Raw genomic sequence first — 72089 nt, 5'->3', positions numbered from 1 at the left:
TTTTATCTTTACTCATTTTAGACAACGCTAAGAAAGTCACATATCCAACAGAAATAATAATAAACAAGCTTTGAATATTATTTAAATAGTCCAACATGTACGAAATAATCACAATATAACCAACAAATTTTCACGCTGTAAATGTCAGAAACGGCAAATGTTGCCATGTAAAAACAGCACTCGTTATTATTCCGCGTACGAAATGTCAGTGGTTATTTTAAACATATTATTTTAAATCATATTTATTACTTTTTTTCAATTATTTAATACAGAAAAAATACATTTTTATATTACTACTTATTTATTACATCTTAAAATAATTTATTAATAAATTAATTAGAAAATAAAATTTGTCACTGTCTGTAAAAAAAAGGAAAATATTTTTAATCATTCTTTTAATAAATATAGTACAAAACTGTTTTACAACCCCTTTTCAGTGTATAGTAATGCAACCGATTTGCACCAAAATTATCATATATAATTAGCATTTTTTTATTGCCAAAGTAAAATTATTATAATTTTGTACCATATAAACTTGCTTTTTATCAGTTAGTTTAAGGTCGATTGCGATCAAGAAAAATTCCATGCAGTATTTAACCCTTTCGGTTATTTGTAATTTACAAATATATTGTGCCCTTCAATCGTCTTTTAATAAGAAGTTATTGTTGTTATTATGTATTTTTAAGGCCTAAACGAGAGGGTGTGAACTAGTAAATCGTGAATCTTTTTTTATAAGAATTCAAGTTGGAACACAATGCAGCTGTGATATGTAAACATATTAACAAGGCATTCGAAAAAAAAACGGCTATCCAGTGAACAATCCGATTAAAGTTTTAAAAAATCCTTTTTGGCAATATGAATTTTCAAAATGAGCCTTGTAGTAGTCCGTTATTGAAGACTATGGTAGTAAAGTATTCACATACGAAAATATCGCGCTCCTGCATGTGATCTAGGAGTTGGTGTAATGACTGTTTCTCGCTACCTCGCTGCGATAGGAAAGGTCAAATAAGTAAACAAGTGGGTACCGCAATAATTTACTGGCATGTTCTTCGTTAATGATTTGAAACGAAAAAATCCATTTCTTAAACGAATCATTATCTGTGATGAAAAGTAGATTCTGTATGATAACAGAAAACGATCTGGACATAAATGAGACTATTTTGCATCCTTTTCAAAAGCACTGCCTGGACAATCCCCAACACAGGCGATCAGACACCAGAGGAACACTGGTGCATCAACTTAAGTTCCATTGCCATGCCCGTGCTGGAACGAGCAAAATCACTCGCACAACCCCATTACTATTGGGGCCCTACGAGTCCATCCTAACGGGTGGACACCTAGAATTTTACATCCAGAGAACGTAGAGAACATTCACACTCCCGTAGTACTATTTATTTTTAAGAGTTTACTAAGTATATTCTCAGAGTTTCTATGATCGGGCTCTCGTTAGCTTGCATTATCGTCATCGTTATAGCTCCGACGATCTGGACAATGGTCGAACGCAGATAAATCTCCAGGAAAAGAAAGAATGATTCATTGTTATTTTTTAAACTTGTATGAATATGGTAAAGTATAGTTTAAAAAGCGTATGAACCACACATTTTTAGTCTCGCAATACACTATTAACCTTTGTCGCATGTATAAATAGTAGATTTACAAAAAACTAATATTTTATTAAAATAATTAGTTAAAAATCTAAAATCATATTGCTAGACAGATATTGTCGAAGTTATCGTATTGCCCGGATAATAAAGGACTGAAAGGGTGTTTCACTATATAAGCTTAAACATGACCATACTGAAATCATTTCCGCAATAGAATTTCTCCAGGTATAAAACTCTTTCAGTCAGAACTTTTAGCACTTCGCTTTGGCTTCCAAAGTGGCACTAAGTGAAACTACTTCGAGTAGTAACTGTAATTCCTCGAGTATAGCTGGATAGTCGACAGCACCCTTCAGTAGTTTGAAGAAATTTCTGCGAGAACTCCCAATGCTCCTAAAGAAGCTGGGACATAAGAATGGATGATAACCAAATATCCTCTTATGAAGATATCTTAAGAACCTTTTCTGAACCTATTCTACTAAAATGGAGTATTTGTTTATTCGGAGATTCCAAATTATAGATCCCGATTCAAGAATGCTATGAACTGAGGTGTCATAGAAGACGCGAATAACTGACGGATCATCAAAATGAAAGGCGTTTTTCATAACAATGCCGAGCAACTTAAGATAATATTTATCTTCAAAAAAACTTACAGTTTAAGCGTTAAATGTAAAAATTACTCAACAGTGCCACTTTGCTCCAAAAAAAATAGTTGCCAACTCCACAGTCAACACAAAATGTGCAATTCATTGAGAAAATAATATGTACGTGGATTGAATGGTGAGAAAAACTTAAGGTGGAAAAGTCAGATAATTTTTTTTACGTATAAAATTTACAATTTTTAGCTCTCAGATCTTATCAGCCAAATATCCTGACTCTTTTAATGACTTTTAATTTTATTATCTAATAACCAAATTGATACAACACTCGTCAAGTCAACCTTCAACTGCGTTTTCACTGCTATAAAATACGTATCTAATTATCTACTGATTAAAATTTAATGACCTACACATAAATATGTAAATTGTATCATAACCTCTAAATAATGAGTAAATTCATTTAGCGAGTCACATCATTGTTTAAGCAAAGCGATGGAACTTCCTGGAATCTTGATTAATTTCTACACAATATTCATTGCAACAATAATGTCTCATAATGTAACAAGACCAACTGTTCAAATCATTACGTGGAATTATTAAAAAAATGATTGTGCGTCAGCTTCGTATTATTATAACAAAAAGTACACATGCGAAAGACAGACTTCCGAAAAAAATCAAAAGAGTGACTAGACATGATTCAATGTTGAAAATTTTCACTATACCTATTCATATTTTATTTATTAAATGAATCAAATAATCAAGTAGTTATTTTTACTTATCACATATTGTAATAGTCGAATAAATTTATTTAATCAGTACTCTCTCTCCCTCTCTCCTTACAGTCTACAGCAGCGGCTCTCAATTTTGATTCTAAACATAATTTTATAATACAAAAATTATAGCTATACAAAACTCTTATAAAATCATCCTTAAATGATAATAATTAGTGAGGGGTCTTATTCTTGAAACTCGAGTTAATGACTGTGACCAAAAATGATCATTCATCAATAAGGATAAACTAGATAATGGTGTAAAGCACGGGACCACACAAAAGCCCTCGTTACGACTAGAAAAAAGGGTTTCACATAAATAACACGCAATGATTCTCCTGTGCATTGAATAAATATTTATTTGTTAAGAAACGGTCACGGAAAACAATATATTACCGTAAAACAAAAATCCCCGTAATGTTTAATTTTTTTATGATTAATGTTTAAATTATATTTTTCATGAGTAAAAAGTATAAAAACCTACTTTATATAATTTCTTATGATTTATCAGAGGATATAATACTACATTAATACACAAAAACAAATAAACGCCGAGATCATTTGATCACTGAAGTGAATTAGAACAAATAAAACTTTTTTTAATAAACACAACACTAATAATTTTAGGAACAAATATTATTTTTAAAAATGTTAAAGCAGAGAAAGGATTATAATAAATAAATCATTCATACAATATATAACAATAACTGCGTTATAATCTATGTTAATTAAAACGTTTGAAACCCAGTTTTAAAATATTTTCCTATCGATTTATTTGTGATTCAAAGCAAAATGATGGACGAAAATGTGGGACGAATAATCATAAAAGGGTGGCGAGTTTTTTTGAATACGAATTGCAGTTGACCGATAAGGCAAGTAAGATACGGTCGGTTTGAGGATAAAGCCAAATGTATGACTTATCTCTTCTCAATGCGGCGGATATATAGGCTGTCCCAAAATTAACGAACGAAATTAAATTCAACGAACTCTCTTCGTTGTGCATGGTCATTAGGTTTCAGTTGTTGTGTTAATTGAATTTTGTAAGCATGGAGACAGATCTTTTGTGAGTATACGCTGTAAAGAGCAATTTGCGATTTTCGTCCACGACGCCGAATCGATGTTCCGGTATTTTCACCAACACTCTCACGCATTGCTTCGATATCGACATTTGAACGGTTTGTTTTTGGACGACCAATTTTGTTAGTGAATTTTTCAATTAATCTCTTCGCAGTTGACGAACTTAAAACACTATTCCGACCATATTTTGTATTAAATTTTCGAATTGCGGCCGCCAAACTTTCATTATTTTTGAGATATTGTTCAATAATGAAAACACGTTGTTGTATCGTGTAAAGCTCCATTTTTACTAACCCTAAACTCTCAGCTATCAATTTTTTTTTTCAGGGTTGCCAACATTTACTGCACAAATGACGGCAAATTCAAATCTTGCATTAATTTTAAAACACCTTTATTAACACACACTTATTTATGACGCCTCACTTGTAACTACATACGGTATTCCATTTTAACGAACAACCCCGTTTTTTTTTTCAACGGCTTATTAAAAGTCAAACTGGCCATTTTTATGATTTATTTTATAAAATTTTATTTATATTATAAAAAAGTATATTATTAAAAGTGGCATCCATGTACATTATTATTGTTTTTAATATTAGCGATAAAAATATTATCTGTATTACGTAGTACATGCAAATTGCTGGTCCAATATTATTATTTTTCTTAATTATTCAGCATCCCGATGAGACGTATAATGTGGATGCAATATATATGACTACAACTTCCAGAAGGAAAATAAAATTTCTAAAATAAAGATGGACATACAGAACGAATATAAGCTTGTGTATTTGTATTATCAGGTGGCACAATGAAGTGACGTCCTTGGCCTTAACCGCTCCAAAATCTTTACTCATAAAACAAAAAATCCTATATGCTTTATTATGTAATATTAATTATTCGTTCTTGGAAGATTATAATGATTTTCAGCAAACGCCGATAATTTGCACGTAGGCCAAACACGAGCAAATGTCTTATGTTGAAACATAATAACCTCATTTGCATTTCTGAAATTGAAAAGTATCTAAAGCATTGTAATATTTGTCAAAAATCATTAACAATAGTGCTAATGTCTGACGCGACTAATCAATTCACATTTTCTATGGTTGTTTTCATACATCTTTTCTTGGAACCGCTGAATGAAAATTTGTTTTTCGCAAACTATACCTCGAAAATACAGTCTTAGAACAAAAGGTATATTCACAAACAAGGATGATTTTGATGAGGCGTAGTTAAAGCGATGTATAAATATAATGCTTTGTATAGAATAATATGCTCATGCCTTTAATGATCACCTTTAAGTTATATTATTATTATTATTAGTACATGTATTTTGAAAAATATAAAACATATTCGTCTAGAGAAGTTCTGAGAGCTTAAAATTATCGAGCACCTGTATATTCTTATAAATAAAGGCTCATCAATAATACTAAAACATCTTTAATCGTAAAGAAAAAATAATAATATACTACTCTACACACACATACGAATTTTATTTGATTATTGTAGAAGAAGTATTTATTTTTACAAACGGATTATAAACATATATTATATACATACATATACATATCAGTGGTGTGCCGTCCATATATGCGGTCGATTCAAAACGCCACCAGCATGCACGGTTGATGATAAACACGATCACGTGATCGCATCAGTCCCTCGCCATCAACCGTTCATGCTGATGGCGTTTTGAATCCACCGCATCTATGGACGGCACGCCACTGATACATATGTACACCCATCCCTCGATTTACGCGGTAGATACGTTCCAAGAGATATCGCGTAAGCCGAAACCGGGTAAATCGAGACTTCAAGTTCATACAAAAACGGAAGATAGGTTCCAGAAATTAAAAATCCGCGTAAATCGAGACTTCTAGTTCATATAGTAGTAGGGGGATAGGTTCCAGAAAACCGCGTAAAGCGAGTACGTTGTATATACACATACATATATCTGCATAAAAAAAGAGAATTTTATTAAGAAATAGATTTATTAGCTCGTCACTGCTATATTCTAATTCAAACAATTTTTCTTCTTGGTTGGCTCGAAATAGCACGTCCAATAACAGTATCGGTTGCCAAAACCTTATTTTTTAAGTTATTGGCCAATTGTAAAATTTCAGAAATGTCTTTTGACGTAAATTTAAAAAAAATGTTGTTTTTTCTGACCGCGTAAAAGGGAAATATCTTGCTTTTTGTTTTGAAACGCATCGATAACTTTTTTAAAAAGTAGAACTGCTAAATATTTCAAATAGTTATTAATAATTCGTTAGGCAGCCTAATCCGCCATCTTAATTCAAAATCTCGACCTTTCGAAAAAAATAAAAAATCATATAAAAAATAGTGAAGTGTTTTTTTTTATAAAATCCGATTAAAACTACAACAGGTATTGTGAATATAAAAAAAACCCATTCGGCATATGACAAAAAGTGAATAAAAATAGTAAATTTTATTTTAATTTCTATTATATAATATCTTTAAATAGTAAAAAATATTAAAAGCTGCCATTTTGAAATGTGACTAATCAGGCTGACTAACAAAATTATTTAAGATATTTAATGTATATTTTCCAGAAAAGGTTTTTCAGAAATCTGAATAATAAATACAACGTCAATGCAATAAGTTGTAAATCTACGTAAGAAACGCTATAAAGTATAGGAGAACCAAAAATTAATTAGCATTAAATTGAAAATTTGATTCAAATATAATATTAAACTCCATTATGAAAAAATGCATGAAGATAAATATTTAACCAGAAAGATACAGAATTAATAAGTTAAATGAGCACAAAACAAATAAAACACAACGTTATATATTTCATGTTTTAGTTAACTAGTTTAATTACAACTAATTTTAACCGAAAGGGTCTTTATAGATATTCTATGAAACAACTTATTGATATCAACCTCAATATTTAGTTAAAGTAATAATTTTCAAGCCTTGTGAATAGCTGATGATGAATGCATAGATTTTAAATTATCAATATTTATTCATAAATGTGATACAAATTTTATTAAAACTAAAAAGCTTTTAGAAATACTACCTAAACATGACACATAAAACGTATTTTGCCCTCAGTTATTTTTTTATGTTACAATAGAGCTTAAAATGTATTTTTAAATTTATTGAATGTGTTGTATGTATCACATTATATCATAATAAATAATACAAGTGTAACTAAAAAATATTTTTGAATATTTTATGTTCTACTAATGTTACAGCTGAAATCAGCACGCGATTCTTAAAATTTTGTTTACAGTGCTATTTACCATTTACGCACGATTAGTTAGTAAGAAAATTCTCGAACACAGATCTTAAACAATTATAGTAAATTGGCAGCTTGTATAAACAAACGTTCAATCAATTATGCGTATATCCAATGGTGATGATGCACAGCCTTCTTCTTCTGTATTGTTCGCATTCTGTCCAACTGCTTAGATCATATAAATAAAGGTGTTCCAGCAGTATGCTTCAGTGTCAAACGATCAGCCCACCTGAAAAGTTGAACGTTTGTGTACTTTTTGCTTAAGAATTCAGGATAAAACAGATTGAGCATCTGCAGGAAATCTTATACAATCTACAATTTGAGAGACATGGGAATATTCGTGCAAGGGATGATATTGCTTTCGATCGCACTGGTTGCTGTGAGTATCCAAAACACAATAATACATAATTATGTCGTAAATAAAATAAAATATATTATAAACGGTTACAGTTTTACATACATTTAACTCTCATTATCATTTCTTCCATGTGCTATTATTGTGTCATCCAGGGTGAGGGTGGTGATGGATCTGAAACATATTTTTTTAATATCTCATATCAAATTGTTAGTCGCAGCTAACTTTATTATGGCTAATATTTTATCCGGTATATAATCAACGTATGGAATATAAATGGAGTAGTAATTGATTTTAATTTATTTATAATCTATAATTAAGTTAAAAAATATAAAAAACTGAAAGTTATAATTAAAAAATATATTATATCAGTTTTAATACATGAGAATATTGATGTTGTATTTAATAAAATCAGTATGTTATTATATTATCTTACGTTTCACAGATAAGGTGAAATGAATGAAAAGATTTATTTTTATTTTTTTGAAAGGTAATAAATTTTGTAACTTATTTCATACTAGAGACAATTTACAATAAATTTCTAGCTGCAAATAGCAGTTTATAAGAGAGATAAAAATGTTTTACGTCTATTATTTTTTAATTAAAAAATCTTTAAATTACTTACAAAACCAATTTTTAAGTCATTATCATAACTAGCAACCCTTTAATATGTTTTACCATTCAAATGAATTGCTTCAAGTGCTTCGATTAACCTTCTTATTATACATTTAATACGTGTGTATGTATGCAGTAACGTTCCATATGTTATCTTAATACTTATTTGCATTATGTATGTATTTAAGAAGTTTTTTCACAGTTTTGCTTTTAAGTGCGTAAAACATAACAACATTGTTTGATCAGTTGCAAAATGCTTGTTGATTCGATACTATTTCATCATTTGTGTACATATGTATTTTAAATGAATCATGCAAAATAATTCCAAGACTATTTTTCAATTTTAAGAATACAAAAAAATCTTTAAATAAATTTAAATTTAAATCTGGATAATTATTGAGTGTATTGCAATTAGATAGCAAGCTATGACATTAAAAAATCTATGAATTCTTTATTTCATACAGTTTTGCTTACTTTTCTTCATGTTTAGTTTTAATTACTTAACATAATGTGTTTAAGAGTATCAAAATATAATCTTGAGACTTTATGAAAACTATAACTTGTTTAATGATGGAAATTTATCATTTTAAACTTGGAGGGATTGTTTTTGATGTATTAGAAAGCAATGAAATACCACAACTTCACCCAAGAAAGTGTATTATCAGTGCATATGAAGCTGATTGTTATCCTTTTGTTTATAAAGAATCCGTTGATTAATTTGTATTGCATATCACTGGTGTATCTCAAAATATCTATAGTTTCATCCGTTTGAATCACTTTCCTGATTTCTCCTATAGTACCGAAGTACAACTTTACCATTTAAGAGTACAAGTCTCAATTTGGTAAGGGAGAGATAAAATTGCTTACTGTGGAAATTTCTCAACAGCTTTCCTGCATAAGTGAGCATTATTATTGTTAATAGTTATGCTCGTATTATAAAATTGAAATATATATTAAACGATAAATACAGCAAATTAGTAATAGGTAAACGATGCGTCTATTTCAACGGAACGTCTGAAAATTATTAACCTCCCTCATGTTGACTCATGTGCTGTATCTGCTTGTTTATTCTGAGCTACGCTTGCTTATAAATTGGAAGCATTTGGAGCTGGCGATGGATTTTGAAAGCGGCCATCAATCGAACACGAGACTTCGTTTGGTCGATTTTGCGTTTTCAGCTTGGAAGCATCACAAGCGGTGATCTGTATGCAGTCGGTTTACCTATGGCAACAGATAAAATACAGTATTATTCTAACGTTTTGATATTCCCACAGCTCTGTGAGCCATTCGCACAAGGTTTCCCTAATAGCGGAGTGTTCGACTGGCAAAAGGTAATACCAAAACTATTGTGTCGAGTCCCACGAAGTCTAAAATCTATATATTTTTGTATAAATGTTTGCTTGGAATTGTTCATTGATATTTTTTTATGAATAGGCACACGCAGCTGCTATTGCAAGTGCATTCCCTGGGATGAACTTCAATCACCACATGCCTGGATTCCCCTTCCCTGGGGCATTCACTGGAAGTATCGTATCTACAGGACCACGTAGAAGTTTCGCTTTCCCGAATCAACCACCCGGTGACTTTATAAGTGGAGAAAATGTCGCATACAGCAGCAGCAGCAGCAGCAGTAGCAGCAGCAGCAACGGCGGTAAACCGGTGACTTACACTTTCACGACTGGAAATGGCAAAGCCTCTGGATCTGCCAGCAATGGGAAGTCTTCCAGTATTTCGACCAGTAATAGCAATGGCCAAGACAAGCCACAAACGTCTGCTTTTGCAACTGGATCAGGATTGGCAGCCGCTGATGCTTTTAACAATCTAGGAGAACAAAGCCATTCTGAAGACGGAACCGCACGCGTACAACGCGATTCTTACCATCTGATTCCCTCGAGGAAATCTAGGCATTCATCGGACGAATCTGATTCTCATTCGAGCCATAGTTCCGCATCCAGCCGCAGCTCGGGTAAAAGTGGATCGTCTGTAAGCTACTCACACAGCAGCAGCCACGGCGGAAAGAGTCCGAAGACTTACACTTACACCAGTGGTAATGGACATGCTAGAAGTTCAGCTCGCAATGGAGATTCAACAAGCTACAGCTCAAGCAAGGGAAATGGAAAAGATGAACCTATCATCACCGCCAAAAGAACTGGAGATGGCTACGCAGTTGCTGAAGCCACCGCTCCCAATGGCAGTTTGAGACACACCGAAGAAGGCGACAACCGTCGTTAAATATTGTTATTACAAATTTACTATTGACACGTTACAATACATTAATTTTGTATATTTTACGCATGCTAGCTTATTTTGATGCAATGTAATCTTAGACTGCTTGTCTTATAGTATACAAATTATTCAGACAAATGTAAACGAGATTTAAATAAAAGATCATACCACTCTAAAACATGTTCTTATTGAAAAAAGAACACACCTGTTAAAATAGTTTCAATGACGTACATATAATATATCAATCAATATCATTATTTATGTTACTAGATGTATACTTTTAGGAAAAAAAAGACAGTTTTAAATCATTTACATTGAACTTTTATTATTTACTGTTTTATATTATATTATAATTGTTTTGTAGACATATTGTATGCGTGTGTATTATATTTATTTACTTAATAAAAAATCACTCTCATTTGAAATAGTTACAAAATTTCGTTCATTTCAAGCATCTTCATTTTGATGTCATCATATGAAGTTTGTTTCTGGAAGAAAAAAATACATATTATTATATAATTTAAATTATAAGTTAAAAATATTTTTTTAGAAGTTTCTAAATCCTTAAAAAAATGCTTTCAGCTATTTGACCTTAACATAATATGAAAATCAACACCTGCATAATGTTTTATTCAGAGCGTCAAAATAGTAGTCGTGCATAACTAAATGGCTCACAAAATAAGAATATATATGAGGATATATATGTATATATGTCGAAATGATAGTTGCAAAGCGGATTGGAACTATAAAAAAGTATATTTCAAGTTTTCAACACATTGATGTATGAAAACTTTATCCTTTCACGTGTGCTCTTTTTAGACAATCATATTTCTTATACATTTATATAAGATACTAGTTAAAGCAAAAATTCTGGACTTCAAGAGGACTTTTGAAACAGTGTATAATGTTGAAGGTACAGGTGTAAGTTTGTTTAGTAATTATTTAAGAAATTAAAAGAAAACGTGAAATAATAAAAGAGTCATATCTCACAGTGTTAAGCAGGAAACTACGATGTATAATAATAAATAAACAATACTAGAATCGCGCTTAATATATTGAAAATAAATTATTACTTAAAAAAATAAAAATATATATAATAATCAATATTATTTGTGAAAAAATTACAATTTCTTACACGACTTATAATTTTATTAAATTCATTTAATGCAGATATATTTTTTCTAATGACAACACCGATATATAAACAGCATACGCACGCCCCAGTTATGTGCACCGGTGCTGCGTTAGCTATACTGCATTGGCTCCGCCAAATTTAATATTTTTGTTGATAGCAACTATAAATGTCAACATATAAGGAATCGCTAAAGGTGTTTCGCTAGAACATATATGATCTTAATCTAAAAATTCCTGAGCTAGAATAAATAAAATCATTTATCTCAGATCACTATTGACGTAGCGTGCGATCTTAATATTATTGTATGCCGTCGTCGTCTTTTGTACAACGGGGGTAATTTTTATTAGACTAGATTCAAGAGAGCTTTCGAAGCAATAGACAGAAGTATAATGTTAAATAAATTATAGATTATATTAGAGTTGAGAAAGCAAAAACTTAAAATAAATTATGATTATTTCAAAGAGAAAATAATATCTCACCCAGAATTTTGAAGTATTAATTAACATCTCTCTCAGAAATTTTAAGTTCTGAAGTATTAATATAAAATACTTCAAACTTCTCTAATTACTATTCTATCAATTAAATTCTGAAAGACCGTCTTGCACAAAGTTCCACGTAAATAAGATAACGCATAATTGCATAAACCGAGGAAGCACAGAATTTGACAAAAAAACGCTATTAGCATTAATACGACCAAAAACGACTATTAAAAACTAAGAAACGAGCTAAAATAATCGCATGAAAACACTTACAGATGTTCTAATGTTTCACTCTCAGAAGAAAAAAGCAATACAATGCTTTTACTGAATACCAACTTGCCAAAAGACACGTTAAAAACCCTATCAAATTTATAATGATTAGACACATTCCCAACCCAGGACATTTAAATTCAGAGATACACCTAAAGACCTACAATGGACCCCCTGAGACTGATTAACATCAAAAACTGAAAAACCCTTCACCGAACGACTGATACCCAGTTCTCAACATCAAACTTAGCAAAGAAACAAAACACAAGATACATCAGAACCAGCTTTTTGTTTACCAATGTTACGGTTTTACACCTGCAATATGAAACAACCAGCAACGGTGGTTCAACAAGTATTTTTATCATTATATGGATTATCTCTCTTACTTTTCTAATATCAATATAATTGGTAATTCTAAGTTGCTGATATACTGCTCCTAAAAGCAATAAATATTTTAAATATACTTACACTCCACATATCATCCTCCCACGAATCGAACATATTCTTGAAGACCAACGGCTCCTTATCTTGCTTAACAATGATGATGACAGAGTTTTCAACTGTCCTATCGCTCGGATCGTCTTTCAAATATTCCTAAAAACATATTCAATTAATAAATGTGGTATAATTGCACACATAAATCACATTAGCAAAAATGTTTATTACAACAAATGCGTTTTGAATGGCAGATCTCTCGAGCTGCGATGCTTCGTTTCCAATCCATACGTATACTTCCTCTCCTGAGTCCAAGATAAAGATTGCATCTGTGTCCAAGTCTTCCTGAGTGTATCCTCCGATATCTTGCAGTGTAACGCTACCGTCGTTGCGAACTTCAACTTGCAGCAAGTGAGGCTCTCTTCCAACACGCAGTCTTGTGCGCTGTTTAATGATGGGCGATTTATTGATCTCTTCAGGCTCACCACCTAATAATTATATAATATTTTTACATTCTTTCCTTTTTGATGTTTTCCCTAAATACCTAAAAACGAGCAATACTTGCGCCAATCAATCTAAAAGTCTATTCAAATGATGATGACAGTTGTAAAACGTTTATTTTACTCAATTGAAGTTATACGGTTAAGTTCTTAAATTCTCGAATCTAAGTGGATTATCGCAGTACAAACTAGCTCTTTAGGTAGTAGCACTACTATGCTGCACTACAACTAATGAATACAATATTACTTGGGTGAAGTCAAGTACTAAAGTTTGTATATCCAAAAACATGTTTCTATTCAGATCAAAATAAACAATAAAATTCAACAAAAAGACTAATTATAAAATTAAAAAATGTAAATGAAAGTACTACATTTCTGCAAAAATGCCTCCATCATATTGACTCATTTTACACATAAATCTTCATTCATAGCATTTATTGTAATGCATAGAAAGCTGTTTAGTATTCCAACTTACGATCATATTTTCATACAAATGCTGAAACATACATTACTTTTGAATATATTCTTAATCATTAACAAACCAAGAGCATTCCAGAATTCGTTAGCTTCTTCGCCTTCTTCAATAATTATATGTTCTTTATCATCTCCGAATATTTTCTGAGTGAAGAAAGTAACAGCTTCTTTTTCTTGCTCGGAAGATTCCTAGATGAGTTGTAAATAGGAATCATTATATTACTATATATATTTTAAATAAAAGTCTATTCAAATATAAGTCGAAAAATACTTTTCCAATCCAAGCGTAGATATTATCAGGTGTTTCCAATATGAACACATCATCGCTGTTAATATTGGAGGATTCTTCGGCAATTTGTTCGGCTCTCATGTCACCGTCAGCGTCATTGCCTTGGATCTAAAATTAAATATATAGAAATTATTGATCTTTAAAAATCATACCATTTCTTAAATGTTCTATAAAAAATCAGCGCTCAAGGAATAAAAATTAATAATTTTATATACACAATATACAATCTCAAAGTTTGCCTGTCATATTAAAAATTCGCAAATGAAATACTCTAGTAACATTATTTCTTACAGAGAACATTTTACTGAGAATACATAAATCAATGTAATCTTCTTTTAAAGAATATTATATAAATAAATACTTAAGATTCAGCATCAGGCTAATCTAACACAATTATCATTAATTCCTGTTAGTTAATTTCCAAGAGTCAGCCGACATATACAAATAACAAATTAATGACTTAACTCTATTCACAAAACAGAAGTTTAATGTGAATAACAATCAATGTAAAAAACGATGAAATCAATTTGTTGATTCAAGATATGATTTCAGTTGCAGCATGTTAAACTTACTCTATTACAAAGATAATGGATGAAGAAGAATCAAAAAGACAATCAGTTATCTGTTTGAGTTCTTCAGTTTCCTAACTAAACCTCAATGTTGGTAGACCTATTATACCGCTGAGGAATTTGGATCTTTATGATCCCGACTTACACATGAGAGGTGAGAGAGGCGAGGCGAAAGTCATAAGGACAGTCGCTAAATTTGACTTGAGAGAAGAATGCTACTCTCACGGTTAACTTAACGTCACAATCTATATGTATTGTCAGATAAACGTAATTCAATAATATATAATATGTATATAAATATATATATCGTTTATAGTCCAGTGTTAAGGAATATGATGTATAGGAGTTAGTACTATATAACAACCTTGAATAATCTAATTCCGTCCGTGTCGTATGAATCTTTAGTATTGAAATACTTGAAAGATGATCCATGACCTCCCAAGTGAGTGACCATTTTGCCTGAAATAATAAACGTTAATCATTATCTTATTCGCTATATAAAATGATCTTATAATTTGACTCTCACCGTTGAAGAGTTTCAAGAAATGTTTCGGCTCACTGCCTTGAGGAACCTTGATTAAAATATTATCATTGCCATTCTGAAACATTTAAGCATTTATAATAAAACTATACACAAACGTTTATATTAAGAATTAAATACTTCTTCATTCATTTCCCTAGCCAATGAATAGGCAGTTTCACGCTCATCCGTAGTTGAATCTTTGCCCTATAAAATCAAGTATATTATAATAAATTACATAATAAAACTAAATATATAAGATATAAGACATGAAACTTACAATCCAATAAACGATTATCAACGAAGGTTCTCCTTGACTGGTGGTATATTCATATTTGATAACGTAAGCATCCCCTTGATAGAACTGTCCGAATTTAGATCCTTCTTCTGAACTCCTCTCGGGATCTTCAGAGTCGGCAACTTCGACAAGCTCTAAACCTTGCACTCTATAAACGTTTAATATTAAATAAACGATCTTTGAATGGAAAGTATTGTATAGAAATGAAACAACCTGTATACAGTCGTATGTCCTTGTCCCATGTCCGGCATGAAGCCTCTTGCTGATCCTGATTTACCCACCTTTTTGATCCTGGATTCGGCCAGATCGACGTCCGACGAATACATCTCTTCGTCTAGAAACATAAAATGAAACATTAGTAAAAGTCTTATAATATAGAACTTGAAGCTTCGTGTGAAAGTTACCGCTCGCAGATCGGATAAGACGGGAATGAAGAGCACCATGATCTTTCCAAGTGGAGAAGTATTGTTTGAAAGCAGCTGTTTCAGTTCCTTGGGGTATTCTTGTGATGTGAACCTGTTAAATAATATATTATTAATAAAAGTATAAAATCAGTAAAGAACTTGTAAGGAAATACTTACCCAAGCTGGATAACTCTTTGATTTGAGATATTCATCAGCCTTCTTCATTACTTCCGCTCTTTCCTGAAATTTATATTATACATATTATTACAACCCATATTATAAACATCACTTTTACTTTAATGTCTATATATTATACCTTTTGGCTACAATGCTTTCCAACCCAAACAAAGATTCCTCCAGTGAGAGCATCCAATACGAAGCAATCCTATAAATTTAATAATAACAATTTATAGGTGTTCTAACTATATTTAGAAAATAACAACACCAAAACCGTTACATTTTCATTGAGATGCTCCTGCTTGAATGGCTTTTGCGAAATTGGTAGAGCTTGCAACTTTCCTGATTCATCGGTAATTCTATACAACGAAACGGTGTTTTGTTCGTTGACTTCGAATTTCTGAAAATATTGTTACATATGAATTATGTTTATAATATTAATATGAAAAATAAAAGCAATAATTTCAATTATAATAATAAAAACCTGGTCATCGCCACCAGCACTTTCATCGGGTACTTCACTCCTAGAACCGGAACCGAGATCAGTGAAGAACTTTCCAAAATCTGACTCGCTTGAGAATTCATCTAAAATTACAAATCTTTTGTGTAAAATATAATTTAAATAGTTTAATACTAAAAGCACCAATTTTTAAACATATCATTTAATTTTTTTATATTGAAGCGACCCAAAGATTGCAATGCAAAATAAAATAGGTTTCAAGAGAACTGCAGTCGTCGACTCATAGTATATGGTACAATTAGGACTATGGTGGCCTCTGGCTCAGGATTTTCCAGACCTCGCTCGAAAACAACTTATTAGATCCTCATTAATCTCACTTACCGATGATATCAATCTTAGCTCTTCCCTTATGATCTTGATCTCTTATTTGATTAGCAACGGAGATAGCCTTTATTCTTTCTATGCGTCTCGCTTTAGGACCGATGTACACGTAGATATCATGTTCGACGTCAAGAATGAAACAGTCTCCAACGTTCATCGAAGCAATGGAAGGTTCCACCTGTACAAAAAATATTTAAATCGATAATAACTAAATTATGCACAACACATGTTTCAATTTTAGACTGTATACATGAATACTTAATGAATTTATACCTGTTTCACTCTGATATTCTTGTTTCCTTTGACTTGGAACATTCTCTTCTCAGATCCTGCGTTTGTGGTGACATGATTGAATCCACTTGCATGTCCACCGTCCATGTATCTGATTGCTTAAATATAATTGTTAATTAATCACTGTCTCACATTAATATATATGTATTAAATTGAATACATAAATCTACTTTTTAGTCAATCTTACACTATTTGCTCGATATAAAGCAAATTTCGCATAGATACTTTTTAGAACCCTACTCAAAACATGAAATTGCTGTGTAATTTATTGAATGCCATTCGTTCCAAATTATGACTGGTTTTACTCTAGGATCCCGATAAAAATTTAGCCAACTCCTCCCTCCCTTCTTTCCGGTATCTGCTATTACTATTAAGAAAGATGTCCTTTGTTTGATTCCCATAACAAAATCGATTGATATTTACACCTCGGCGTTTAAATCACCGTTCTCAGTAAATAAAAAAAAATATTATTATTATTGTTTGTAAGATATTAACTTGCTTTCTTAATTATAATAGAAGCCTCTATTAATTTAAACGTTTAACAACGTAAAATAGGTTTTACATTACAAATGTGTTATTGCTGCACGACAACGCTGAAGTTCAAAAAATTAAACTTACCAGGTTTGAAGTAACCGATGAACAGCGGGGACTCGTATCCTTGAACTTCGCGGTGTTGAACCGGAGCACCTCCTAATTTGTCGTCGAGGAATACTGTGAGCATAGCGGCAGCTCCGCTTTCATCGGTGGACGTCTTGCTACCCAACCAAAAGTGGAGATCCCATGATAGTTTCTTTTTGTTGTCTTCTTTAGTCTGAAAATAAATTTTAATTGTGAAATCAGTTGTTAAATCGCGATCGCAATCATTAGTCTTTTTCATATCAGCGACTAGTGTCAGAGCTCGCCGACTCCCTCTCTCCAGCTCCACAAATATATCTTTAGCAAGAGTGCAGAGGAACTGTTCTAGTGCTTATTTTCTTATAATGGCCAGATTTAATGAATAGATTTTATTTATACTTACATTCAGAACGATGTAAGAGTCTCCAGTATAAAATTTGCCATGATCTCCCTTGGGCACTGCAACAGGTTCAAAGTTCTGAAAAATAATAAAATGTAAAGTAAATCCTTGTTATATATGTTTTTAAAGTGAATTTATAAGACATTACTTTTTAAAGATCCCAATGATTCTAAAGTTAAAAATACTTTTATACCTAGGATATCTACAATGTATCCTAGACAAAAAATTGATATACAATTGATATGTTAATAAAAAAAGTGTATTTTTAATAATAAAAATATATAAATTAACATTATTTTCCGTTACATTTTAAAAATAGTTTTAAATTATTATTATTATACACTTATTATATCAAACTTAAAACACATTAAACCAAATGTATTCAAGGTTAAATTATGTTAAAAACCACCACAGCATTTACCTTGATCGATAATTCCAGCCAATGTGGGTACCAACATATGATACATATAGATAGATAAGATATGTTTGAGTGTCTTTTTATTTACACACTTTTGTTATATTTAGGTGCACTCATTTAATTTCGAAATAAAAAAATACTTTGTTAGCATACTATATTTTTAAATTTATTACTTTGGCAAGTTTCAATTCGGAATAACATTCTCATGTCTATTATTTTTATCATGAAGTAATAAATTAAACCAAATAAATTCCTTTCCCTATTTTTGTAATATGACAATATTACGCAATAAAAAATAAAAAAAATTATTTGGCCATAACGCTATTTACTTTGCGCTGTTGTGCAATATTCATTATGTGTCTCCCTTTCGTATGATAACATTAATGAAATCAGATTAGATTGCATCGTAAACAGTGTTATTTTTCACGTATTATCAACAATGGCTGATTCACTCTCGCTTATCTTAACAATCCTAAAAACGCGATAGCGCAATTACACTAACGAGTGTTCCGCGCCATTGTTTTTCAGGTCCGTTTCAATAATTGCCTTTCCGGAATATGCGTCACGGTCAATGACTAATAGCTCAACCGTCTGCAAGTCAAGAAAAAATATTTAGTAATAATATTATGATATCAAAGGAACGCTGACGCTGATTAGATTTACATTCTTTAAACATACCAGATCGTATAAAATTCCTTTTTACGTTGCAGTGACCTAAATTAGATTTGACATAGCTGTGAATTATTTATAGAAGCGCTAGTCAGCGTATTAAAGATGTGTGCATTAAAAATAATTTTAAACACCGTTAATGACGTGACTAATTTATTAGGGGTAATTATAATGCTTGACAATGTTGGCAGCACTGATTGACATGAAGCGCGCAAAAAATGGTCAAGTTTCAGGTTTAATTTAATGCGAATATTAATAAAGTGCGAAAAATGTAAAGAGGTACCTATTTTTATAAATGAAATTGCCAATATTGTGATAAAACTTTTTAAATCAAAAAGAAGATTCATCCATTTTGACATTATATGCATTTTTTTTAATCAACAAAACATAGCACATCTTTTGACGGCCGTGTAACATTGCGCTATAAAAAATCTGTTTCATCTAATCCGTTTCGGGATACGCTAATATAAAAATTTACGACACATGAAAATTATTTAATGCCAGACTATGAACGTTGACTATTCGTCGGCTAAATATTATGTTGACGAAATCACTTACCCGAAATAACCTATATGCTAAATTCTGAAATGAATGGATTTATTGTCTGTTCAGCCTTTGAAGTCGTAGTCTTTTTTTATACGTGACTGCAATAGCTACCGATATGTTATCATATGTATGTTAAAAAAACTTATCGTGTTATGCAACTCAAGAGTTTAGTTGGTGTTATAAATATGATTCAGGTACTGTTAAATAATTAAGCATCGAATCGACGTGTACTTTGGCCATTTATTTTCCACTTTTACTGAATAATTTACTGATACAAACTTTTAATACGACAAAGAGTTTAATAAAAACCTATCAACCAAAATGTAAAAATGGACATCATTTGCTAAAGTATTTCTCGTGCAATAAAAAAATAAGTGCTTGGACACTTCTAGAAAAAATATTTTTGGCTTAGTGCGCAGCCATTTGTGCAGTCTGTTACACCTTTTTGTCGTACCTAAGCTTTTTTCTTCCCATTTCCTCTTTCAGCGGTCTAAAGATGTAAAAATCGCTAGGGTGAGCTTTGTCGAATACGGTATTGCAAACATTGGATCATTTCAACCGTTTGTCAGCATTATCGCAAAAACCCCTGTAGTCAAAAACCTACGTAGTCAATACCACATTTCAACATTTTTTATGGTATTCGTAAAATACTGTGAACGTTCAAAATGTAACGAACTATTTCTGCCTGAATTTTACAACATCATAGTTTTTGTAAAAGGGTGCTTCTGCATGACGAATCGGACTAAATGATCCATCATTTAAAACTGTTTAACGATTATAAATTTTCATTCTTATTCTGTTTTGAAACGCGAAGTGGTGGAGGCGTGAAGACATTTGATTTATTGTTCTCAATTTGTTTATCGACGCTGATTTTATTCTCGGTAAGAAAGCTTTACTATATAATTGAGTTCCGGCAAGATTTATAGTAAAACCCAATAAATTTCGAGCTGAGCGTCAAAGCAATCTTCACATGTGTGTCATTGTGTGTGTAGCGATGATATACCTATGTTACATACTGCAGATGTATTCTAACGACTGTGTTATTATTTTTATACGCCCAAAATTCCTCTACTACATTTTACTTCTTGGTTAAAAATAATTGTAAATAATTCGACAGATCGAATTAGACTCGATCATGACAGACACTAAAACCAGTTGCCGTTTTCGCTTTGACCGTAAAATATGTTTAACGATAAAAAATATTTTAAAAGATAATTTTTTCGAAACACGATGCTTATAAGTTTTAAAACTTATTAAATGGTAGTGGCAATAAAAAATATTGATAATTACCTCAATGCGCCATATTTCAATGCCTTTGTTTTGTCCTGCTGAATTAAATGCTGGATGGTCCATTTTCCTTATTTTGTCCTGAAAATTAAAATATATTTTTATATGTAAAAAAAGATTATTAAAACATAGCATAGTAAAATTTCCATAATGTATTTTTCAAAGGAGATTCCCCTATTTATATAATTATGCTAATTAGAAGTTAGAAAAAGGGTAACCGCGTCGTCTTAGTCTAAAAATAGGCATGCTGGATCAAAAGTCGTACAACGGACGATGATTTCAAAAAAGCAAAGAATATAATATATAACAATAGTATCTACCTAAAAGAACATTAAAGTATTTTCAATATCAAGGTGATACATATAGACGAGATCTAGGTGTTTCTTTAAGTAATAAACTATTTTGATACTGAGCAGTGAAATTGGACATATGTTATTTTATACATTTTAATTGGCTGAATTAGTAAAATTATATTTATACTAGTGGAAATATAACTTCATTGGTAATATACACCTACTGTAACATATACACAATATTTATTTATTGTAAATCTTCCGTTGTTGCACATGACAGGCGTTAGTCAAATGTGTTGCAACGGGATAAACATAATGTACAACTACCAAGTAAGTAGTGAGACATCAGACTGAAATCAGAGTATGTAAATCAGTGACATTTATTTTAATAGTCATAAACTATTATTACAGTTTAAAGTAATATATATCACTATATACGACCCAGATCATTACGACATTCTTCCGTGAGATTAGGATAATCTAAGAAAACCTTATCAGTTATGATCGACCAAAATTATAATTATGTAATAATCACTTAAATCTCCATGACAAGATACAAATTGATTTTCAAATTCAGGTTTTTCAAGTTTGGAGTCACTAAGATGTTTAATATATTTAGTTAATTAATACTATATAATTACAAAATTTACTTAATTGAAAAACCCTTACTTTATGATGACAAATAATATCGTGATATCATAAAATTCACTGTCACGCGATAGTTTTTGACAACTAATTTTAAATGTCGATTACAATTTATGATTATACTTGTCACTCTGACACACCTCTATAATAAATGTATATTTTTAATCACAGTATCATTGATCTAAAATTGCGATAAAAAATTATATAATATTGTTGTTATGTAAAATAGAGAAAAATACAGCTCTTTTGTATGCTTAACATTTAACATGTCATAGGATAAAGTTGAATATATTATACATATGTTTAATATTTGCTTTTGTACAATTAAGACCAATATAAAAAATCCTCTAAAGTTCTAGTATATATGATAGTTATAATACTGATATATTCTATTTGTTATTCTGAATTACAATGTTTGCATTCAAATAAAAGATACTTGCTCGAAACCTACAAACAAAAGGAATAAAAAACGAGATTCTTCCACATGCAACCCAGACAGATTCCAATGGGGGACCGCCGAAATTTATTACCGTCTGCAACCTAATGGAGGTTCTCAAGGTTATATGTATATAAAAACCCACAGACTAATGCTAAAAAGATGAACTCGTTAACAGAAAGAAAAAAGCAAGGCTATAAGACATAGCCTTGATGCTTGATGCGTTGTTGAGTACATTTTATGTAAAAATGTCATAATAATGAAAACAAGAATGGCGTATCTGTATGTTTTCCCAGTGGTTTCCAATCGATATTCTAAATGTCAGGGACCAGGCGGGACATTGTGGAAAATGTCAGGCTTGAAAAGCGTAGGGGAGAACTATTTTTAGTCTTTGTTAGTCGAAATTGATTTTTACAATTATTATAATAAACAATGATTTGTCTCGTATGAAACATTTGACACAACCACTGAAATAAAATTAAAAAAGAAAAATTGAATGACCAATTTAAATTCATTTCTTGAATTAAAGTGGCTATTTATTAAACCTCTACTTTTTGAAACCTTCTTTATTAGCAAAACTTCGCTTCCAAAATTTTCACGCTACGTGGTCAATTAATTATTATATTTTATGTCCGATTAGAAAGTTTTCCAAATCCCTGTGTGCAATATTTTTATTTTTTATTACAACCCTGACCAGTATGACTTGCCAGGTTTCCCCAATGCGTCATGTTGGCCATTATACAAAAAATAATTAACTTTAAAAAAACTAAAATTGATTAACACCTGGCGCGTATGTTGAGATACATTCCCTTTCGCCCTTCGTGAGTGGAATATAATGGCGTGCGTTATATGTGTTCCACGCACACACTTCTTCTCACTCACTCTCGTAACTTAGCACGCGAGCGAGCAAAAGGGAATGTATCTCACCATACGCGCCTGGTATTTATCTATTTTAGTTTTTTAAGTTAATTATTTTTGTATAATGGGCATCATGACGCATTAGGGAAACCTGGCAAGTCAGAATTTGTCACCGTACAAGCCTGATAAGCACCATCCCACATTTTTTTTCCAACTCCTCATAGCTATCGCCGAAAACATTCTTGTGTTTGACAACGCGTTTACGATTCTTTAGGGAGCTCTAAAGCTCGCAGCCGTAAGTCAGCGAGCATTATCGTGTTGTCGACACCACCCCTTGGCAACTTTAAAAAGTGCTTTATTGAGTACGCCGTCAAGATTGCAATGAATTAGCAAAAAGCAAAAAGGCATTTAGATGAAAGCTATCTATATCTACATATACTTCATTTAGCAATTGGATTGCTCTCGCTAAGTGTGTGTTTTCCCATTGTACAGATGGATCAAAAAGGTGTGCGTCTTCGCAACGCACGAGCGTGTTCCAGGTCTAAAAACTTCGGAAAGTATAAAAAAAACAATGCGTTGGTTATTAAACATATTTTAATGTTATTTTTTAATGAAAATAAAAATGTTCTTAAAGCTGCCCAGAATATAAACCTATACATTAAAATAATGCAATATCTCAATGGAAACAACATATCAAGACAACGACGCTTGTAATTCATTGTTCTTTTAAGGAAAACTCATTTTTATTGAGTATCGCACTAAAATTTTTTATCTGCACTCGCAGACGTAAAAATCGTTAACTTCTCGCTAGTCATCAAAATATCTATCGTGTCATTTAATTGTAAATAAACAGTTCCAGATGAATTAATAATACATCAAGCCAGTGGCGAAGCTATAGGGAGGCAGAGGGGGCGGGCGGCAGATTCTTGGGGGCGGCATAATCGCGATGGAATCGTCTAGTGTGGTTCTTAACCCTGAATAAACTAAAATTTATGTAAATCTACGAATACCAAGAGCTTAACAATAATAAATTTATTATTTTAAGAAATGCTGATTTTATGACCCTGCAAGAAATGTATGGGGGGGGGGCAACTTTAAGGAATGCTCCGGGCGGCACATACCCTAGCTACGCCACTGCATCAAGCGCTCAAATCCGTGAATAATGCATGAAATTAATAATATTTATATATTGCTATATTTATTTATCAATTGGGTTTGATTTCACCAAAATAAGAAAAAACAACTTACAATACTGTAACGCACGAGCGTGTTCATAAGCATAAACAAACTGCAGTAAATATAAGAGAATGAAATAATAAACATAAAATAAAGATCTTCAAAACAAACATTAAAGAATATTATTTGGATTAATCTTTTAATACGAATATTTCATTGGGGTTAATTTCTACCCCGTTACGACTAAATACGTTGTTGTTTTTTTCGTACGTTAAAAGTTAAAACAACCCTGAACATGGATATATAACTCAAATGAAAACAATAGATTAAGACATATATTATTTGCTAGCAAACAGTTTAAACAAATAAAGTTTGAAATCACTAAAGATCTTTTCACAAATTTGTATCGCATCAACTTTTTGAAGTTGTATTTTGGTAGACAGATAAAAACAGTGATAGTAACACCGATGCAAAAAAAATATTTGATCTAATTTATATTTTTAGGAATCCTATTGAAAATTATGATTTAATCAATCTGTCGAGTGTTTGTGAAATACGATCACTTAAAAAATCTGTTTAACTGCCAACAGAAATATGTATTTTTTACATTTACTTTGAAGAGAGCAACAATTTTAATAAATCCAGTTGTTGTCTCAAATTCATTTATTAATACATATTAGATTTCTAGAAAAATATTTTCTGTTTTTCAACGGAAAAATGTTCATAAAAATAATAAACGTTCTATATTTTGTTTACATGAAATTCAGATGTATTATTAAAGAAGCAAATAAGAGTTCAAAATAGTAGTAAAGCAGCAAAACAATACAAGAAACGTATTCCAAAATAATTCTGCTGAAAATTAAGAAAGTTGTAAGCATAAACAAAAGTTAAGCTTTAATCATCTATAGCGCCCGCCAGTAGTGGCAGCCAAGAATAAGTGAGGCGTAAATTAGATTTTCATGTCCATATCACGTCGGTGGGTCACCACTTCAGCGTCCGCCTTCCAGGGGTGCGCTGTGGTGGCAGAAGCCAGGAAAAGGTGTGGTGATGCTCCAGCAACAATAAACAGAGGTTCTAGCGACTCTCTGATAAAGTACTGTCCGGCGACTATTATTTCTGGAGCATCGCCATACCGTTTCCTGGCTTCCGTTACCACAGCACCTCTGCGGAGGTCAGACACTAAAGTGGTGAACCACCGACGTGATCTGGACACGAAAATCTAATACCTTCCACTTCCGCTTCCGCTAGTTTCCACTACCACAGCCCCTGGAAAACGGGCGCTAAAATCTAACAGTACTAGACCATTTAAAAAGGCTAGAAAAATCAAATCAGTTTAATAAATGGGTGCCGCACGAACTATATGTAATAAAAATGCCCTTTATTTTGCGTTTTTTTACGCAACAGAAACGATACATTACTCGATCTCATTGTAAGTAATATCCTTTACAACAGAATGCCGTCTGCACAATTTTCAGACAAAATGAATCACGAAATCATTGCGTAAAACCGAAATTACACCAAAATAAAAATGTAATGGTTTGCGCTTCGTATAAAATCCAGTCAAAAAAATAGTCCTGTCGAAATCATTGCAGCTTGGAGTTATTAATAAGAAATCGGCAAAATACACTAAGAATTGTGTCCTTTGGTTCCTGCACTGATTAATTAAAAGAGTCCAATTCTTCTACACAACAATGCATGGGCAAACATCGCACGATTGACTCTCCAAAAGTTTAATTAATTGGACTATAAATGTTGCCGCGTTCACTATATTCGCCAGATTATCACTTTTAAGCATACCTTCTTCTTACAGAATCCTTAAAAACCAAGCTGCTGCTGAAAATACATTTCAAGATATCAACTCCATAATTCCGGAATTTTACATCACTGGAATAAATAGTATTTTGCTTTATAATTAGCTAAGAAAAGTGTATTTGAATCTGAAGGTCATAGCCGCAGTTGTTTCAAAACTAACAACCTAATAAATAAAAATAAAAATATAAATAAAACTTTGACATAGACTTTTATGAATAAAAAAATTATTATTTTATATTATTAAATCTACTCTTTAACAGTAAATTATAGTACTATTTCATTTATTAACTATACTAATACAAATTGTGTTTACATTGTATGCTTACGCTTATTTTACTTACTTTCGTATCGATTTTTCCTCACACACCCTAACACCACGGCGGTCTTAGGCTCACTGACAAATATCGGTGGGGAGCCTGAGAATAATGGCGCCGGAAACATACGTATACATACATATACAGAAATGTATTATGTGTAAGTATACACATAGCGTATAATCGGCCCTTATCAAACATTTGCGATTCACAAAAATAAGATTAAAAAAATTACTTACTTTTGGTGCTCCCTGTTGAGCGGAAGCCGGCTGAGCCGGGCGCTTTCCGCTCGTTGCGGCTTCGGAGCTGAAGAACAGGAAGGCCGAGACCAACGCAAGGACGATTGAAGTCCTCATGTTTGATTATTTGTAGATCAACAGATGAATCTAAAAAAATAAATCACGTTATCTTGTTAATGTCGCTTCATACGTGTGAATTTCTAATGCATTATTTTAATGTATTTATTACAAATATATCAATCATGGCTTGACAGGTTTCTCCAATGAGTCATGATGGCCTTTGCATATTATTACAAATTCGAAATAAATTGTTAATAAAAAATTAGTATCTTACACCTAAAATATATGTGCGTACAGTGTACACTATCCTACAAAAACGCCACAGCTCCTCGTAACTATTGTCGAAAACATCTTTGGAATGTATGAGCTAGCGTCAGGGCCACAACGGTAAATAATAAATGACCCAATAAACGACATTGGCAACCACTCCTTGGCAACAATAAAAATACACTGTGATACAAATACGGATATAATTGTTTTTATGCTGCATCCTCTCTAACAACAATGAATTCTTCGTTTCGCTGGGATTTTAGAGAATGGAGCTATATTCGACAGAGACGTCAGTGAAATCATAACGGAATACATTTTCACCGGTAGATATATATTTTTACCAGTGAAAATAAAATTTATCTGGCATGTGCTAATCAAATTATACGATTTCAACTTTTCCATACGTAGTAATATATAATACATTTACATACTTATCAGGGCAAGGAGATATGGGAATAATTTTAAAATGTGACACTTAAGAAGAGTGAAAGGTTATCGATCAAACACCTTTATAGCTACTAAAATTAATACTTTAAAATCTTTAATATATATTTCTCTAAATATTTTTAAAAAACCGTATAAAAACTAAACCAACTATTTTTGAAACAATTTTTTTTAAATATTTTTATTTTTATTTATGAATTAATTCCCCATACATTAAAATACATTAGATAGCTACAAATATTTTATTAAGTTTATGACAACAAAGTAAATAGTCAAAATTAAAATCAAATTTGGGTCAGAATAGAAATCAAATCTTGGTCAGAATTAATGAAAGGTCATAATTATAGTATTCAGGGTCAAAATAAAAATAGCATACGGTCATAATAAAAATATAGGACGATCATGCGAATTAAAAAAAATATTATAGCATTTATAAATATAAATGGGCAATAAATTATTTATTTTATAAATATCTTATATCTCGCTCGCACCAAAACTATAAAACTGGTTAGAAGCGAGCGTTGGTCAAAACTTGAACACTCCATGAACTCTCAACGAATCTACAACGAATATATTTAATTGTATGTAGGACGTGAAGGTATTCAGTTTGACAAACGAAGTGGGAATAACGACAGAGCAGCGGCAGAAAGCACGCTTAGATCCAGACAATGTTGCGAGCGCAACCAAACAAGTTGGCCCTAAAACACCTTGATAATGATAATGAACTGCCGACATGCGAATGACAGTTCGACCAGTTAACAACACTACAATAACACTATTTCCAACCGAAAAAAAGTATTCTGATCATCTGTCAAAATAATTCTTAACATTTAATATAGATTCAGACTAATCCAATTTAAATTCTAACCATTAAATATAAATTCTGACCATCTAATATTTATTCTGGCCGCTTATATTCTGTCCTTTTAATATAAATTCTGACCCATGTAATATGACCACAAACGTATTAAAATTCTGACCCCAAAAATATTTTTTATTCTTATTTTATTTTTCTAAAACATAAGTATTGCATTACTAACAAAAATTTATATTTATTCACGTTAAATAAATATGTATGTATTTTAAAACTTATTTTCCACACAAAGAAATTATCTAAGAGAAAATCTTTTCAGAACTTTATTTTATCTAAGTTTCAAACCAAAAATATTAAAATTACATCGCTATATAGATTACAATATTCTGCGAATAAAGCCATTATTTTTTTATTTAATGTTTATTATTCTTAATCAATTTAATATCAAATTCTCTGTAATTTAAAAAAATGAATAAAAACATAATAAGGAAAATTGTAAAAATTATTAAATACCTTGTGATAAGTATTCAATATTTATATTTTCATACTAATGTAAAACAGGATTTATTTTCTTTTTTAGAAATTGAATATTTCATTCTTTGAGTATACGCGTAATATTTTTTATAAATATTAAACATACTAATTTGACTTTTTAGAATATTATTCATTCCTTAATTCAAACTATTAAAAAATGTATTCAGATAACAAGGAAACGTTTAATTTAAACGTTTTAATTATCTCAATTCAGAGTTACCATTCGATAATACAATATCATGACCTTGTTTTTGATCTTTGACATGGGTCACATTCTGATATTCGCGTAATAGCAATTCTACAGAAATATAAAAAATAAAACACAAATAAATAATCGATAACGTTAACTGACATACATAAGTATGTATGTGTATATACATATGTATAAATAATAAAAATAATAATTATTATCTGTATTAAATGGAGATTTTTTATGGACATGTACATATATGGTTAATTGATGTGCAATTACTTTTGTGCTTCAAGTATATTATAATAAAATTAAGAGGGGGGAAAAAGTAAAAAAAAATATATCTATATTCGTATTTTACATGTTGAAAATGTAATCAAATTACACTTTAATCCTAGCAAGGCAAAGATCACTGAATCTTCTTCAAATAATACGTGAAAGTTTTCACTACACTGCTTAACTGTTTAATAATTTCTTTGAAAAATATGTCACTATTAATATGTTATAGGCTACGAAGCAAATATTTCGTCGTTTAATATTTTTTTTGGGAAATCGTCTGACTTATTCAAGTCAATGGACAGTTTTTGATTAGAATATTTAGAAAAAATCACGCATATGTTAAAACTAAATTATTGTTTACAATTAAACAATCAAACTATGACAACCCATGCGGGTTTAATGTCAACGTCGAGATTAAAAATTAATTTTTTATACAGTTAAATATTTATTTGGAAACGTGTTTCGGAATTGACATTACACAACTGTACATAATTGAATGTAGAAATACACAACTACTGATTTTAGTTAACAAAATGTATTTCGATTGACTTTATGATATTATTATATATTATTTTAAAATAAAACTGCAGAAATAAATAAACAATCATTACTGTAGCGTCAATAATAATAGCTATGTTTATAAAATGATCAATCTAAATTACATATTGTTGTTGCAACATACCATACTATATTTAAAATGTCTATAATCGAATACTTACTGTTTATAATCGTCCAGAAAGTGCAGAATATGACTGACCCTCAGAGACGACCAGAACGATCAAGAATCGTTACCGAACTGAAGCACGTTTGTTATTATGAGAAGATTGCATATCTTGTGCTCGCAATTTACCATCACATAGACTTCTAAGAAATATATTTATTGGAAAAACATGTTTGGGTTTTAGTAAGATACATAATAAAATCAACAAGGAAATCTACAAAGCGTTAATTGGAATCAAGTTAACACTAAAAATTGACGGTTGCAAAATTTCAATCCAATTAGAATTATTAAGGTATTTTAAATTAATGTTATTTTTTATACTATACTAGAACTAATATATTGCATTTTAGAAATCGTCATTTATTCTTCATGTTCTTAAAAAAAACACGTTTGACCTCGTCAGTTCAACGGTATTCTTGTTAGATGCTTGTAAAAAAGTACATAAAAAATCCTTGTGTAACAATCCATTGTTTGCATTTGCTCACATGAGTAGATCTGTGACGTTAAAAATCAGTTATTTATAATTAAAACTATTTCTGATACATGTCGATCGAAATCTATACTATTAATAACTATATATAGGCGAAGCATTGAGAAATTTTACAATTTTTTCTCAATAAATGCTTAATTTTTAAACGAAAATGTGTTGACATCGTATTGAGACTATAAGGTAATATATTAAGCTACATAGTAAAGTAATTAAATATTTTACAAACGGAAACTGTAGTTTCAATGATTTTTCGAATCATAGCTATATTTTCGCGGATTCAATGAGCTAGAGCGGTGTTCCGGTTTGCTTCGGTTTATTACAAATGCGGATTAAAATTTTGACGAATCATTTAATAATTGTATTTATATATAAAAACCTCTAAAGGCAAGAACTAGGTAAAGCATTAATATAATTACTTTAAATTATTTTACGGAAAAAATATTATATATGTATATACTAATAATATTCCCTGTCGTCGCACAACGACGAGCGGTGGTACGCAAGAGCGTGTTAATGATAATACCGATTAGTAGTAATATCTTTTTCAATCGTCAAGTCGTATTTTTGTATTCTTACAATAGTATTGTCATACAAAGAAACACTCCCTTTCCGATTAAATAAATTTCAAATGAACATATTTAACTACTATTAAAAGTATATTGCAGAATCATGTAGTTAAATGGTAAATATGTTATTTACTTCAAGAGAAGAAAGGAATTCTAATTCATGAATATGTACATGAATTTATATCTTATTTTAACGAAAAAAACCTAATAAAAATATTTAAACCTTATTTTAAGAATTGATTAAATTTCCCCAATCTACCATTAAACACAATTATTCAGCTATAGTATTTTTAATTAACTTTTTTAACATACATTATTAAATAACGTCAATTTTCAAATTTATAAATATTATTAAATCTAAATTGTTTTATTATTGTTTAATTAATATGTAATTATTAAAATTATTAATACTTTTTTTTTGTAATTTAGAAATCATATTTTTTTTATAATTTATTAGTTAATAGTTAAATTTTATATGTTATAATTTAATCAACTAGTTACTCGTTGTCACGTTGCAATTAATTACTACAAGTCTAGTTTAAAATACCATAGTAAGTAATGGATTTTTGGTTATTCTATGAAATGTCGTTTTTATTAAAGCTATCTGCCCAAAATAAAATATGACAGCAAAATAATCAAAAACCTAAATTAAGTATCTGTATATTTGCACTAGTTTAAATATGTCTATACTATATTTATTATGTTAACTTGTTCTTGCCTCGGGGTATTCATATAATAAGTAGATAAAATCTAAGCACATTACGAATGGTTTATAAATGTACAGACGTAGATCAAGGATAAGTCTTAATTAATTGCATTGCGCGGTAAAGTCAGCACACATGTGTATTAAATTGATTGCCTTGGTGCGTTTGTCATAAGAACAAGTTTTTCATAAAATTAGATCACCATAAATATAATTAACTGGAAAATTACACAATATTACTAAGAACTTTTTTGGTTTGTAATTTTCTTATTTTAAGTATGTATATGATATATATGGCTATATAAATAACATGAACTTGATGAAATAAAAATAAAGCTGCAAACAATAAAAAACAAAATATATTTTTTATTGAAGTATACATAGGGCATAGATACTACAATTTTATATTATAACAACAAATGATGTATTTTAAATTTAATATTTAATTTAATAACAAACATTATTAGATTATAAAACGAAACTTTATTTTGTTCAAACTTCATTTCATAGATGGCGCAACTGTATTTCTTCTTAGGATATTCCGTCGTTTCATCTCATATTAATGTTGCCAGATTTATAAAACACAGGTCAGTACAAAAAGAATGCCGTTGGCCTCGGAAAAGAATATTGAACATGACACCACCTAAATGAAATTATTTTTAATTAAATTCTATTTAAGATAATAAATAATAAGCATTAGAATAGAATTAATAATTTTTTTCGATTGCCAGTGGTAAAAATATCATTATTTACAATAGAATAAATGTTAATATATACAAATACAATACAATAAATTATGTAATATCAACATAAAGTCTCTGAACTTACGAGCGATGACAATTAAATGCCACTATTTTGCTATTTAAACTATTGAGCATACATACAGCATATGTTATTGTTTTTTTATAATAATTAAATATATAAATAGACTTCTAGATAAAATATATGTTACGGATCAATAACTTTTCTCGTTTGTTAATAATACAGTTGTGTTATTTTAACACAATGTTATAATAAAAAAAAATTAAGGGGAAAAACGCTAAATAAAAAGAGGAAAAAAGTCTTATCAGCTACAAAACTAGGGCTTGTATTTCTCCGGGCAGTGTGGTTATGGTCAAAATGTATATTACATGGGTCAGAATATAAACGGCCGGAATAAATATTAGATGGTCAGAATTTATATTTATAGCTTGGAATTTAAATTAGATTTGTCAGAATTTATATTAAATTGTATGAATTATTTTGCCAAATCGATAGAATATTTTTTTTAGTAAGTATTTATATTATATGATCTGTATTTTAACCTCAAACTCAGTTTTGTGTTGACATATGTAAGGCGGGTCCGTGGGGCGAGCTATACGGGCGGTCGCCCAGAGCGCCAGTTGCTCCAAATAGGGGCGCCATTTGATTCAATTTAGCATGATATCGATATCTAAACGATTTTTCGAAAAAAAACAAAGATGGCATTTGAACAAAATTTTTGTTCAAATGCCTTTTTTTTAGCTAAAACCGCGAGATGGTTTATAATAAATAAGCCCTGAATAACTTCACATTTACATAAAATTAAATATATAATGTTATTCATGGGGTGTTCACTGTTCTGACCAACGCTAGCTCTCACTTGACCTATCCAGCAGTTTTGGTGCGAGCGATATATTTTATAAGACACTTCTAAAATAAATAATTTATTGCCCATTTATATTTATAAATGTTACAATATTTTTTTAATTCACATGATCGTTCTATACTTAAATTCTGACCGTGTGCTATTTTTATTCTGACCAGCCTGATAGATTTGATTTTTATTGTAACCCAAAGTTGATTTAAATTTTGACCATTTAATTTGTTGATTAAAACTAATCCCCCTCTCTTTTTTGTTTTTTAATAAAGTAACATATTACGTGGATAAAATAATATGAATTTTAACGTATAGGCCGATAACTAAAAGTCTCTAGTCGGTTTAAGAAGAAAACATGCAGACCAGCCCGAGAGGCGGGCTAAACAGGCAGTTGCAGGGCGCCAACTACTCCAAATGAGAGCGCCATTTACTCCGAATGATGGAACTATTTGATTCAATTTAACACTATATCAATATCCCCTCAATTCCTCGAAAATGTTTGGATCTTATTTGAAAATTTTATAATTACTTTGTTTAGCTCCTACAGCAATTTATTCTCCTTAAACAAAAGCTCCACGACGGTTTTTGAACAAAATTTTCTTCCTTATTAAAAAATACTAAATAGTTTTTGAACAAATATTTCCATGACCTTTTTAGCTTTCGCAACAATATAATTCGTTAAACTTCTCAGATAAAAATTTACGAGATGGATTTTAAATAAAAATTTCTATGATAACCTTTTTTTTAGCTCTCAAGAAAAATTGACCTTCGTTTTTTAGAGCTCATTACATAATAAAGGACTATAATAACTAGTCAATTTATTTTCAATTCAGTGTACAAGACCATGTCTTCGACACAAAAACATCGTCGGTTACCCTACGGAGCTGTGCTGGTATGTGTAAGTGCACAATGCGGTAATGGTATATCGTCAAGATTATCATATCGCTCTTATTTTATTACTGTTAGTTAGCTATTTATTACAACCCTTACCTTTCTTCTTGACACGTATTTTTTTAATTTCGTTTATTTTAAAATATTTAAATCCAATCTGGTTATCAGAGAAAAACTAGTGGAGGTCAAGACCTCATGTTGACGTTGCAGCTTTTAAAATGAGTTGTATACCTTTTTCTATTAAATGTTATAATATCTTGTTAGTAAGTTGATTCAAAATAAAACAAAAATTAAGTTTCTTAAATTTTATAATAAATTTTAATATAACCCCATACAAGCAGTGATTTCAAAACTTTTACTTCTTAGCTGGAGCCTTTTCTGCTGGAGCAGCGGCCTTCTTTTCTGCTGGAGTGGCTTTCTTTTCTGCTGGAGTGGCTTTCTTTTCTGCTGGAGCGGCTTTCTTTTCTGCTGGAGCGGCTTTCTTCACTGCTGGAGCGGCTTTCTTCACTGCTGGAGCAGCTTTCTTCACTGCTGGAGCAGCTTTCTTCACTGCTGGAGCAGCGGCTTTCTTCTCTGCCGGAGGAGCAGCGGCTTTCTTTACTGCCGAAGGAGCAGCAACCTTTTTCACAGCTGGTTTTTTGGCTGCTGGCTTAGCCGCCTTAGTTTTCTTGATCAAAATGGGCTTGTCTACTGCAGTCTTGGGCTTGGCCGCAGCTGCGGCGACTTTGGCAGCCTTCCGCGCGTCTTTCTCGGCCTTCAACTTGGCCAACTTCTCGACCTTGCTGAGTTTCGGCTTTGCATTCTTGATCTTCTTTATGACGGCGGCTCTGGTTTCACGCAACTTTTTCGCTCGTACTGCGACATGGTCCTTAGGAAGCTCGATGCCGGCCTTCTCTGCTCTCTTGATAGCTCGATCATTCACGCATCTTACTTTATCCAAGATAGCTTTTCGCTTCAATACAGCGGCATAAGGATTAAGTCTCAACAGAGCGCGGGTATTGGTGAGCGGATTCAACTTGCGTTGTCTGCGGACAACGGTTTTCCTGCAACAAATAAAATGCCACATAAATAACGATCCTTGATAGATATAAAATAATATATACAAAAGTAAATGATCAGAAAGTGTCAACGTTTAAAGTAATCACGGTATTCATAACCCAATGCTCTGAAAAGAGGTATCATCATTTGTAATTAAATAAGTCATAGTAGTAAATTTTGGACATACCTTGGTGCACGCAGGACTTTACGGATTTCGTCAGATTTAAGGAGACGAGACAGATCAGTGCAGGCCATTTTCGGTTGAGGGAGATTGAAGTTCTTCTTTTCCTTCGAGGGGGTCTTCCACGATCCGAAGAGGGCGTCTAATCGCTTGAAGGCAGATTCGGTCCAGATGATGAATCGACCGACGTGTCCACCGGGAGCCAGCTTCAAAAGGTTGAGCTTTTCGACAGAAATGAGCTCCATTCCAGGAATGTTACGGAATGCTTTCACGATGCCCTATAATAAAGCAATTAATAATTACACATTAATACGTAATCAAAATTTTAAAATTATATTATTAGATATATTATCAGTAATTGTCAACGTGTTAAAGTAATCATTATAATTCATAGCCCAATGCTCTAAAAGGCAATATCATCATTTAAATTATATAAGCATAAATGTATTAATATCATATATATACCTGATTACGGTGATAAACGACGAGGGGTCCCTTACGTTGAACTCGTCGGCGATTCCTCATCTTTCCTTTACCGGCACGCATACGACGGGACTTGTACACCTGTTGACATAAAAAAATTTAGCAATAAATAATATGGCAAGAGTAATATTGCTTTAGGTCCCAAAAAATCCTTCAAATACATAGATATGTCCGAAAACACAATGCCTTAGTTAACTTAATTAACAAAGTCGTTTTATCCTCACGTTTTAATATAGCACAAAATTGGTGTTACACAATGACTACAATACATTCATCGAGTGGACATATCATGTGCATATTATTATTGAAGGACCGACAGTTAAGAATATGAAAAATCTATCAACCTTTTGCACATCAGGCCAAGCGCGAATGCGCCTCAAGAAGCCGACAGCCTGCTTGGTCTTAGTCAATTCTTGGATCTTGTCAGACACAACCAACGGTAATTCGGGAACGCTGTCGATCACATGTCCTTTAGACTGAACGAGGGCTGGCACTCCACTAGCAGCCAAAGCCGCAGCGAGAGCGCACCTACGTTGCTTTAGATTGATGCGACGATGCCAACGCCTCCAGGGCTTGGTCGGTGCAAACATGCGACCTCCTCTACACATGTTACCGAAAGCGCCCTGACCTGATCTGTAAAACAACAACGTACAACATTAACCTTCTACTGCTACAATGTTTTTAAAAATCTTAGCTAGAAATGCTATGATCACTTATAATTATTTTTGAAAAAAAATGTATTGTTTATTTACAAACTTTATTATGCATGCTTGCAGTAGCATACTTTATGAACATGTGGAAGGAAAGTTTAGTTTGCTCTCTTTCGCTATTTCTTGATTTAGCGAACAAAATGCACTATAAGGCCCAGAAAGAGAAGAGAACCTAACGATTTATTTTTAGCAGTAATAAAAAACATTTGGTGGTTGCATCGATTATTATATAATTAATTTCAGTTGCATTCTGTCGCATGAACAACTTGTGTCTAAATTGAAAACGTTACTCAATGTATTAACCCTTCATAATGAACAGTGAGCGATGAAAGTGAAATAATAGCATGTGATGAATTATGTATATATGTATGAACAAAGATCTGTAAAATATTGGAAAAAAGTTGTGTTCAGCGTATCAAGAATGATTTTAAACTTTCATATTATAAATAAAGATAATAGTAATGAACCAACATTATTAAGATAGCAACTTATATTTTAAATTATAGCAAGTATTGAAAGTTTGGATGATGGAAAAAATTATCCATCAAACACAAAGAAAAGTATACACTTTATGTAAAGATTTTCTCACGGCCTTTGTTTTTAACACAACATTCAAAATATTTTTTTCTATAAAATGTTCTGCATTTGTTTTGTTATTCACAGTAAATTGCGTTTTTTTATATTATTTTGTTATGCAATTTGTAATTTTATATGTGTAATTTATATTTTTTTAACTCAATTTTTTTGTGTTATTTGTCAAGTTTTTATTTAATTAGTGAGATTATTTCAATATAATTTATTTTCGTTTTTTATGTACTCTTTGTACTTGTTGATTATATCGGCGCCACGCTCAAAAACCAGATTGTTATGAACATTTGTTCTGCCTTTGGCTCTAACGTCTGCGAAAATGGTATTTTGCTACATGCACGTTTTAATAATTTAAACTTGGTTTTTTATCGCCAAACATCGGCTTGGTTATTTATTCGCTAAACATCGATTAAGAATCGCAATTAATCTTTTATCAGTATGGTCGTTTGTTATTCAGTTACATACAAACGGTTAATTGAGAATTTTAACAATGTTTGGGGAATAAATACACACAAGGCAATAAAAAACTAAGTTGTAAATTTTAAACGTATTTATGCAGCAAAACGCTGTTGACCACTTTCACAGACGTTAAGGCTAAAAGCAGAACAAATGTTCATAGCAATTTGGTTTTTAAACGAAGCGTCTAATAGTTAACAAGTGCCATTTTGTTTTCGTGTATGTTATTTGTATTAAGTTTTCTTTATATAAAAATGCTTTCCGAATTATAAAATGTAGTAATTAAAATTCTTATGCATGCCTAGTCTATTTTACACATTAATTAAAATACAAGCAGTTTTCATATTCGAGCATTATAACATCATCAATGAGCCAACAATTGTTAGCATTTATCGCTAGTTTCTAGAAATATCTTTTATTAAAAAAAAAAAAAAAAAAAAAAATGTCGAGTGAAACTACCCTCTATCTAATACTAATTAGATATAGATCAACGTCACATACTTCAATATAGCATCATTTAAAATACCATTACATATACGAAACAATCCATATTGTAACCTCGTGATGCATGGATATATGTATATATATAATAATAATAAAATATTAACCTATGAGTACCGCCACCGCGGACACGAGGAATACGAGCCACGGCTCTTCCGGTTCCCCATGATTCAGCACTGGTCTGGTGACCTAAAAGAGCAGAAAAAAAACATTATATAACAAAGACATATTGATATATTCATGATAAATGTACCGAAGAACAGCCCCACGCTGGTCAGTGCGACCAAGAAGGGAACGCCTAGTTCAGCGGATTTGATCTAGCACAGTTTTAAATAACACGATATGCCATAGTAACATTCGTGTGGACATTGAAGTGCATATATGTACATCAGGTGATTAATTACCGGCTTCCTTGCTAACGCTGTATGGATGACGACGATTCTTGCTCATGGAGATGTGAACCTCGTTGACGACATCGGGCCTGATGGGCGCCTTGAAGACGTGCGGAAGAATCACGCCGTCTCCGACAGATTCGTTTCTTTCATTGTACACTGACACGATAGGACGAGCCACGGAGAGACTCTGAAATGAATACACAGTACTTATAATATAAAAATGTGGCATCACAAATCCAACATGGCGTTGACGCACCACAATACACTTTTAGGTTAGGAAAATATTTCTCATACACAACGCGTTCCAAAATTGCGTTCATCTCTAATATCGTATTAAATCGATCGATAAATAACTAATCTAACATTTCATCTTCAATTTATAGTGCAATATGTTGAAGTTGGTCTGGAAAGTAATGGATGATCAAGCCACGTGCGCACGCGGATAAGTGAAGCACGCCGGGGGGCGTCATTTAATGAATATGTGCCGCGAGCGGTGGCGGATTCCCGTCAAGGGTGTAAAAACGAAGTATAAATGGACTACTCACCATCGTGGCGGCTGCAGAGCGCACGCCGGCGCCGCTCGGCAGGGAAAGGACGGAAGCGGACGTTCGCTCCGTCTGAATAAAAAAATTGTCTATGGTGCTCGCAACATCGAGTCTCGCGTCCTAGATTTCATTTACCTAGTCTCTAGCTTTATTTTATTTTTAAATATTATTGTTTATTACTAAAACAATATTAAAATCATATATCAATTTATAAAGAATAAATATTTTTGACGTGTATGTTTATATAAATTGTTGCAAATTATAAAAAAGGCATTGGTAAATTTAAATGACACTAATCTATGACATTTTTTAATTTACTAATATTATTTCATCAATTTAATTATCATCAGTTTCACAGTGAAAAAATATATTTAAAAGCTAATACCTGGGACGCTATTCGCGGCTATATAAAGGAAGTTATTCAAAGAAAGGAAGAAGATGGAGGCATATGCCCTCCTCTGCTTAAATTTGGTTAGAAAAATGCATGTAATTTAATAAAATACAATAAAGCTTAATGAAATCAGTATATTAAATAAAACACTGACTGGCAAACTTTTGCCTCCCCCCCCCCCACTCAGAAAAAGCTAAAATGATGTACCTATTTCTAAACCAGAAATTCTCGGATTAAGCCTCGCAAGAAAATCTTAAAAAGCAGTCTCAAATTTATTCTAAAAATAATTTTAAAGTAGTGGCGCATAAGGCGCGTGAAAATTAACAAAACTTAACTTCACCTAATGAAAGTTTTAAAACTAATTACAGTTTTAGGATGATTTTAAGTCTGTAGGGGGCCTATTTACGGATAAATATAAAAATTAGACACTGTTGCGACATATTTCCAAAATCATATTTTATACGAAATATTACAAATAGGCATTAATTTTTGTTATTAAATGTATTAAACTGATAATTTGGCGTGTTTTGTTTGTTTCTTAGTATTTCCATATAGTGAATTGATTTGCTGCACGTTACGTTTTTGTAATAAAGTTGTTTTTTATTGTTTGTGCTTATTTATCTCCAAGTTCATTTGAAACTGCCGTCACTTATTACATATTGTAGGCGACTAAATTTAAAACATTGAAAATAATTTAAAAACACTAATATTTATTTTACAGGCTTTATTTTCCTTTTGTCCGATGTTCATATTTCGAGTTATCTAATTGTATTTAAAATAAACATATCAAAATCTTTCGAGATATAAATTAAAAAATAGTTATAATGTATTGTGCATGCATAGAGAAATTATCTCTTTATTTTTACATATCAATCTGTCTACTTTTCAAAACTGCTTTCTATTTTTAGAAGAAATAATTTTAATGATATAAAAAGTCACAAAATACTGCTCACAAAAATAACAATCGAAAACAATAAAAAAAAAAGAAACACGCCCATGACAAAGGAAAAACGCTTACTGGCTGAATTTTTTCATTTTTCATTGAATTTCTTGAGGTTTATCATAAACATATATGATTAAAACTACACTTATTCAATAAGGTAAAGTGATAAAAAATTCTCTAATTCCTCGCGAGCTGGGAGTTATTTCGCATGTGGCAACATTTTTTCATATGTGTAATGAGCGAAGATTTTGCGTACGAGAGTCACCATAAAAATAAAAACCAATATATAAAACCAAATCTTATATTTAAATTTCTGCCTCTTCTCCGTAGATGGAATTATACTTCCTTCAATTATTTTTTCAATATGACTTTTTTAAATCTCATAAAACGCTCGTAAAACGGTTAAAGTCAATACACGTCGACAGCACTGGTAAAATATCTTGTTGCTGTCAACTGACGTGCGAAGAATTTAAAATTTTAATTTTTAAATTATTCACTTAAACATTTTTGAAAGGATATTTATGATATTTGACTATAAATTTATGTAGTATTATATATACATATATGATACATAACTAATGCAGTCTTCAGTTTATTATTCACTTGTATTATTCCTCTTAAGATCAATTGACACTACAGTTAATTGATGATTAAGAGTCATGAACCAGAACAAATACACGGAGAATTATAAAATTATAATTATAAAATAAAATATAAAAAATATAAGATATAAAACAAATTTTTAAATAGTAAATATTAAAGAACTTGAAAAAATTGAATTGCTGATTCCCACCATATTTTAATTAAGTGTAAATGATTTAATTTCTATATTTCTTGTATTATTTAATTACATTACATTAATTAATTATATTGTACTACTTAATAGTTTCAACGTTTATTAAAATATGTGTAACACATTTCTGGTGCCATCATTAAATAATTTATACATATATGAAAATTAAAGGATCATTTTGTACACTTTTCCAAAATAGTGCCATTGTAAATATTGTGAAAAATTGCTAGCTATACATACTTCCGTTAAAAAAGTAAAGATAGCAAAATGTTTCACAATTTATTTGTTCAAAAAATATATTTCCCAACTATTTCTGCATCACTTAAAAACTAAAACCTCAGATAATTGCCCATCACGATATGCCAGAGTTATAGTCGGTGCCTAATACCAAAAAGACCCGGACTGAAGACCCTTATGAAATCTAGAGTTTATTAATTTATTTCTATTTTGTCGGGGATATTGGAATTTGTAATTATCATATAATTATAATTTCAGTTGATTATTACAGATTAGAATTTCCTTGATTTTTATAACATCACGGAAGACATCGTATATAAAAAATCGTGTAAAGCGAAATCTATATATTGTAAAATTTAATAATAGCTTATAATTAATAAAGTATATGACACTATGAAATATTAAGCTAATTTAATTCTAGTGTCTCACTACTTACTTTTAGATGTTGTAAATATTATATAAGCCCCCCCCCCCTTTTGAAATAAACGTAGAATTAATGCATATAAATTATTTAATCAATTATATTCTCAATTTTTTATTTATTTATTATCATAAAAACTAAACATCATTTGTATGTCTAATTATATTTTTTATTTTATAAAATACATAAACTTTACGGCAGTATGTGGGGCCTCAGGAAAAATCCGGAAATCCGACTTCTGAGTCAGTTCTGCTAGTATGTATGTATGTATGTAGATAAATTTAACTCGCATGACGAATGGTAAGCCTAATGTCTGCACTACACTCTCTGGAAGTTGTCCGAACCGAAGTTACAACTGAAGTCCGCCGAGATCTACGACTTCGAGTAAGTGACCACACCGTCGAAAATTTCATATGTCGTCCGGACGGCGACCATGAATGACGTCCGGATGGAACTTCTGTCACGTACAGCCAGCATATTTATGCGCGATCGAAAAAAATGCCAAATAATCAAAATTTTTAAATTGGTTATATTATTAAAATTACGCTACTAATAATTATAAAAGTTTGTGTTGGCACTCATCAATACAATATCAATGAAAACTTTTCGGTCATAAATATTCAATTTACGCAAAATCTTTGTCGGCTTTTGCAAAATGCCATAAGGCATAAAAATGATACTTCAGAATAAGAACACCACATCTGTGACTATCCTAGAATTTGTCGCCATCGAGTCTAAATAAGAATTCGTTATGGTTTGACATTTATATAAACCGATCTAGGAAAATACATAAGGATATTGGAAAAGATTTTTTTTAACAAAATCAAGTACCACTAATTATTTTTTAATTATTTAATTTTATATGAAAAAAAATATAATAATGATATATGTTAGAAGAATATACTACCAAAAATATAATTAATCCCTTTTGGTGTCCTAAAATATTCAAAGATGTCAGTAAGAGTCTGTTGAAGGTCGAGTTTCATAAAACATGTTAACATGCGTCCCACTGTAGTATGTGGTATTATAAATTGCCCACGTGACCACGATGCAGCGCTCGCCATGCGTGGTAACCGTAGGACGCCTACGCGCATACTGAAATTGAACCGAGTTACTCGTTCTATTTCAGTTTGCGAACCACCATATCATTATTTCTCCCACTCTCGTCACTTAACACGCGAGAGAGCAAAAGGGGAAGTATCTCACCACTCGCGCTCGAAAGAGCAGTTCCGACTTCGGTCCCTTTGACTCGGAAATATGCCGAAAAATATTCGGAAGCGCTCGAAGCTGGCCAAGTCGACTGAATTACCCCCACTTTACCTCCCGTTCTCTGTACCTCGGACAACTTCCAAGAGATTTTAGAGCGGGCAGAACTGAACTCGACCGAAGTAACCCACTATATTATCCGTCCTTGGCCAACCTTGGCCTACTTCCAGAAAGTGTAGATCAGGCATAAGTAGGTACAAATTATTTTTGACTTTATTTCAATTTATTTTTTCGATATAAACAAACTAATTTGATATAAAATAATTGAATTTTTAATTACCTGCTCTTTTAATTGACTTCTGAAATGTTTACAAATGAAAAAGTAGCCCGTGAGCCAAGAAAAGTAGGACAGTACTGCAGTATAGTATTTTTTCTACCATTGTATCATCTTTCGTCACTCTTTTCATTACCAAAGGCTTTAAGAATGTTGTCGTTTCATTTCTATAATAACTGAGTTATGGGTTAAATAAAATATGTAAAAATTAGGGTTAAAATAAATGGAAACATGGTAGTCACTTGTTTATAATATGTTGTTTGGCAAGAAAGATCTTCATATTTATACATACATCTCTTTGTGTCGGGCTATATAAATCAACACAAAGATTTTTAAGCACATTTATCTTGAATGTCTTTTGTTTTGCAGCTTTCTTAATTCAACAGGTTTATTTTATATTTTCAAATGTTTGCATTATATTATACATTGTTTTGTAAGACTGGGTGCAATACTTTTTTTAATATATAAAAAATATATTAAAATGTCTTATCCACAGATAATCCGTGTCCAGATAATTTGATTCATACTGTAATAATATTATTATTATATAAAATGTGTTTTTATAGTAAATTTGTATTGTAAACGCATACAGTCTGAAATAATATTTATATTACTTTGCATTTTCCGTTTTAAATATTTTATTTAATATTTTTATATAATCATGGTCTCACTAGTTTTTTATTTAAGCGACAATATACAAGTATTTACTACCGGGTTTAGAATTTTTTCGAAAATTTTCTATAGTTTTATAAAAAAAATACTTTAGCTCTATAATTGGATGTTTTTCTTATAATGTATAAACACGATAATATAAACAAAACAATAGATAACTAGACGATAAGCACGCGTTTCTATTGCAAAATGCACATATCGAACTATAGTGAAAATGCAACTGAATGAAATAACTGAGGGATTAGTCACAAACGGTAGTGTAAAAAGGGGAAAAGGAATAGGAAGAGAAACTGCTGTCAGTGTTGCCTCCGGTGTTGCCATGCGTCGACGGTGCGGGAGTACGTAGTGGTAGATGCTCGCGAAAATATCCGCCGGTACCGGTCGACGGTTCAGGCGCAGGACTTCGGGCGTTGGGTTTTCGGGGGGCGTAGCGGGGAGTCGAGAGTCCGCGGAACCGAGGGACGACCGGCTCATTACATAAAACGGCCGCAAGTGGCAACCCCGCGCCCGCGACCTGACCACGTGCTTCGCCTCGTCCCGCCGGGGGCTGCGCCATGCGTCCGTAGGCGCGCCGATCATGGCGGCCGCCGAGCCCGAGGCCCAGCAGGGCGCCGGCGCCTCGTACGCCGGCGCCGTGCTCAACTTCCGCGGCGGCGACAGCAACAAGGAGAACCTGGACGAGGCCGACGAGGCGGCGGAGGGTTTCGTCGCGGTGCTCGGCCATAAGGAGCGTAAGGAGCGTCGCCATGACAAGAAGGCGGCGCCTCAGCCTCCTCAACCGCCGCAGCCGGGCGGTCAGCCTCCGCCCCATGAGCGCCACCATCCGCACGCGCACCCGCATCCGCATCCTCCCCCTCCCCAGCCTTTCAAAGATGTTCCTAAGGAGCAGCCGCCACCCAAGGACGAGCCCAAGCGCTTCGTCGAGGCGCCGCTGCCCAAAGTCAACGTCTGGCAGGTGAACATAACCTCAAATTTATTATCGTGCATCTCGCCATTTTATATTTTTTAGTTTTATTTTTATTTTTCTTTTACGCGAGTCTTAACATTGTCGACGTTTCGACCATCGACCGAATTTTTCTTAAATACTAGTTTCTCTCACATTACATAATTTATCTAAGACCAACGAAATTTGGCCATATTCAAACGTGTTGTCAAATTTTTCGTTCGTTCAATTCCTATTTATGAAAGTGAACATCTATTATAATTTGCACATGTAGAAAATTGATAACTGAATGCGTTGTTTATATACGAGTGGGTGTTAATTATTTCCTACGACTTAATAGATACTTTTTTATTTCTCAAAATACTCTCCTTAAATCTAACTCTGCTCAAGTGTCATTTAATGTCACCCCATTTATTTGTGAAGATGGGGCATGGGAAAAATTTGAAGCCGGAGCTTGTCTAAAATTGCAGTAATAATCACTACTGATTGTCTTTTTACAAATAATCCACAGAGCGTCACGAAATACTGAACCATGCTGATGGTCCACTCATTCATTGTTGGAATCTGAGACTCGTACGTCGAAGTCTGCCTCTTCTAAATTCAGCAGTCCATTCTGCATCTGCAGCGTTGCCGGGGGAGTAGTGACCGTGCAGACTATGTATTTTTCAAAAAAATTAGTAGCATTTGAGCCAACCATTGACTGCACGACATTTCATAAAAACAATCGTAAATAAACTAAGACGTTTCATGCTTTAATTTTTTATATTATACTAATTTATACTTTGACTCGACAATGCTATAATTATGTCTTTTCTACGATTTCTTGAAATCCCTTCTTATTAATCGTACTGAAATTATAGGCTAGATCCTGCGATTTCACGGGAATTCTTTTCAAAAGATAAAATTACAAACATTTTACTTAATGATGAACTAAAAACATTAGTAAAAATATTTCTAATATGGCATCAAAAATGCTGATATATGTATATACGGAATATAAATATTTTAATTTTACATAATTAAACTATTCATCTTTGCAAAGACATACATATCTTCCGTACTCTCTTTGTTCTATTTGGGTTATCTTTACTTAGTAAGAGGACAATACATATAAATGAGCAATATATAAAATAATTATTCCTTAAATCGAATTGTTTGCGCATTATTTTTAGACATATTTGGTGCGAGCGAGCGAGTATTGGTGCACGTGTACAGTGAATGCCTTATAAATAACTGCAACGAATCCTTTTTCGAAGAAAAAGGATTCGTTGCAGTTGCAGGATACTTTTTCGAAGAAAAAGGAGTTACATTGAGTTACATTGCATAAAAAGGCACAAAAGCTGCCTTACATAAATGCACAAAAAAGTTGTTTTATGGAAGTATTTAATTTAATGCACATATATCTCAAAATAATTCCCTGTTTAATAAAATTTATTCAATAATACTATATATGTATGTATTTTTTCTCTGTATATATCTTAATTTATTATAGTTTTAAGTAAATAATAAAATTTCAATCTGGAAATACGGTAATCTAACAGCATAAGATCTAGAGAGTAGGCCAGATAACGAATTGTTGTCGTAATTTTCAAAATATGTCGATTTTTGTTGTCCGATGTCTGCAAAAAGTTAATTATGAAGATTGTAAGACCATTTTTATGTGAGGGCTGTTTTAGTAGATGGTTATTTTATCTGACCATTCTAAAACTGTTGTCTATTATGTCCTTGGTTTAAATACTATATTTATTATTAGAATCCAGTGATTAAATGTCTTAAATATATCGTTTTAGATTTCAATTCCAAAAGTGTATATGATAAACATTGTTATCTTCTCTCAATTGATAAGTAAATCAATCGAATATTAAACATAAGTATCTCCCATTCTCTTTCATAATATCGTGCCTTGCAGATAAGTACATATTGATTGATTTATATCTATATGACTACATCATTTTGTTAAAATCAAATACCATAACTTTTATGTCTGTACAAAATTTCTAATTTGTTTTATGTAATTGCCATCATTACTCCGATGACTGCACTTTTAACCGCCAAAACACACAATCTTCACATGTAAGCGAATTGGCATATTTCCAAGGTCACGCTTTGGTCACCATTGTAAATAAAGTATACTGATAGATGACTTGAGACTAAATTTTTACTGACATGTTTTCAATTTAGCCGCCTTGATTTGTATTATTGTTGTTCCGACGAGATTGAATCAATATTTGTATTCTGTTCAGCGCTGAAACAATTTTACATAAAAGCAGAGTGCGGAATTGAGTAACCATATATTTATAATTTTTGCCTCTATGTTACATGGTATAGCCGAGTTTTATATGGGAATGGATGTGATTCGACATATGAACGACCAGTTTGAGGTCATTTTTTTGACGTTGATAACTTTGATACTTTCTCTATTATGTAACGTTTGCAAATTGTAGTTTCTAATACTTGTTTCTACTTTGAATATATTTAATACTCTGATATTTGTCACATGGAATTCATTGTTGCAAAAATGTTCAATGGACTCTGACAATTATAGTTTGGTATTTTAATGAAATAAAATGTTTCAAAGATAACGATACACCAGGCACACTAAAGCCTCCGTTTTTCTGATTTATCTATACGTGTGATACTAATTTTCTGATTATAAAAGTAATTGTCCGAGTGACGACATTCCATTCTTATCTCTCAAAAATAAAGTACACAATGTGTAAGAAATGTATTTTTTCTTACATTTAAATTGCGAGCGTATAATTTTGAATTTAGATAAACTTCGATTGGTTTTCATCCGTGTCCAAAGTTTCTTAACGCGTTCGAACGTGAATCAAATCTCACACAGTCTCTAGTCTCACCGGAGACTGCATGTATTTATACATGTAGTTTTCGTGAAAAAGTTGGCAACAATCGTAGAGTTTTTTGCTTTTCGAAATTATATTTAAACTGTTTATTTGTGTGACGTATCGTTTGTGACGAGATGCAGTTTAGCGACGCGTCGATGGCGAGAGACGGTGTCCAGGTACCGTCGAAATGAATCTACTTTCCACCGTCCACAAAGGACGTTCCCGTTTTCTTCGGCCAGTCGCGAGATTCCCTTCCGAGTGCTCGATCAATATGCACCATTATCAGCGTTATGTGTTTGTTATGCACAGTTAAAAATTGAGTAAAACCAATCGAGAGTTAATCGACCGTAACAAATATTTACCAGTCGGATGAAAATGGGTTAACTATTGTAGCACTGCCATCCGTCCTAATCTTGGCTACTCGCCAGGGTCAACGGAGGACGTTAAAAGAATAAAGATTATTCTGAATGAATGAAAGAAAGCTTCGTGTTGCGGCAAACTCAATGTTTTTTCTAGTATTGCATAGCATTTATATCACTCTTCGATAATTTGGCATGTCAAAAATGGAAAATTACAGTGACTTAGGTTATAAGAGTTCAAAATGTGACAAACTTTAGATTCATTTTCTCTGAATGGAGTAGATTCTCATGATATTTTAAAACTATTAGTAGATAATGAGTTATACTTTTTTGGAAAATTGTGTTCTATGATACTCATAATTAATTTTGCATGACGAAGCAAAATGTGGTTTGGTAGTTTATTTTTGTACATGCTGATTATCAACATATTTATTATACATTTCAACAGAACTATCACAATACTTCGGGTGGAGCTTGTTACCTAATATATTGATCGTAATCTATTTGGAATCGTAAAATTTCTCGCTGAAACTAAGGGTTGAGTTGATCCGCAAATAAATTAGAAAAGCAGTCGCTACATCTTCAGAACCAGACATCTGCAGAAAATATGTAGTAAGACCGTTAGTAACCTCGAAAATGTCTTTTACCAGATGTTATTATTTTGTTTTGCTCTTGAACTGAAAGATGATTTTAAATTCGTATAGGTTTTTTGTAATAATAGCTAGCTCTAAATGGTTAATTATTGGATTTATTGTTTTTGAACTGCCGAATGTATCATAGAATTTCGCTCACATACGAAGTATGGTAGAGGTATTGTATTCATTAAAAATTTGCTACCATCCAATTTCGTTGAGAATCGATTGGATATTTAGTACCGGTCGCGCAAAAATTGAAAAATGAGATTTATTCGCTAAATATAAAATAATGTTATAATGTAGTTAATTATCATCAAGGGCATATGTTCAGCATAATTGGATCGAACGATTTTTAAATGCTGACATATTCGTTAACATTTAATGACGCAGAAAAACAGTTTATTCTGATACTTTTAGATCGATTTTTATAGTTGAAAGTTTATTGACTGGAATAAAAACTGTTGATATATAATAAATATTCAATTATATTAAAAAATCCAAGCACTACAATTGTTATTAAAAGTTCTACTACCATGGCGTACTGTAAAGATAGATTGTGGGATTTCCCACATTTTTCGTATGAAAGATTACATTGTAAATAAAAAAATATGATAAATGAAAAAAATCGTGACTAATGGTTTCTCTCGCATCATTTGTCACACTTCTGTCATAAAATCGCGATCGCGTCCCTTATTTCTGTACGTCGCGGCCAGGACGTTAACGTGATGATGCACATTTAGATGTATTTCTCATTTTATTAATGTTTATTTTATTTTACAAAATAATTTCGCGTTTTTTGGGGTATTACATTAATAAGTGTACTACAGTCTGTATAAATGTATGTGAGTAAATATTATGTGACGCATTGGGGAATCCGGATAACACTCATCTCGAAAACTATAAAATGTACTTGAATCAATAGATTCGTATAAAACCATATATTTTTTTCTATTGACTTGCGAATTACGCGCATATGAGTGAATTAGGGTGACCATCATTTCACAACTAATATTTTTTGTTCAAATATTATTTATATGTTTAGAAAATATTATCACACGCACATTATATACTATATAAACCATTATATTTTTTCATAGCGCGGGTACCACGTGTAATACCCGGTTTACCGACTAATTGGTCAACAAGCAATTTTCGAAACAGGATGTTTGATTGCCTTCCGATTATTTGACTCACAATTCTCCTTATGTAAAATATAGCACATGATTGCAAGACAAAAACGTGTTAGTTTGGTATGTTAATACATATCGTTTATAATCGAAATGTTTCTTCGAAACTGTAGTAATTATTTTCTTGATCATTATAATTTCATTATTGTCAAACCTCTAAGAATTGTGCTTATTGTTGAACCACTCGGACTAGATCGTTATTGATATCTTTCTCAAGCAATAGCTTAATCTGGGTTTTTTTATTGTTATTGGAAATCCCTTACATTTGCTTATATGTCATTCAAGAGTAAATTATTATACTATACTATATATAATATATTATTATAGTATACCTTGAATGATTTGTTCAAGACTTTATTTTTTATTTAATGTTCATATAAAAAGATCATTAGTTCTGCTGACGGATCGCCATAATTTGTAAAAACATTAATCCAAATTTATGTCCGACAATAATTTAAATTAATGTGACAAAATTTCCAAAGTTTCAATCCGCTTCGATGTTTTTAGGAGCGGAAATAAAACATTGGCTATATGTGATAATTTAGATCAGTATATGCTAAACATAAATGATTTAATTATCATTAACTTGAAAAAGTTTAAATTCCACCTCGAGATAAAAATACGCAGTTTTTTTATCTTAATGGTTTTTAGTTGAAAGTAAATGTTGCGTTTTATTTTGTGGCACAGCGATCAATTTTACAATATTTTTTTAGTATTTGTTATTTCTGTTAAATAATATGTCACAGGTAATTTAATTGTAAGTACAATTAAAATTACGTAATCTAGTACAGTGTTTTCTAAACTTTTTGGAACGCGATCTTTTTTCATAACGGTCGGATTACGGTTAGCTGGTTCCTTAAGTTTACCTTAGCAGTCCTACCTCACATAAATATACAAAGAAAATATTTTTTGTAATTAATATTAAAACTAAATCATACACATTTGCAATAACTTTTCAGGTCTGCAAATGTAATCGAACTTATAATAAAATACCGTTCAAATACACGTAATTCTTGCAGTATTTAATTAATAGCAAATATTAATTTTATTTAAGATAGTAATTGCCATTTTAAAATAAAAAATAGTACTTATATCATATTTTATTTATCAAGCATATAATGCAATCCGAAGATCAATATATTATTTATTTATGGTATATTTTTTATAGACGTCAATGAAAAAAATCATTAATATTGTTGTTTAGGGCACATTAAAGTGACGCTTGTAGTGACCGCGCAATGCGAACTTTTCGGGTTCACTTCAAACCGCCAGTTTCCAAAAAAATAATGAGATATTAAACCGAAAAATTTAGGCTATTTTACTTTAACAGTTATTTCGTAGAAGTGAATAATTATTTCTAATCCAAATATGAACGTAATAAATAATAAAACAATTTATGTTCGGAAAATATGTTATTGCTCCCTGAAGCAAATATCGTTACATCACGTTAGAGATGTATATATATGTATAGTGCTTATCCGTCCGTCACAAGCTGGGTGTCCGCCCATAAGGGTTGGACTCGTAGGGCCCTAGTACTTTTAACGGCAGTGGTGCACGAAATGGAAAGAGTAGTTAAACTTCTGTTGACATTGCTGATTCCGTGTTGGTGCGATACGTGAACGACAGATCGACCAGCTGCACCAATCTTTAACGTTACAGCAATAAAAACACTACGATGACATAATTGCCTACTGATAAAAATTATTCTGACCATCTAATATATATTCTGACTCGAAAAATACGAGCCAAATTTAATGACACTTGAAAGGTCATTTGACACGTTTTGTGAGGCTGTTAAAAGCTATGTAGAATTTACTTTTAAAAATATTTATTACATATACATCAATATATATAATCTGTTCAGAAATCACAAGTCAGTAACCGTTCTTTTAAAAATACCGATTCTTTTGCCAAATTGTTTCCAAATGTATTTTTTATTACTGTCCTGCTTTCTAAAATTATAGTTAAAATGCAATAAAAGCGATTTATCACACATTTACGGTAGTTTGTATGAAATCGCAATGACTATTTTTCTCGATAAAAATATTGAAAACTAAATATTATTATGTTGATAGTAGTCTTAAACATGTTCATATTTGGTAATATTAGTAGATCTTAGATTGATTATATTAATATTGTAAGTAATTCTGCTTTTATCGTGTGGTTTATGTTTCATGACTGGCTCTGATCGTGAAATATTTTTCTCATCTATATGTATACACTTACCCTTAAGCTTATCATATACCATATAATATTGATGAAAAGGTAGCACGTTACTAACCATTTTCTAATTCAAGTATTCGAGTTCTCTGCAAAAATAATGTTTCCGCTAATATTATTTAATATGTCGATACTTTTTAGGTTAATTTATTATCTAATGATACGAACTTGTAGCTATGGAATATATCTAAGACCTTGTAGATTAAGTTGCAGATAATATACGTAAATTTGCCATAAAAAATTGGATTAGAAAAAGTCGAATGCGATGACAGGTCGAGTATAGCAAATCATAAATAATAAATTATAATTATTATATGGAAATTTGTATACATATATTTGTTTTCACGAATCGTAATATCGTCGACCATGTGTTTTTCAAATTTTCGCGCCCCACGCCATTTTCCCGTCCCGTGTTTACGTTTCGTCGCGCTGGCAACACAGCGTCTAGTTTTTCTGCTGGAACCGTCGCTTTCGAGGCTTCGATTGAAAATCCGCTCGCGGAAAAATCGCACGCGACCTGCCGCCGTCCCACTCGCACCCTGCAGTGCGTACTCGGAGCGCCGGTGTCGCCGCGTAGCGTCGACGTAGCGCAACTCAAGTCCCATCTGCGCTGTGCGCTTTTGACGTACGCGACACCGCAGTTCGCACGTCGGCCCCGCTGCCGCCTTTGAGGTTATGTCGTCACGTGGGCCCGCCGCCGGTGAAAGTGGCGCCCGGGGTGGGGGCTCCCCAAGGCCGGTCGCCTAACGGCCCTTGTTTACTCTCTCGCCGCATAACCAAACTGTCGTTATCCGCATGCGATTAAAATGGTAAAGTGCCCCCCCATGTAGAAAAAACCGATCGACGGCCATGTTGTTCTTGTGTCAAATTTTATTTTTTTTAATTTTTCTTTGGCCATAAGGTGAGGAACAACACCGGCCAGCCGCCCGTCCAGCAGGAGAAGAGATCTCCGCTACAGCCACAGCAGCAAGTCAAAGCGAACGGTGAGTGCTTTTCGATTTCGGCGCGCGCGTGCAAATGTCAAGGTCGATTGCAGTTTTTTGTTTTCGCTTTTCGGAATTCGCAGACTCGAATCAGATCCAAAACGCAGCTGCGATTATCCAGCCGGCGACGGTGCAGCAGCAGCAACAACAACAACAGCAACAGCAGCAGCATCATCATCACCAACAGCATCACCAACAGCATCAACAGCAGCCGCAGCAGCAACACCACCACCATAAGCCGACAATCGTCAAATCGTCGAAGCAGCGCATCAACCATAAGGTATGGACATAATATTGAACGTAATTACCGGACACGCCGGATCTCTAGTCGCGAAATTACTATTCCGTCACTTGCCTGAAACTGAAATTATGTAATAAATGTCAATTATATTATATATCGATTATTCACCTGATGGTGTTTTAATATGTGATCATCATGACATTGCTTTCAATAGATAATCTCTAAACCACTCTCAGTCTAAATTATTATTTATTATTAATTAGGAGTAATGTGTTAACGTGCATATTACATGGGCGTAATTTCGCGAAGGGTGTTTTTTTTTATATCTTTTTTAAATGTATTAAAAGCATCAATTTATTTAAAAAGCTCCACCGGAAGTATGGTGAGAGTACTGATAACTAACTAAACCATATTTTGCTTCATCATATTAAACAATAAAGTTCATCGATAGTATGGCTTGTAGATAGTTATTTTTCAAATTAAAAATTATGTCTACCTATGTATGTTATTTATAAAATATTATCATTTAAATGATTATCTACTTATAGTTGTTATTCATAATTCAAATTTTAATTTATTGATGTTTTTAATCATTTTGGTGTCTAATGATGTATACAACACATTTTATTAAATTTAATAAATCGATTTTTTTGTGATATGAGCAGATTAAATTGGTCCACGAAACATTCTGCATATGCGCAGAGCACTAACGTATCGGTCTTTAAACTTAAGGTTAAGACAACAAATTAAATGACAACGCTGTTTTTTTCTATTACACGTATAAATACAAATGCAATAATTACGAGCATCAAAAATGTATTATTTGCATTATATCGAAAGAGCGAAATTTTATCATTGAGATAAAGACGCCCAAAATTTGACTTTAAAAATGTTATTTGTATTTTTTTCGAACTTAATTTAACTTTTTATTAGAAATTTTTCAAACCATTTATATTGATCTAACTCGATTTTAATTATTAATTAATCACCACGATGTTCATCCGTGTGATTAGGAATATCTAATCTGTGATGATCGACCGGAATTTTAATTATAGAATAATCACTAATTCTGATCTAACACAATACAATTTAAAAACATTAGGGTTCGTATGGGATTCGAACCCAGGCCATTAATTTGTTAGTCAATGATGTACACCATTGCTCTATCTTGTCGGTTGTAGTAAAATTCATTCGAAAATTACGTAGTTTTAAAATATAAATGGTTCTTAGATGCAATTTTTATATCAGTTCTTCCTCACATACACGAATGTAATGGAATGGTATGGAAACTTGAAGACGGTGGGGAAACTTAAAGACCCCAGCTCTTTACTCGTTTAATATTTATTCCTATTTGACCGCAGCAGTGAATTTTACTTTGCCCATTTTTTTAATCATAGTAATGAATCCATTTGAATTAAATTTATTTTAAAGTTAATTAATCCAAAATACAATTTGCTTAATGTTTACATCATAAAATATGATCATTATAATTTTATTAAATAAATAAAAAAAATGTGTTAAATTATACATAATCATAATAAAAATGGACGTCAAGTACCCAATTCGCTCTTATTTCTTAACTTTGCGGATCGGTCGTATGTATCGTGCATAATTGTAAAAACATTCAATAGCCGATTCAAGAAAATAAATAAAATTATTAACTCCGATAATAACATTCCTAGAGAAAAAGGGAACAGTCAGAATTAATCGCTTTTGTATCGCTTAGTGTAGTATATACTGTGATTTTTGTTTTTCGAATATAAGTACGATTTATCTTAACAGGTATTTTATCGGTGTATTCGAATCTCGGTTGGTCTATGTATGGATAGTATTTTAATTTGGCATTCTTTAAGTACCACTTACCTATTTAACATTTTTGTAGACGAGATTATAACTTTACACTAAATTAATAAAATAAAGAAATATATGCGTTGAGAAAAAAAATATTGCGCTATTCTAAATCGCTGTATTATACAATTTCGAAGCGTTGTTGACGCACGGATAATCCGAGCCCGGATAATCCAAAGCTTAAAGCGGATAAAAATTTTGTATTTAAAACACATGTAGCTGAATTTGTACCTGTTTCAATGATTTGTATGTAATGCAGGTCATGGTCTGGACTGCAGTAATAAAAATACTGACTTGTAACATGCAAGCAATACAATCTGTATAATAATAATAACAATACAACTTTATTTATATTAATTAACACCTTCAATTCATGTCAATAATTGATGGCTCATTAGTCATATGTAATGTCCAAACCGTTCTATGTAAAATTTACCATTTACAGTCGAGTATTATTTTTATTAATTAATATTTTTAATACTAATAAAAAAATCCAAATAAATTCATGCGGTTGACGGAATACGAGAAGGGGCGGGGCGTATTCGCGACACGATGCCCGGCGTCTAATAATTACGCGATGAGATCTGTATCAATATCCTGTGTTATGAGTGCACACAATACACACATACAACACAGTTAAATAATTAAATAAATATTTTTATTGCCATCGCGCGCGTTCTCGCGTCTGTCTAAATAGGCTGGCAGAGCGCTCCGTAATTTCGACAGTTTCGATTCGCGCGTCGCATTCCTGCGTCCCCCGAAGTTGCCAACGCGAACGTAAACATAGCCACCGTCGCGTATTTTCGGACGCCGCACAGTGTTGTATGCCCGCCCGCGCTGGGTTGTTGCGGCCAAAAAATTCGTATTACAGCGTGGACAATGGTCGGCGCCGCTGCGGACCAAAATTCGAGCGGTACGATTCGAAATAGTATCTAGAACAGTATTATCGAGAGACACGGGCGACTTTTTGTTTGCTTATTATGAAGGGTGGAAGGGAAGGGTGGTATCCTATTATATACTATAAATAAAAGTAGCATGTATATATTTGCGCTAACTATTTCGCACCGTTTTGTTCAGGAACCTGAAGTTTTGTCAGTGTTTTTCTGGATTAATGGATAAGGTAATTTTTGCCCGAAAAACAATCGATGTTTTGTAATTTTGTTTACATGATATTCAATAGCGAGTAAACAGTACAATTTCATACCGAGTTCCCTAATTTTTGGTACCGTTTGGAATGGCACCAAACAATTATTCTGCTTCGAGATGGATTACAATTTTCAGTAATGCTCATACGTGGCATGTGGACAGTCTCTTTTAAGTTGCTGGGTTAAATTGAATCGCCTTGCTTTGTTAATGTCGTTCTCCACATTAACTCGGCCAAATACGAATCCATGAAATTACCGTATTCCTATGGATATTCTAAAGCAGGGTTTCCCAAACTTTTTCAGCGACGGAACACTTGGCAAATCCGAAAACTTTGGCGGAACACTTAGCTTATTTTTTAGGTTGGGTAATTCATAATAGTAATATCATTTATTTCATAAACATAAAAATTCAAATAAATAAAACTCCTAATGACTCTGATGATTTTGGGTTCTTAAATTACAATTTTTTTATATCAGGCATAATATTGAGCAGTTATATTCTCAGTTTTTGGATTATTTTCTTCTTCGATGATGTATGTATCAGTAGAAGTATTTGGCCTTTCTTTTGTCAAATTTCCTATTTTCAACCAAAGATCCATGGGTAGTTTTTGAATAATATGTAAATTCGTAATATTTTTTTTTGTCAAAATGGAAAAAAATCTGTATTGTAAGCAACCAGACTAAATTAATGTACAAGAAAATCGATTCATTTTTATGCACATTTTATTTAAATCATGTATATTTCCAAAAGTATACACCCAATCCTGTTTTAACGCAATCAATTATAATAGTTTCAAGCTTTTTTATCAGATTTATGAACAATTTTTACGTATTAGCAAGACTAACAATTTTTTTAATTTACTCCAAATTTTTGTGAAATATCTATTTAGACTCCGCGGAACACCTATTTTGGATCCGCGGAACATAGTTTGGGAAACCATGTTCTAAAGGATCGTTTATTACATCGCCATTAGGGCGCTCTTGAACTACAAAATTAAATTTTCGTCTCGTGTCTCTTCGTACAAAATTTCACTCTTCATGTTAAAATTCCGCAAGAATTCCATTGCGGTTTCATCATTATGCACTGTCATAAATAAAGTTTTGAGATTGGTAGTCATCATGGCGAGAAAGCACTAAAATAAAACAATTTAAATAAGTAGTATATAAGAAATGTTCCATAAAACGAATTGTTTGTGCATCACTGTTACAGGACGGATTAGGTGCGAGCGAGCAACTGCAAAAATCCCTTTCCGAAGAGTCACCTTACATACATGCACAAATAATTCGTTTTATGGAACAAAGCATTTATTTAAATGCACATATCTCTTAAAATAATTCCCTCTTAATCGCACCTAAACAATTCAGATCACCCAACTAGCACGTCTATCACACTAAAAAGGCACGAACATAAGACAATGCTTGCGCATTGTGCGCATGCGCCTAATTGTTTCGGTGCATGTGTACATGCGTGCGGCGGTGGCTGACATCAAACGGAGGAGTAGCGACTTTTTGTATATTTCGTTTCATTTAACAAAGTCACTTTGAGGCTTATTGCGTATTTCACATAACGTATAACGATTATTATGACTTCGTATAACGATTAATAAATTATTGATTTTGATAGCTTAAAACTTTCACTATTTCAACATAAAAAAAATATAGTACCATTTCTAATTTCCCTAAATTTGTTTTAAATATAGGAAGGAGTAATGATAAGTATATCGAACGTATATCCGCATCTTCTACTTTAGAGCAAATTGGTGGGGAGAGGGGGGGAGTCATACACCCAAAGTTGTCATGTCTTTTTAACTTATGAATAATGCCGAAATGAATAGACCTCAAAGTGACTTAAAAGTAACGGAGTATAGATGTAGTCCCCCTCTCCGTAATTCATTTTACTGTAAGTTACTTCTATTAAAGATAAATAAAGCTCGTACTTTTGACCAGATCATTATAAATGAGTAGGTATAATATTTTTTCCTTGGCGCGAATTTCTTCGAATAAATTTTAATTACAAGGAAACCTTTTCTGAAAAAAGGTGTAATTTTATTTTTATTCCATTATAAATCGTGTCAACCGAGAAATCATATTTTATGCTGTGTCCCGTTCGCAGTGTAAATTATTCTCAATGCGAGCCCTTCATCCAAATGTTGTATCCGGTCTTAAATTGCGATTTTATTCGCTGTTGTAGGAAAATTTGCCTACGTCTGGTTATGTTAAGTAAAAAAACTGGGAAAACCTGATCGAGAAATTATCGAGCGTAGACATGATCCATTAGTCGCGGTATAGTAGGTCATGGTCAACAACGTGACCGTCGAGCTATTTAGGCATATTTATTACTATCAGTTCCTGGGAGGAGATGGGGGGAGGTAGTGAAAATGAAATTAAACTATAAAAACGGTAGCAATTTATTATTTTCCTTTTGAGTATCGTAGAGGAGTACTCGGATATGACTCATTTAGCGCTCCCACAATGACGGCGACGGTACGTGATGTTTTTACACTCTTATCGAACAAAATTCAAATTCAATGCAATTTTTGCCTCTAAATATGTCTATGCGTTACAATCTTGTTTTGTCTCCGCCCATTTTTGCGAAATCAAACACCTTTAGTAAGTTTTTACCAATACATATATCTGTAACATTACATACAAGGTAGTTAAAGAGCTTTCTAATTCAATGTCGATTTTAAATTTATTTAATAATTTTGTAATATGCATGTGTATATTATGGTTATAACGAAGGGGCGCGCTAGAATTGTTGATGTATTTGTTATCCCTCTCCCTAATGACGTCTCGCGCGAGCTGTGTGGCCCGGTTTAATAAATATTATGTGTTACGGAAAGTAGACTCTAAAATCAATTTATGTAGAATATTGCGTGTCATTTTTGCCGTTTGGTCCGTGGCCGCTCGCGCAGAGCTCGCGGCCAAAAATTCAAAATCCGATCCACGGGCGATGGTCGAGATTGAGCGGTCGTATTTGGACGATTCGTTATTCAAACGGGACGGTGCGCGACCTGTCCCAAGACCGATTTTCCGGATTTTTTGCGCGAGAACGCGCCGTTCGCGTCGCCGTCAATTGCGCTCTCGCGTCTGAATGGCGATTATTTAATCTCGTGTCGTCTGTCTTGCGCGCCCGCCTTCTCGCGTGACGCAACTGCCGTCGGCCGATCTAAATTCGCCCGTTACATAGGAAACAATGCGCCGGCGTCCCTTCGGCGTTCAATTTTTTCAAGGTCACACGAGATGATTAGCTCGTTTGTTTTCCGCGCGCGTTCACGCAGTGTTGCCAACGGAAAAATAATTTTCGGCCACTCGACAGCGCGATAACGCAAAACCGATATCGCATATCGCCGTCGTGCGCGCGTGTGGCAATAGTACGCAAATATTTGAACGTGTCCGTCTATCCGTCCGATCGACGAAATATGTCGAAAAACGTGTTTAGTAACACTGTAACAGCGTGTCCGACTGTTACCTCGCCCCGCCGCTTCGTATTTTCAATATCAAACGTGACGCTCGCGACCCATATGTTCTAACGAAAGTGAAAAACACACCGCGCCGGTTTCGCCCTTTCTCGCACGTTTTTCTCGAATGGCAACACCTTGATCCTTTTTTCCCACGATTCAAAATGGTGCTCGAACGTTCTTTTGTAGGTTATGTTTTTTTTTAATTTTTTTTCAAAATGGCCGTCTTATCGATTTTTCGTTATTATTCAATATGGTAAATAAAAACTATACAAATACTTAATCAGCCGCTACCTGTTATGTTGTGTGCTATTACGAGAGTTATCAACCGCTAACCTTTATCACTCTGTTTTTTTATGCAGTAAAAAAAGCTTTGCGCGCACATTCCGCTTCTGCAAGTATGTGCACATTTAGCAAATAGTTTATTTTTATCTCGAGAAATATTTACGATGTTCGCTAATCGCCAATCAATAATGTGACACTTAGATTGATAGTGACATTAGTGCAGTGGCGTAGAGCTACTGTGACTTAAAATCATTATATTTTCCTTATTAATAATTTAAATGACCTGTTTTTAAATTATGTTAATATGTTTTTTTTTGTTTTTTCAAAGACATTCTGCATTAAAAGTATTTTTAAAATATAAATATAATTTTACATTGTATTTAATCATTTGATTTGTAACTGTGAAAATTGTCTAATCCGACGTAATCATTGAAGAAAAATCGTATACATTTTTAGTGGGCTGTAGGGTATTTGCTTCAGTGGTAATAACATGTTTTCCCAACATATTTTTATTATTATTTGATATTTATGTGTATATAAACATTTTTACTTGGTGATAATCGGAGAAACTGCATTGATTTTGATGGAAGTTGCCACATGAGATCTTCTGCAATAAGTAGTTTCTATCGAAATCTATCTAAATTTTCACATCGCGCAGGCCTCTGCATTTTTTGTTAATAGTATTGGGGAGTACAACTAATTGAATAGTACGAAATTACAGAACTGTCAAACCGTCTATAACTGAACTAGTCAAGTTACTAGTTGATTAATAAAAACCTCTGGCCATTTCCTAGTTTTTTTATACTAATTTTGCCATTCAATGTCATTCCATCATAATGTCAGTCTATTTTAGTGTAAGTTATTCAACATAAAATTAAATATCTATCTATTAATGTTACTTTTAAATTTCCCATTTAGAAATTACTAAAAGTTGTATGTTTATAGCAAAAAAAAACGGGTAGATTTCTTTTTATCAAATTTTACATTTTTCTTTGAAAATTTATTTTTCGAGCTTTTTGAATTGCTGCCATTTTTAATATGTAGATCAGGATGAATAACGAACTTAGCAGAGGTATTTGCAAGATTCATTTTTTGGAGAAGTTTTATGTAGAAAAAAGTGGCTGTTGTTTCCATGCTTACAAAAACAGTTAAAACATTTTTTTTTTACTTTTTTGAAGTTGTATCATAAGCTCCTTTGCTTATAGGTATATTTCGTATTATCAAAATTACTTAATAATTATCACGGTAGACCCATAAAAAAATCTGATATATAATAATACCACTTTACCTAATATAAAAATATTTTTTAAATTACAGGCTAGTGACTTCTCTGACATTGGAGACTGGCCGACGCTTGGCGGAGCGCCACCGTCAGCAACCGCAATGGCAGCTACGAATGTCTCATCGGCGCTAACTACCGAAAATCATACGCCCGTTGTGAATAACAAGGTACTTAATTGTTTACTAAATATTTTACATATGAATAATCTGCCGATAATGCATCGTAATATTATTAACAGGAAGTGACATCTCCAAGGCAAAGGTCACAGGAGAAAAAGGAGACAGACTCCGCTAACACTACTACCACTGCCGCCACTAACACTACCGTAAACAATAACAATGCAAACGAGAAGAGCAACGAAAAGGCGACAAAGGCCGGTAAAGTAGCCAAACACAAATGGCTACCGTTGGACATTGACGTCAAACGCACCGGCAAAAGAGACAGGTCTCCACGTGGAACGCAAAACCCAAAAGACAACGGTTTGTAGATTTTGTGTTGCGGTAAGATTTAATGATTAATTATAATAAGTAATGCTTAACTCGCGTTTCAGATACCCATTCTCTCAATGGGGATGACTGGAGAATCAGAGGCGGAACTCTTAGGGGCGGTAGATATAATAGACCTAGTCAGTATTTTTTCTAACGACTTTTTGTTCGATTGTTTCATTATTTATTTATAATGGTATAATTTGATCAAATTTTAGGTAGAGGAAGTAGATATAGGGGTCGAGGAAGTCTGAATCATCAAAGTCGACGAATACCAGTTCCTCTGCTCGCTGAATATAGACAAGACTTTTCTCAGGTATGCAATATCTATTATCGAACTTCATGTATCATTCATGCTATTGGAAGTCAAGTTTGGATATATATATATGGAATCATTGGTTTCGCTTGAATCATGAATAAAATTCAATGATGTTACATTGAAAAGATATATTAAATCACATATTAATGTGATCTGGTGGAAGGTTATTTTATAAATTAAGGATATTAATAGAGTATAGGCATACCTGTTGTATCATATGTAATTTAGTTTCAGAAGTCATTGATAACATATTACTGGTAAATTGAAAATGATTGTCTATGTTATTTTTTGAATGAGGTTAAAAGAAAAAGTTAAGGTGTAAAACAAATTGTTTTTTTTAAATCATCCCCTTGAAGATTAACACTTATTCCAGCAATGCTTTTAGATTTTATCCATTGAGATATATTGATTTGTTACAATATTAAAAAATGATTTTTTAAGTAAAATCTTAATGATGCTTCCTTTGGTATATTGAAAAATCGAGATCATTACATTGTGTATCCATAGCTTTTACTTTATTTTCTCTCAGGATAAATGACCTATGTTTTATCTGTAGACACGAATGAGTTCCAGTTACTTCTTAGAAGTCATAGCTCAAATGTGTAGTGTATGCATATCTAATTTTTTGATTAGGAAACTTATGGTTCAGAGATGTTTAGAACTGACTGCAGTTAATTCACTCCATCGCTATGGTCATATTTAATGCTGTTTCAACCATGTTTAAAAAACGATAATCGTTTATTATTATTTTTTATTGACTCAACAAGATGTCATAATTTACTAACCTTGGAATGCGTTATTAGCATCAATGAAAGTTTGCAACTCAATCAAATTCATGATAATTTTATTAGTTACATATATAGCATATATTTTAATCTTGATTAACAGTGTATTGTTATGTGAAAACAAAAGGGTTTGATTTCTTTAAGGGTTGTTGATCAAATTTAATCAGTCATTGAAAGTGAGCCAACATTAGTCTTATAACTAAAAATATATCACTCAAGGATTATCGATAATGGTAATTCATTTATTCACAAATTAAAGTTGAACTACTTTCTATGACTGCTTACATAAAACTTTAATTTTATAAGTTCTGGGTTCTGGTATGCCTATACCTGACATACTAACTAAAATAGGTCGTATTTTTATTCAATTTAATATACTAACGAGGCTTTTTCTTCATTAAAATTAATTTCAAATTTATTTATCCTATCCGCTCCAATCCTGTTTCACTATACACTCTTTACCAATACCTTTTTAATTATATTATTATTATTATTATTTAACGAATCAAACTTCATGTGAAAAAATTTTTCATGTTGATTTTCCTCATTTTTTATATTATTTGCAATCATCGATCATTGTGTCTCGCTTTGATTTCTCATTCACGCACGCACTCATAAATCATAATTATTCATCACATAATTTATTATTATACATATGTATTTTTGGTTTGGACGATGTAACAATGTGGTAAACGATTTTAAACGCGTGCATATATAATTTATTTCCGCGTTCGCTTGAAATCGTCATCTTTGGGTTGCTTTTATTTTCTCGTTTCATCCATCTACGTTACTTTCTCTTGTTTTGGTTTGTTTTTCGTCCTTGTCTGGGGTTGTGCTGCTAACACAGATACGTGTTGTGCCACCGCCTCCTCCTTCCATGCCCTCTGCAGCTATGCAACCTGTCCTTCACCCACAGCGCTTACCTTTGCCCCATCAGGTCACAGCGGCTGTCGCGGCTTTCTCCAAATTGCCAGCGGCGCAGTCGTATATCATGCCTTACCTTGGCGGATACTACTACAATGCCAGTCCATTAAACTACCTCAACATTGATGCGGCCATGCTGAAGGACTACATTAAGAAGCAAATGTATATCTAGATTATTATCACATACGTCCGAGTCCACTCTACAGCCATAACAAATTATGTTTTATTTTAGTGAATACTATTTCTCAGTGGAGAATCTTACTCGTGATTTCTTCCTCCGAAGAAAAATGGCGCCTGATGGTACCATTCCAGTCACGTTGATAGCCTCTTTTCATAGAGTTCGCAATTTAACTACAGATCTCGGTCTAGTTTTGGATTCCATCCGCGAGTCTGATAAGATCGAACTAATTAATGATTATTCGGTATGTATATTTTTGTAGTGATGCTTATCAACAATGTACCCTGAACATTAAAAAAATAATAAATTAATAAACAGGTAAGAACTGTGATTGAACCGACAAAGTGGCCGATTTCGGAGAATAGCCTTATTATACCGCAAGCCGCGCCTGGTGAAACCGGCGGAGAAGCAACATCTCCGAATAACGAAGAAAGAGTATCGCCTCCTCTGAATAACGAAGAGCGAGTATCACCTCCTCCGGCTGACCAAACGACCGTAACGAACACTATGGTCAATGATATCGCAGCAAACGAAGAAATCATAACTAACGGATTGGAGGAAACAATGTAAGATTGCGTTCTAAATTATGCAGTTATATAAATGTTAGGCATTTGTTTAACACTGTTTTATTTTTTAGTACAACCGAAGCTTCTGTCGCTTATGAAAGGTTGGCTTCTGCTCCGATCGACATGGCGTCAAACAATCAGACTAACCAGAATTCGTTGATGTCAACGTCGCCCGGCGGAGCGCCTCGTTCTACAGCTCACGGCGCTCTGGTAGGACTGTTTCCGGTGGCTGTTAAAGCGTTTGGAAATATTCCGCCTATGCTAGCACCCCTATCGGATCCTATGGCTGCCATACCTGCACCTCCTATGCCTAGGTATTTTTTTTTATATATATACATATGTATATCTAAAAGAGTGCATTGCTATATTATATATTTTTGTATTATAGATTTCGCACAATGGCAAAGATGCCTGCAGACGAACATCTGAACCCTGACGTGCCAGAATTTGTCCCGACTGCAGTAACACAAAGCGAAACTTCAACTGCCGATGAAAAAGAAGCTCCTACTGTTACTGAAAACTCGATAAAGAAAGAAGTCAATAATGTTCATCGAGAGCGAACGCTACCTTCCAAGAAAGAATCCAAAAAAGATGAGAAGCCAAACTCGGATTTGCCCGTGACTGATATATGGACGGAAGTCAAACGAAGATCCAAAGGTAACTCGAAAGAGAAGAGCGTACCAGTCGTAGCGGTCAATTCGACGTCGAGGCCGAGCGCGGTCACGAGTACGATGCCGCCTGTGGAGCCTCGCGAAGAGTTGGATTTTCAGTTCGATGAGGAACTGGAGGCCGTTCCTCCGCCGCGGCAAAATACCTTCACTGATTGGTCCGACGGCGATGAATCTGATTACGAGTTCACCGATCGCGACATTAACAAACTCGTAATCGTGACCCAGAATGTGTCGGCTCGCGTGTTAAGACACGACGGTCGAGACAGAGGCGGCGGCAAGTGGGAGAGCAAAGTCAAGATCACTCGCGATCTGGAGCAAGCCATAAGCGATGGCCTCTATTTTTACGAAGCCGATTTATGGACGCACACTAGCTACGATCACAGCCGCAACCACAGGACTTCGACTGGCGATTTGGAAATCGTCGATGCTTCGCAAGCTTTGGAGACTACTCCGCCGCCACCGCCGCCTGCCCCCTATTATCCTCAAAACGAAGAAACACAACAGTCCACTTGCAAAAGAAAAGAACTCCGAAGAGCAGCTCGCTTCTACGCCGTCAGCAAAGACCCTCACAGTACTGATCTTAGGTATGTATTTTACTATTTCGATTAATAACCATATAATTAAATTATGATGATCCTCTCTTATTCTATTACCTGCAGAGCGCTTGTAATCGAGAAACGCATGTTTGTATTTCTCGTATTTGTATTTCTTTTTCACATAAAAACATTAAGAATGCCTTTAGAATTATTTTTCTGTAACACGTGACCTGAGATAAACAAAGTCATAAATGATTGTAAGTTCGCTGACAGCACATTACACCTGATCTTCACATGTTTTGTTCCTATTTATCTCAAGTCCCAGTAGTTTGCACTCGAATTCGACTTTTGAAGGAGTTTCATATTGGAGTCTACATTTTCTCATTAAAAGCCTCGTAAATTAGAATTATTTAACTTTAAAAGTGTTTTTAATTTGTGTATCGATATTATTATAGAACTAGTCGTAAAAGGAAAACTCGCCACAGTCTGGATCCGCCCGTGGAGCATCACGTCGGTTGGATCATGGACTCCAGAGAACACAGGCCGCGAACACACAGTTTGGGTTCGTCGCTCGGAACCTCGCCGAGCGAATCAGCCGCCGGTAGCTCGTGGGGCTCCACTGGAAGATCTCTGCCTGCTTTTCAACATCCGAGTCACAGTTTGCTTCGCGAGAATCACTTTACACAGCAGCTTTATCACAAATATCATTCACGCTGTCTTAAAGGTTTGTGTTGCATTTTAATAAATAGTCAATTATTTTATTGCGAAACAATAGTTTTATCTTTAATGACAATCGTTTCAGAACGGAAAAAGATGGGTATAGGACAATCTCAAGAAATGAACACGCTCTATAGGTTTTGGTCTTTCTTCTTGCGGGACAATTTTAACAAGAACATGTATACGGAATTCAGGTATGCCTTCGTATTGATCGTTATTATGGTTTTGATATATGAGTCTTATTTACATTTATTTATATTACAGAACGCTTGCGCTGGAAGATGCCGGTGAAGGATACCGTTACGGTTTGGAATGTCTCTTCCGCTTCTTCTCATACGGCTTAGAGAGGAAATTTAGACCTCATTTATATCAAGATTTTCAAACGGAAACGGTTAACGATTATGAAAAAGGTAATTATAGAGCATCAATGTTTTTAATTTATCATAAAATAATTTCAATACTAATCGCTTTCTTTGTATAGGTCAATTGTATGGTTTAGAAAAATTCTGGGCTTTCCTCAAATACTACAAACACTCCGTCAGTCTTCAAGTGGATACTAAGCTTCATGAATACTTATGCAAATTTAAAACGGTTGAAGATTTTAGGGTAGTAGAGGTGAGAGTCGTTAATTTTGTTTTATTCGAAAAAATGCATAACTTGCGCCGAGGATTAATTGATATCATGTGTCATTGAATCTCAATAGTATGACGTTATGCAAGATTAATAGTAGCGGTTGAACTCGTTCATAGATTTTCTTAAAAATACTGTGAAAGAATCAGCCTTACAATTAATTAATACATTTTTTAAACGTTTGCATTGGCCGCTCTAGAACATTCTTTGTTGCTGGCGTTCTATTGATGCATAGTAAATATTACGTGCTGGATTATCATTGTGTTTATATATATTTTTAGCCACAATTAAACGAATTGCTGGGGAGAGTAAGGCGTGCTTCGAACCAACCTGAATCTCGTAGAACACCGGGACCATCGAGAATCCGATCTGTTAGTGAATCAGATCAGACTTGTGTCATCACCCAGGCTGATTCTTCAAAGTAAGCTTTTTTTTATTATGTTGTTTTTTATTGCCCAAAGTATTACTTACTAATTTTACATTTTTATCAGATTGGGCACATCGTGGAGTGGAAGCGTAGCTGCGAGAGCAATCCACGGAAACACTAACAACCGCTCGCGGGTGCGAGCGGGCTCTGTTGGATCTGGATTGCGACCGGCAGGAAAATTGCCTAGAAAAGATTCAGAATCAAGTAAGTGAATTGTTTGACTCTTATCGTTTATATGTATTGGATTTGTTGATTTATGTTAATGAAGTTTTGATAATTTTTACCATTATCATAAAAACTATTCAATCCATTTCGTATAATTTAGTAGGATTTCGTTGCGTATTTTATATTCATAAGAGTATTAGGGCATTTAATAAATTATCCTGTAGGTCAACTGACGACCCGTGAACAAATCCATGTTTTTAAAATAGAATTTAAAAGAAAGAACGCAGACATTTTTGTTCATTTACTGAAGCTGATGAAAGCTATAAAAAAAAGATCTCCTCGGACAGTTCGTTTATTTAGACATGGGGTGTGCAAACAAATGTCCGAGGTGACATTTTTTTTTTTAATAGCAAAAGACTAACAGCAAAATACTTTTTAGCACCAGAAGGTTTGCAAAGAAAAAATGTCCCGCAGACTAAGAAAAGTTGGACAGCGCTGTTGTGGGCTGCCATTACTAGCGCTACGGGTGTTCTTTTTGTTAACATTCATTACTGCGTGTACAAATTTGTGATTTCAGAAATCTTAATTGCGTCATTTCAACTTCATATAATAAAAACACGTTAAACTACGTATTTACTGTGACGTATTTGTTTAGTGCTTTAGCCAAAGATGTTGCAAATATTATAATCAGTGATTCAACTTTAGTTTCCGATTTTTTATAAAAAATTACCCTTTTTTTGCGCTGCAATGTGTATTACGTATCTACGAGCGTAATACACATTGCGGCGTATTTTTTAATTTAAAAAGTCATAGATGTTCAGAAAACACGTCTTGATCCTCTTCACATTCCTAAATGGCCTCAATGTCATAATTTTCATGATATTAATCTTGATACTTATTTTATATTTTATTTATGAATGACATATTAAAGTTAGTCGTGATTTACTTGTGAAAAAATGCCTAATTTCGAGCTTTTTGTAGGTCTCAAACCTATCCTCAAATAACTTGACCAATAGATATCAGTTCCTCAAGTATCAAAAATCATTTTCAGAACGATATAGACTTCTACTGGATTACCTCAAGGATCTAACTTGGGTCTATTGCTATTTCTATTGTTCATTAATGACAAAGAAACAGCAATAAATCGTTCAAATTTTTTATTATATGCGGAAGACTTGAAAATTTTCAAGAGAGTGCAGTCGATTTCGAATTTCCTCGAGGAGGATCTCAATTCTTTATGGAATTGGGCTTGCTATAACCGATTGCCTTTCCATGTTAAGAAATGTCACAATTTAATTTTCAATGTCGTTGATGCTGGCAGAATTATTTCTGTAGTACAATTGAACAATTTTAACACGTTGAGCAGTGGTTAAGTGATCCATTTCGTAAATGTGTTGTTACAAGCTAACATTTGACACTGAACAAGCGTGATTATTGACAGCTGTCTGAAATGCAGATTGTAACAACCTGTGTAACTAAAATAGTTTTAAAAACCGATATCCAAAATTCCAGAGACTCAAAACTTAGATAAAAAAAATTTAGTGTCAATATGTTATATATTAAATTAAAATGTATTTTTGGCCATTTTTGAATGAAAATGTCATTATCAGAATATATGTACAATTATATTTCATCTTTCAAATATTCGCTTCGACGACTCTTAACGGTAGTTTTGCAAGTGTCAATGGCCTGCTAAGTGTTATCACATTGATTTTTTTATAAATACACACACACCTCGATTTTTGAAGATAAATTTTATTTTTATTAAACATTTGGTTCCACACGTATAACATAACCATACAAACGCATGGGTTAATGGCTTATTTCCACTTCTTGCACTTGACCTACATCTGGAACTTCTCTCGCTGTCCATGTGGTATGTCCTGAGTAGGGCTTCCGAAAACCTGGGGTTTTGAAACCCTCCGGGTCCAATATTTTGGAAACCCAGCGGGTTCGGGTCTAAAATTATTATAGTATAAATATACGAAAAAAACATTTTTAAAATGTTTATTGCAAATAATAATATGTATGATAAAAAAAAAACAAAGAAAGAATTTATACGAGTACACAGCTTTTTTATACATAGGTTGTTTTAAAAATATACATTATGAAAATATAATAATTACACATGTAGAAATCAAAAAATATACAAATACAGTTATAATTAACACTTAATCTGCCACACGCTCACGCGGATAAACAACCTACAGCCGGCACGTTTTTGCGCGATCGAAAAAATTGACAAATTATTGTAATTTTAAATTGTCATATTACTAAAACTACCTTTTTAATAATTATAAAAATTAATGTGGGCACTCAGCATATAGATTTCTTCTGTATTCTTGAATTCAGAGATTTTTTGGTTCCAGCACAAAAAAAATCGAAACATACCCACAAATATGCAGTAAAGGACCTTATACACCAAAGCCAATAACGGTCGGGCCACGAAACACTTATTAGTAAGTGTCCGGTCGATTAAGTGTTAAGTTATGCTCAATAGTTGCTCATTCAGAACGAGGTTCATATTTGAGGCTATATAATGTTCATAACAAAACGTGCCAAATATATTTTTTTATAAATACGTGCATACAAAACATAAGCAAAAATAATCCCAAAATTATGATCAGTCATGGAAAGAGGTGAATATGATGACCTAATAAGTCACCAAATGCTTAATTTTTGTTTAATCTAGTCAGTAAATGAGGTTTGTTGTAAAATTATTCTTATATGTTCACACATTTAGATATTTTGAAAGCATCATTTGTTGCTTTGTTCAAAGCTACAAAACTTTTCTTGAGTAATGAATGCTATGAATGTAAAAAAATGATTTTATAGAAGATTTGCCTGATTGCCGTATTGGTATTATTGATCTAACTCACTTATAATTTCAGGTGAATCCCGTCCGCCAGCCAAAACTGCCAATCAAAACCAAGACTCACAGCTGCCAGCTTTGCAAAACTCTCAAGGGACCAAAGACATAGTCGCGAATCATACAAACAAAAATTCCACAGGACCGCCGAAGAAAAAACCAGTGCCAAAAGACGCGAACAAAACCCACCAGCCCTCAAAAGAGGACGCTGCTAATAACGAGTCAAAGGATGTTCCTAAGGGGCTGTTGAAGGACAACTCCAACAAAGTGCAGGGGGCGTCAAGGGGTGACGCTTTCAAAAACCAGACAGGGTCGAAGCATAACAAAGAATGGAAGAAAGCCGAGGAGGTCGTCGGCAAGTGAAGTTCAAAAGCCGACTTGTAAATAGTTGTATAATACAATTGGCCGCGGTTGAATTAAAAAAAAGTTTTAAATAATTATTATATAATTATATACACATAATATTGATATTGATAATGTAAAGTGTGTATGTATGATGACGGTGACGACGGCGATAATGAGAGAGAGAAAGAGAGGTGGTTCACGTTTTTTTTAAAAATGTAGTCTCGTGCTATTGTGAAGAACGTTAGATTTACGCAATTTTTATTCAATAATGAGAGGCTACTTTTAATGTGTTATTATATTTCGTCTTTGCAAACAGAATAGCTACACAATATCGTTTGTAACAATACGCCGATAATCTGAATACAAAATGGGACCATAAATCATATTTTTTTATAGTGACACATAATGGTTTCAATCTCCCAAATTTCATGTTTTTAAGCTTGAATACGTGCCGTCACAGGTGTGTTTTTTTTAAATGTGTGCACAGATGGTCAGAGCTGTTAAAACACAGAACGGCCATAAAATATATGTATATATATATATATATATATATATATATATTGATTTGCGTCCGGCGCTTGTGTTGCACGATTATATACATTTGCCCCTTTCGATTATGTGTAATTAGATAAGACGTAAATTTGTCAAAGCCATATGTACGTTTCTGA

At 32.8% G+C, this 72089-nt stretch overlaps 5 protein-coding genes and 2 long non-coding RNA genes across 19 annotated transcripts in view; 4 read left to right on the top strand and 3 right to left on the bottom strand.

The window, feature by feature from the left end:
* Positions 1 to 139, top strand: part of LOC148230022 (uncharacterized) — a 3209-nt gene extending 3070 nt beyond the window's left edge. The window contains exon 3 of the long non-coding RNA XR_015811365.1: positions 1 to 139. This exon is cut by the window's left edge and continues 2437 nt beyond it. This is a non-coding gene — a long non-coding RNA (uncharacterized LOC148230022).
* Positions 1 to 281, bottom strand: part of LOC148230021 (RNA exonuclease 4) — a 1606-nt gene extending 1325 nt beyond the window's left edge. Inside the window, exon 1 of the mRNA XM_088197369.1 lies at positions 1 to 281. This exon is cut by the window's left edge and continues 581 nt beyond it. Within this exon, the coding sequence (XP_088053495.1) occupies positions 1 to 97 (97 nt within the window). The 5' untranslated portion in view covers positions 98 to 281.
* Positions 282 to 1860: 1579 nt separating this feature from the next.
* LOC148230020 (uncharacterized) lies at positions 1861 to 2961 on the top strand. The gene is made up of 2 exons (XR_015811366.1): positions 1861 to 2381; positions 2447 to 2961. It is a non-coding gene; the product is annotated as an uncharacterized LOC148230020 (long non-coding RNA).
* Positions 2962 to 7517: 4556 nt separating this feature from the next.
* Positions 7518 to 10683, top strand: LOC148230019 (uncharacterized). 3 transcript variants are annotated; one of them, XM_088197366.1, is made up of 3 exons: positions 7518 to 7688; positions 9554 to 9610; positions 9714 to 10683. In XM_088197366.1, the coding sequence occupies exons 1-3, from the start codon at positions 7638 to 7640 to the stop codon at positions 10509 to 10511; spliced, it is 906 nt and encodes a 301-aa protein (XP_088053492.1). In that variant the 5' UTR covers positions 7518 to 7637; the 3' UTR covers positions 10512 to 10683. The 3 variants fall into 3 exon arrangements, with proteins under 3 accessions (XP_088053492.1, XP_088053494.1, XP_088053493.1); XM_088197368.1 differs by having other exon boundaries at positions 7518 to 9483; XM_088197367.1 differs by lacking the exon at positions 9554 to 9610.
* Positions 9747 to 30284, bottom strand: Gel (Gelsolin). 2 transcript variants are annotated; one of them, XM_088197363.1, is made up of 22 exons: positions 30206 to 30284; positions 26896 to 27042; positions 21126 to 21203; positions 18206 to 18280; positions 17806 to 17998; positions 17170 to 17285; positions 16897 to 17074; positions 16540 to 16640; positions 16336 to 16455; positions 16195 to 16263; positions 16056 to 16118; positions 15879 to 15990; positions 15688 to 15808; positions 15457 to 15622; positions 15318 to 15383; positions 15183 to 15255; positions 15021 to 15115; positions 14070 to 14195; positions 13867 to 13987; positions 13056 to 13312; positions 12858 to 12983; positions 9747 to 10993 (listed from the first exon to the last, which is right to left on the bottom strand). In XM_088197363.1, exons 2-22 carry the CDS (start codon positions 27010 to 27012, stop codon positions 10934 to 10936), a joined length of 2433 nt encoding a protein of 810 aa, XP_088053489.1. In that variant the 5' UTR covers positions 27013 to 27042; positions 30206 to 30284; the 3' UTR covers positions 9747 to 10933. The 2 variants fall into 2 exon arrangements, with proteins under 2 accessions (XP_088053489.1, XP_088053490.1); XM_088197364.1 differs by lacking the exons at positions 26896 to 27042; positions 30206 to 30284 and adding an exon at positions 26684 to 26738.
* Positions 30285 to 34765: 4481 nt separating this feature from the next.
* RpL4 (ribosomal protein L4) lies at positions 34766 to 39465 on the bottom strand. The gene is made up of 7 exons (XM_088197365.1): positions 39373 to 39465; positions 38837 to 39014; positions 38540 to 38621; positions 36522 to 36810; positions 36160 to 36258; positions 35701 to 35972; positions 34766 to 35518 (listed from the first exon to the last, which is right to left on the bottom strand). The coding sequence occupies exons 1-7, from the start codon at positions 39373 to 39375 to the stop codon at positions 34831 to 34833; spliced, it is 1611 nt and encodes a 536-aa protein (XP_088053491.1). The 5' UTR covers positions 39376 to 39465; the 3' UTR covers positions 34766 to 34830.
* A 5202-nt stretch (positions 39466 to 44667) lies between these two features.
* On the top strand, positions 44668 to 71855 carry LOC148230016 (la-related protein 1B-like). Of its 10 annotated transcripts, none has more exons than XM_088197354.1 (19): positions 44668 to 45324; positions 53461 to 53542; positions 53626 to 53822; positions 61840 to 61971; positions 62043 to 62283; positions 62355 to 62429; positions 62508 to 62605; positions 64331 to 64479; positions 64550 to 64739; positions 64814 to 65061; positions 65133 to 65375; positions 65450 to 66316; positions 66724 to 66992; positions 67071 to 67179; positions 67250 to 67395; positions 67467 to 67600; positions 67897 to 68036; positions 68107 to 68246; positions 71099 to 71581. In XM_088197354.1, exons 1-19 carry the CDS (start codon positions 44947 to 44949, stop codon positions 71437 to 71439), a joined length of 4179 nt encoding a protein of 1392 aa, XP_088053480.1. In that variant the 5' UTR covers positions 44668 to 44946; the 3' UTR covers positions 71440 to 71581. The 10 variants fall into 10 exon arrangements, with proteins under 10 accessions (XP_088053480.1, XP_088053479.1, XP_088053482.1 ...); XM_088197353.1 differs by having other exon boundaries at positions 64241 to 64479; XM_088197356.1 differs by lacking the exon at positions 44668 to 45324 and adding an exon at positions 53176 to 53368 and having other exon boundaries at positions 71099 to 71855.
* Positions 71856 to 72089: the final 234 nt, after the last annotated feature.

The sequence above is a fragment of the Plectrocnemia conspersa genome, unplaced genomic scaffold (assembly GCF_051122295.1).
Source record: "Plectrocnemia conspersa isolate PC_06_02 unplaced genomic scaffold, ASM5112229v1 ptg000011l, whole genome shotgun sequence".
Lineage (NCBI taxonomy): Eukaryota > Metazoa > Arthropoda > Insecta > Trichoptera > Polycentropodidae > Plectrocnemia > Plectrocnemia conspersa.
The sequence above is the reverse complement of the archived record's forward strand: the minus strand, read 5'-3'. Positions and strand labels throughout refer to the sequence as shown.

Bases quoted from the DNA above. Each gene is read 5' to 3' on its own strand.
- LOC148230019 (XM_088197366.1), top strand. From the start codon at position 7,638: ATGGGAATATTCGTGCAAGGGATGATATTGCTTTCGATCGCACTGGTT. The intron at 7,689-9,553 runs GTGAGTATCCAA...ATATTCCCACAG, and splicing joins TTTCGATCGCACTGGTTGCT to CTCTGTGAGCCATTCGCACA. The intron at 9,611-9,713 runs GTAATACCAAAA...TTTTATGAATAG, and splicing joins GAGTGTTCGACTGGCAAAAG to GCACACGCAGCTGCTATTGC.
- Gel (XM_088197363.1), bottom strand. From the start codon at position 27,012: ATGAGGACTTCAATCGTCCTTGCGTTGGTCTCGGCCTTCCTGTTCTTC. The intron at 15,809-15,878 runs GTAACTTTCACA...TTATGTTTCTAG, and splicing joins TCTTATCCGATCTGCGAGCG to ACGAAGAGATGTATTCGTCG. The intron at 15,116-15,182 runs GTGAGAGTCAAA...TTATTATTTCAG, and splicing joins TTTCTTGAAACTCTTCAACG to GCAAAATGGTCACTCACTTG.
- RpL4 (XM_088197365.1), bottom strand. The intron at 36,259-36,521 runs GTTGATAGATTT...TTATGTCAACAG, and splicing joins CTTGGCCTGATGTGCAAAAG to GTGTACAAGTCCCGTCGTAT. The intron at 35,973-36,159 runs GTATATATATGA...GCTTTATTATAG, and splicing joins TCGTTTATCACCGTAATCAG to GGCATCGTGAAAGCATTCCG.
- LOC148230016 (XM_088197353.1), top strand. From the start codon at position 44,947: ATGGCGGCCGCCGAGCCCGAGGCCCAGCAGGGCGCCGGCGCCTCGTAC. The intron at 62,284-62,354 runs GTTTGTAGATTT...CTCGCGTTTCAG, and splicing joins GCAAAACCCAAAAGACAACG to ATACCCATTCTCTCAATGGG. The intron at 64,480-64,549 runs GTATATCTAGAT...GTTTTATTTTAG, and splicing joins GACTACATTAAGAAGCAAAT to TGAATACTATTTCTCAGTGG.